Source organism: Nymphaea colorata, chromosome 11, assembly GCF_008831285.2.
Source record: "Nymphaea colorata isolate Beijing-Zhang1983 chromosome 11, ASM883128v2, whole genome shotgun sequence".
Taxonomy (NCBI): Eukaryota; Viridiplantae; Streptophyta; class Magnoliopsida; order Nymphaeales; family Nymphaeaceae; genus Nymphaea; species Nymphaea colorata.
This window is the reverse complement of record NC_045148.1, coordinates 13843272-13912285: the sequence shown is the minus strand read 5'-3', so window position 1 is coordinate 13912285 and position 69014 is coordinate 13843272. Positions and strand designations below refer to the sequence as shown.

Below are 69014 nucleotides of genomic sequence, written 5' to 3'. Positions count from 1 at the left end.
TTTTTTTCAATCATATAGGGTAAATGCATCCATGCATTCTCACCTACTTTATTTTTCACTTATGATCACAAGCACCTCTCCAAAGGAACTTAAGCAAGAAGGGATGGAGCTCTAGCTAGGTGGTAACCGAATTAGAGCAAAATCTCAAACCTACTTAAAGTCTTAACAGAACACTAAAATGATTTCAAAATGTTTTCAAAGCTTTTCGAATGATATTTATACTAGTTTCACTTTTTCCTCAAAACATTTCACATTTTCAAGCAATTCTTCAAGAACCTTTTCAAAAGTTTGAAACTCCAAACTTTCAATATTTTCTACACCCGCATATAGATCAAAAAGATGTTTAAGTTAAAACGAAATGCATCAATGATAAACATAGTCCTTGGGTTGATTACCCCCGGTAAAGGCGCCGGGAACGGTCGATCCTAGTACCGTCGGGCGAGTCCCTTTCTTTTCTTTTCAAAAAAAACCTTATTTTTCTGGAGCACTCCAAAACCATTGAAAATTTTGGGATGCAACAGATGGCGACCGTGATGGGACCCGTCATCGTTTGGCTATGATTATTGATGCATTTTCACTAATTTGAACATCTCATGTATTGCCAATGATAAAGCATGTCCCTATTTTGGCCTCGACCCCATTGGCATTTCATTGCATTGTTTGATGATTGTGAATGTTTTCTTGCACATAGGACTAATTGAGAAGGATCAATCATGTTCACACATATTTATGATCACATACCACCCTTCTCAATTTAGGAGTTGTTTGAAAGCCATGTTTGCTCTTCTATTTTAATCTTCAAACTTAGACAACATTGCATTAGAGACAAACTCAATTTATATGATTTTCATATTTCAAAATTCATCATACCTATTTGTCCCGGTCATCATGTTGCCGGGTTTGGTCTTTGGCGGTAGCACAAGACTAAGCCTTACAACTAGACACACCTTGGGCGGGAACACCCCCTCGTTAGTACCATGAGTGGTAATTTATGGTATATCGACGAGTGATCAAGAAGAAGTTGATGAACTATACCCTTAGTTGCCTAAGGAAGAATCTATGCTCGTACTAAGCCATTTGGTTAAGGTATATAAGCATAACTTGATATCGATTATCGTGACACAAAATTATCTCAATTAGGTTCCTATACCCAATTTTTCTAAAAAAAAAAAGAGAAAATTATTCATTATAGATGTTGATGTGCGTGAAACCTTATGTGATGATTTGCAACCTCATTCCACACATTACCTCATATTGTCTTTGTCAACCTAGTCAATGTTTTCCACTAATTCAATTTTTATCTTTTAGAGTCATCATTCAAGATGTATTCTTTCCAACGTGGTGTCACATTCCCTTATGATCACATCCTCTTTGGGGAAGGTCCCGAACGGTCCACCTACATTTCTCTTGAGTCTCAACGTTTGGCTCCCGAATGGTATCGGACTTGGCATCCCACCTTCTCTCGGATGTTTCTTCTTACTTTGAAGAATGTGGGCTAGAGACAGTGGCAGCTGGAGGAATGCAGTCAGTTGATGGAAATTTGGTACATGCAATCGCCGGAGCGTTGGAACCAAGGACCCCTCTTTTTGGTTTCCATGGGGAGAAATGACAATATTACTAGATGAATTTGGCGAAATACTAGACCTCCCTACCCCAACTTGTGACCCAAATGATCTATTGGGAAAAACAATTCCTTATGAACCCAACCAAGGTCAATGCAAATGACCTCATTGCTCACTTTACTGGACGGAAAACTTGGCCTTTAGTAGAAAACCATGAAAATCAAAGCATCAACATGAAAAATTTGTATGAAGAATTTGGAACCTATGTTGAACCTTCTACCCTACCTCGAAAAGCCATAGGGAGAATTAAACATTGTATGATGCTCTGCACAGTAGGAGTGACCCTTTTTATCGATGGAAGTGACCTTTTAGATGTCCGTATTGTCCAACTTTTTCGAGTATGGGGGCATAGAGGACCCGACACTTGTCAGTAGCAATGACAGCCTTAGCCTTCCTTTACTGAGACTCACCCGCTTTACCATTGGAGATATCGACTTCATAGAAGGATGCACATATGCTTTACAATTGTGGTTCCTCAAGCATGCGGGACCCCAAGCCAGTCTATTCAGAAACACTGATGGATCATGACAACCTTGGAGCAATACCGTCGTTTGATTATTGTGATTGTCGGCAGAGCCTACCCCGATACACTCACCATCATCATGGGCGTACCACACTCTTGGGCCCTTACTTCATAGTTGATTATTGTGCTGATAGATGTATGAGACAGTTCTCTCAAAGGCAGAAGATGGTCTCTGTGCATGCACCAATTGGAGCTATTCCCGAATTTGACCTTAGTTCTCCTCAATGGACAACATTGTTTGCAGTAGCTCGACAAGAATGAAAGACACAAATATCATACACTTGGTTCATAGGCCCAGTGGTGAAAAGGAATATGCTGAGTGGTGGGATGCCAACCGACCACCATCCATCCTTCCCTAAAAAGTTTTATGTTGTCAACTTTGTATTCCTTCTGTCGTTGTCATCTTTATTAGTATCTTTAGATGTAACTTTTAAAAACTTGTAATGCAATATGAACCTTCATTTTGTCATCATTTTCGTCCAATAACTCTATTTTCTTATGTCATAGAGGTGAATACTTGAAAGCCAACAAGATGGTTGAAACTAGATCGCAAGCTAAGCAGACTCCTCATAACGAGGCTCATCCTCTGAACTCCGTCCAGAAACACTTGGCCTCCCAGCAATCGAGCCAGAAGCTTACTATATGTTCCGTTTGTTCATGGAGCGATTCATGAAAGAGCAAGAGCAAAAGGCCTTGATGGTTACTCCAAAGCCGGATAATGAAAAAACTGCCAAGCAAAAAAGAAAAACAAGTCTTTGTTGAAAATCAGGATGAAGACTATTTGGGTTCAGATTCGGCAACTAGTAAAGAAGAAAAACCCGAACTGTTTTCTCTCAAAAAGAAAAAGACAACAAAGAAAAATAAAAAGGAAAAAGATGTTATGATAGAAAACAGCTCACCCAGTCCTATCACCACTGAAAGTTCGGAAGAGAAGCTCAAAAGAAAGAGAAAACCTACCAAGAAAGTCAAAAAGACAAAGAAATACATCACTAGCAACAGCTCATACAGTGAGAGTTCTGAAGAAAAAGTAAAGGAGATCAAGGGCAAGAAGAAAAAGTCCAAGCCAGAATTGATCGAATCAAGTGATGATGAAAGTCCGACTAAGCGCAGATTCTATGAAATGGAGAAAAGAATGAACAATCTTGAGCTTAGGGGAAGGGGAAACGTTCATACTCATGTGAGGACTACTACCTTGGCATTGAAGGGGACGAAGACGTGAAAGGCTAGCCAGAGAATTCATCAGATATGATGGAACCACTTGTCCACACGTTCATCTTTCAACATTTTTCAATGATTGCTACAAAATTCGGACAAATAACAGAGCTTTGGTTTCGATATTTTCCAAGAAGCCTTGAAGGCATTGCCGCACAATGGTATAAAGAAAATATCAATCCGATGGAGCTGAAGGAGTTTGACAAGTTGATTAACATGTTTGTTGAAAGATTTGAACAAAATGCTTCCATGGCTCCAACCCTCAGTACCATTTGCAGTCTTCATCAGAAACAGGGAGAAAAGGCTCGAGAATCATCCAAAAATGGAGAATTCAATACAATAAGATGAATGAGCCCATTTCTGAGACACAAGCCTTGTCACTCATTAGGAAAAATCTTGTCCAACCCTTGAAAAGTCTCATCCGCAATGCTCCAATCAAAACCTTTGCTGAGTTAATTGAACAAGCAAACTCGATAGAAGAAGGGATTGAAGAAGGAGATTTTGATGGAACTATTGCTCCTAAGTACAAAGAAGATGGAAAGAAAGGAGGAAGGACACAACTGCCTGCACAATTCATAGACAATGCTGCATTAGAAAGGACCATGATAATAACTACAAGCATGACAAGGGAGTCAGTTTCAAGAAGAACACATAATTTCTCAAAGGCGACGATGAAAGGAAAAACAAACACTCAGGTTGGAGCTACGACCGGAAATTCACTCCTTTGAGCCAGTCTCGGGAGAAGATCCTGGAATACCTTCTCGCCAAATGAACTATCGTTTTGCCAAAAATATCAGAGCCTCCGAAAATGATGGGAGGAAATAAAGAAAAACTGTGCAAGTTTCATCATACCCCTGGTCATGACACTGAGGATTGTTTTGTCCTCAAAAATATTATTCAAGACTTCATCAACAAAGATCTCAAGATTTGTGATGATAGTACCCCTGAGATACTAAAGAATCCATTCCTTGACCACGGGAAGGCGGCAATAGCCATGATCACTACAGGCACTCCACTTCCGTACCATCCACAAGAGCACATTCGACCTTATATTGGGAGCAGCTCACACAAAGTCATGGTGGTAGACCAAGGTAAGGAACCTCTAGATTTCATTGCTATGGTGAATGGCAGGATAGAAAGTTTGCCCAAGAAACTTCTTATGATTCCAAAGACTTTTATCTTACAAGGCGACGAATCATCAAATGACTCCTCAGATGAAGATCCATGCTATTTAGACGTTCTCCCCTTGGAAGAGCGTATAGATGAGGGAGACTCGATTTAAGCTTCTAAAAATCAGTCAATTACCTTCTCAGAAAAAGACCTCTCAAAATGGGGATATTTTCATGAAGATACTCTTTACATCGTCGTTCAGGTCAATGGGATGACAGTGCCACATGTTTTGATTGATGGAGGAAGTGGTTTGAATATTTGTCCTGATCTCACAGCTAAAACATTGGGGTTTCGTGAAAACAAATATCGTTCTGATAATACCAAGATCTACGGATACGATGGCCGATGCATGAACAGCAAAGGTACCCTCGACATGAATGTGATCATTGAAAATACTAGCCATTGCATTGTATTTCATGTGGTAGATGTACCACCATCATACAACCTGCTTTTGGGACGACCTTGGATCCATCAAGTACGAGGGATCCCATCCACTCTTCATCAATGCCTGAAATGAAATTTTGGTCCATCAGTCATCACTGTCCGTGTTGAGGATCCGGTCGAGAGGTTGATGCAACCTATGCTCCCTAGGCCAATTGATCTGGTAGATGTACCAAGCATAAAAACAACAAAGGACAGACCTTTGGAAGAATGGATGCAGAACATGGAGATAGGGGAACCATTCGGGACTTCTTATACTATTTCAAGCAATCGTGCAAGTTATCAAGAACACCTATTGTATGTTCATTTCATGAAAAACCCCAAGGGTTTTCAGTTGCTTCTGAAAGGTGGCTACCGTCCATTCACTGGCCTTGGGAAAAATGAAGATGGCATCTTGCAACCGATTAGCATCTCTTTTCAGATGAACATGAGAGGACTGGGATATCATGAAGGAATTTGAAGAAGATCTTGGGGGCTAATAGTATTCACTTTTGTTTCAAAATCCTCTTATGAATTTTGTAATTTTAAACATCTTTTTGTCTGGTCTCATGAGAGGACCCATTCTCTGAACTAAGAACTTTTTTTTATATGCAAATGCAAGTAATTTTTTTTTTTTGTCAATTTCGTCCAACTCTTTCCTTTATCCTCTTTACAGGATGTCGGAACTCAATATGTCTCAGTTTATTCTTTTTCCACGAAAGTCCCCCCAGAAAGCATTTATCGAACAAGCAGTCGGTGAAATGGAACCTATGGCAATACCCGAGTCAGAATTACCAGAATTCACTCAGATTCAGAAACAAGAACATCCTTCATCTTTGGTGAATGATCCAATTGAAGAAATTAATATTGGAACCAGTGAAGATCCTAAAATTCTTCAAATTGGCACCAATTTGTCAGTGGATGAGAAGAAAAGATTGGTGGACTTTCTTATAAGTAACCAAGAAGCTTTTGTTTGGACTTATGAAGATATGCCAGGCTTAGACCCCCCAATTGGTCGAACATCGTTTGCCCTTAAATCCTAATTGCAAGCCGATTAAGCAAAAATTGTGCAAGCTTGACCCTCGACTAGAAGGCCCTATAAAAGAAGGACTAGGGGACTTGCTAAAGGCAAAATTCATTCGTGCCATCGATTACCCCGAATGGTTGGCGAACATCGTGGTGGTCCCCAAGAAAAATGGCAAAGTTAGGTTGTGCATCGACTTTCGAGACTTGAACAAAGCCACACCGAAGGATGATTATCCTCTTCCAAACATTGATCTATTGGTAGACAGTACTGCAGGTCATGCAATGTTTTCTTTCATGGATGGATATTCGAGATATAATCAAATCAAATTAGCAGTCAAAGATCAACCTAAGACCGCTTTTACTACACCCTGGGGTACTTTTTGTTACACGGTAATGCCATTCGGGTTGAAGAATGCTGGAGCAACCTATCAAAGAGCCATGGCCGCCATCTTCCATGACCAGATGCATAAAATCATGGATGCATATATCGATGACATATTGATCAAATCCAAGACAAGAGAAGATCACATTGAAACTCTTGCCCAAGTATTCGAGAGGCTTTTACAGTACAAGCTTCGCCTGAATTCTCAAAAATGTGTGTTTGGGGTTGAGTCAGGCAAACTGTTGGGTTTCATGGTCAGTAAGAAGGGAATTGAAATGGATCTTACAAAAGCTAAGGCAATAATCGATATGCCACCACCTACCAATATCAAGGAGTTGTGAAGCTTGCAAGGACGAATCCAATCCATCAGACGATTCATTTCCAATCTGGCCATGAGATGCGAACCATTCAACCAGCTACTGAGGAAAGGTGTCAAGTTTGAATGGGGTTTTGAATGCCAACAGTCATTCGAAAGGATCAAGAAATACCTTCTAAATCCACTCATTCTAAAACCACCAACGTTAGGCAGACCATTGCTGCTTTACATCACAGTGAATGAGTCAGCATGTGGCGGCTTTTTGGCACAATATGAGGAAGGAAGTCGCATCGAACATGCAATCTATTACATTAGCAAGACTTTTGTTCAGTACGAAAAGAAGTACTCTCCAATAGAGAAAACTTGTCTGGCATTGGTTTGGATGTGTCAGAAGTTGAGACATTATTTATTAGCTTGTGAGGTCAAGATACTCTCCAAACTAAATCCTCTCAAGTACATCTTGGAACAACCATTCCTTAATGGGCGTATCGCAAAATGGCAAGTTCTGTTGATGCAATATGATCTTGAATATGTGTCTCAAAAGTCAATCAAAGGACAAGCAATTGCGGATCAGTTAGCAGACTTCCCTCAGTACGAAGAAATCAGAACAAATGATGAGTTTCCAGATGAACATGTACTAAGATTGGAAACGGGTCCGACATGGAAGATGTACTTTGACGGGTCCAGAAATGTGATGGGAGCAGGCATAGGCATCTTACTCATCTCTCCAGAAAGCGAAATGATCCCGTACTCTTTGAAACTTGATTTTCCATGTACCCATAACATGGCTGAATATGAAGCCCTCATACAAGGACTTCGTTCTTTATTGAGTTTTCAAGTGAAAAGAGTGAATGCCTTCGGCAACTCTCAGCTTATTATAAATCAAGTGAATGGAGAATGGCATGTCAAAAATGAAAAGTTGGTGTCATATCAAGAAATTGCTACCTTCTTAATCTGTCAATTCGAAGAAGTACAATTGGCTCACGTAAAGAGAGAAGGTAAGCCTATTGCGGATGGCCTCGCGAGCTTAGGATCGACCATCACTTTTCGAACCAATGAAGCAATCTGTTCTTTTGAGATTGGAAGATTAGAACACCCAGCTTTTGAAACGATGACGCATGTTCATCATATCCAAGGCGGGAATACGCCTTGGTACCATGACATCAAAAGGTACATTGAAAGCGGAGAATTCCCGACTAAAATGTCTAAAAATAAACAAAAAGCAATACAACGTATGTCAGCGAGGTACTTTATCCTAGCAGGGGTATTATACAGACGTATATTTAGCACTGAATACTCTCGGTGCCTTGATGAAGATGAGGCAAAGAAAGTAATCGAAGAATGACATCGAGGAGATTGTGGAGGCCATGTTGGTTACCAAACCCTCACCAAACAAATAATTCGAGCAGGGTATTATTGGCCTACCATGCAAAAAGATTGTCACCAATTTGTCAAAAGATGCAAAGAATGCCAACTGCATGCTCCAGTAATTCATGCCCCAGCCTCTCACTTGCATTATGTGACATCTCCTTGGTCATTTTCAATTTGGGCCTTTGACGTAGTCGGACCGATATCCCCTGCAGCTTCTAACGGCCATAAGTATTTTCTTGCTGCAACAGATTATTTTACCAAGTGGGTAGAAGTCGTCACACTCAGAACAGTGGAAGGACGTCATGTAGTGTCCTTCATTCATAAAAATCTTCTTTGCAGATTTGGAGTCCCTCATGATATAGTATCAGACAACGGAACTCATTTCAAGAATGAAAAGATGAGGCAATTGTGCAGCAAGTACCACATCACGCAGCATTTTTCAGCTCCTTATTACCCCCAAGGCAATGGGCAAGCAGAGGCTACCAACAAGATCCTGATCCGCATCTTGGAACGGACAGTAGAAACTGGAAGAGATTGGCATGAAAAGATGCACAACGCTCTATGGGCATATCGCACCACTATGAGAACTCCAACAAATGTCACTCCAGCAGAGCTAGTCTATGGAACAGAAGTGGTTCTACCATTACATGTGTTGAAACCTGCTTTGAAGTTCGCTTCCCTCATAGAGCTCCCTCTTACTCAATATCAACAAAAAAGGCTAATGCAACTCGATTTGCTAGATGAAAAGAGGCTAAAAGCGGTTGAACATGCTGAAGCTTATCGCCAAAGGGTAGCCAGACAATTTGCCAAGTCAGTTATCGAGAGACAGTTCAAAGTGAATGATTCAGTCCTACGATCTGCAGTGTACCTGAGAGGACGACCACAAGGCAAGTGGGCACCAAATTGAGAAGGCCCATATGTCATTAAGGAAGTTTTGCCCCACAATTCATACCGACTAATTGATGCTGATGGGGTGGAATTTGCCGATCCTGTTAATGCCCTTCACCTCAAGAAATTTTATACCTAGTTCTCTTGTATTCATTTTCCAATCAATGTCAAAACATTTGTGTTTCCACATCGACTATTCAATCTAGATTCTTCTCAGTTGTAAAACATGACAATTACACTGGGGCATTTTTATTTTTTTTATCGCTCAGGGCTTGAGAGCAACCCGTGCAGGTAAAGGGTTAAACCTGCAATATGAGGGCAACCCATGCAGGCAAGGGGTTAAACCTGCAATGCTAGCCAAAGCAACCCATGCAGGCAAAGGGGTTAAACCTGTGCTACAAGCCAAAGCAACCCACACAGTTAAAGGGTTCAACTTGTGATGCAAGTCAAGGCAACCCATTCAGGGGGTTAAACCTGAATTTGAAATCGGCAAACCCATGCAGGTAAGGGGTTAAACCTGCAATTTAAGCTCAAACAACTCATTCAGGTAAGGGGTAAAGCCTGAAACATCTCTATGAAAATGTCTTGTTTGAAAATTTTGTGGCGTTTATCTTTGTCACTAAGCACGGCTAACACCGGCTTATTAACAATGAGGGGCATCTGTAATCACCCCAAATTTTTCTAAAGGACTATGATGTTTTATCCAAGTGCGAAATTCAAATTTAGGCACAAGATTTCCAAAATACAACTTTCAGATCCAAATTAAATCCAAAATACTACTCTTAGATCCAAAGTAAATCCAAAATACTACTTTTAGATCCAAATTAAATCCAAAATACTACTCTCAGATCCAAATTAAATCCAAAATCCTCTATAAATACCCCCCCCCCCCCATATCCTCCCTCTTGGGCAAGATTGGTCCTTGAGAGAAACTCTAGTGTATTCTCACTTGAAGACTTAGAGTTTCTCTTGAGCTCTCTCTCTCTCCCTTTTCCTCTTTCCATTTCCTTCTCCAACTTAGAGCAAGACTCTTGGAGCTTCATTCAAAAGGGGATCTTCAAGTGAATGTGTTCATCTTTCTTAGGTCATTTCCTATTAGAGGTATGTAATCTTCATCCCTCTCATTTCTCTCTTCTTTCTTTTCATTAATATTCTTATTATTATGTTATTTCTTTTTCTTAAATATAGTCTTGTTGTTGTTTTCATTTTTTCTTCACATCTTCATCTCCTCATGGCCAAAGGAGATAGCACTCAACCTCTTTTTAGAGACAAGAGACTATGTTCAAATGCACTGGGAGCATGAGAAAATGAGATGATATTTTATTTTATGATTAAATCATGTTCTTTTAAGTATTCTTGTTGTTCTTGTTATTTCTCTTTATCAATATCTTCTTGCTCTTTCTTCTCTTCAATATATTCTTGTTGTTATTATTCTTTTCCTTAATGAATATATTTTTGTTGTTATTGTTATTTCATTTCTTCAATATAGTCTTGTTGTTGTTATTCTTTTCCTTAATGAATATATTTTTGTTGTTATTGTTATTTTATTTCTTCAATATAGTCTTGTTTTTGTTTTTTTTTTTTTTCTCTTCTTCCTCTTTCCATGACCAAAGGAGATAGCGATCAATCTCTTTTTAGAGACAAGAGGCTATGCTCAAGTACACCGGGAACATGGAAAGATGAGATGATCTTTCATTTTAATCATGTTCTTTCTTTTCATGAATACATTCTTATTGTTCTTTTGTTTCCTCTTATTTTCCTCTCTTCCTCATTTCTCCATGGCCAAAAGAGATAGCTCTCAATCTCTATTTTCGAGTCAAGAGGCTATACTCAAATGCACCGGGAACATGAGAAGATGAGGTGGTATATCAATTCATAGTTACATCATGTCTTCCCTCCTAATTGAACTTTGTTTTTTCCATCATCCTCTTTCTTTCTTTCCTTCCTTGAAAGTTATCTATATATTATGCATGCATAGTTGCTTGGTTCTTTACATACATGTGAATGCATGTCGGGAATAAGAGTGTGGTTTGGGGACTCTTTATTTTCATTTTAATCTTTGAGGTTGGGACTTGTCCAACCCAGGATAAACCCTCACGAAAATGTACATGTTAATATGCATTTCCATATCATTTTGCGCTAGTTTCCTTCTTAATCATCACATTAGGAACCCTAACGAGTGCCTCGTTATGTTGCTTGTTTTCTTCCATACCCAACGGTGGAAAAAATATATCCCTTACAACAAACCAAATAATAACATTCTATGTTTATATAAATCATATTTTCCAAAACATTTTCAAAATGAACCTTCTAACATGGCCTTAGGGACTTAGCTTAGACTCTTGCATGAGTCCAAGCTCCCCTCTGGCCCACATTAAATTTGAAGTTGGTAATTTTAAGTTGTTCCTTGATTTTTCTAATTTTCTGAAGGTATGGATGTATACACATGTTATATACATTTATGCCAACATGATGACCCACATCTTTCTCTCTCTATGCTTTCATTTTCTATTTTATAAATTTTCATATGTGCATGAATACGTATGTACATGTGCTCTATTTCCTCTCTTTCAAATATTTATTCCTCTTTTCAAGACAAATATCTTCTCTTATTAAATTTCTCATACCCGTATATGCGTATGATATTTTTCTTTTCCTCTAAAATCTCTCTTTCTCTCCGAATCAATACATCTTTTTCTCTTAAGCTTTCATATATGTGTATATGTGATGGTATGTACACATGTATGCATGTCTTTTTCTATATCTCTCTCTTTCCTTTCATAAGAGTGTTTTATCTTTTATATTCTTTTTAACACTCTCATCTCATGAACTTCTATATACCAACTTCAATAAGACCACAAACCAAGTAACGACCTAATATTGGAATCATGCTTGATGGTCTACAATCTCTATCCCTTTTCAAAAACTTTTCATTCTTATGTACAATAATTATAACAACGAAATCTTAGATGTATGTTGTGGTAGGAATGACATTAGATGAATGTTGTGGTAGGAATGTTTTACATTTTTTCAATCATATAGGGTAAATGCATCAATGCATTCTCACCCACTTTATTTCACTTATGATCACAAGCACCTCTCCAAAGGAACTTAAGCAAGAAGGGATGGAGCTCTAGGTAGGTGGTAACCGAATTAAAGCAAAACCTCAAACCTACTTAAAGTCTTAAGAGAACACTAAAATGATTTCAAAATGTTTTCAAAAGCTTTTCGAATGATATTTACTAGTTTCACTTTTTCCTCAAAACATTTCACATTTTCAAGCAATTCTTCAAGAACCTTTTCAAAAGTTTGAAACTCCAAACTTTCAATATTTTCTACACCGCATATAGAATCAAAAAGATGTTTAAGTTAAAACAAAATGCATCAATGATAAACATAGTCCTTGGGTTGATTACCCCCGGTAAAGGCGCCGGGAACGGTCGATCCTCGTACCGACGGGCGAGTCCCTTTCTTTCATCTTTCAAAAAAAAAACCTTATTTTTCTGGAGCACTCCAAAACCATTGAAAATTTTGGGATGCTGACAACCCAACAGCCTACTTATGCAACCATCTGACCACTCAAGCTAAATAGGCTAGCTAGGCTACATTAAAAAATGAAACACTTTGGTTGGCAGCAAAAATTTCAACAAAAGGTGCTATACACTCCTTGTTCGCTTCCTACATGACCGCACCACATCTCATTTTTCTAAGGATAAACTCACACGCAGTGGGGGCCTTGCAAATGTGTGGATCTGTTTCCTATTTTGGACTCAATTTTGACAACCCGGGCTCGATTACGGACCTTGGCTATGTATTTCAGCTTCAGGTGTGAATTTTGGATCTAGGATTTGGATTTTGATCTAAATTTGGGTTTGAAGTTGGATTTTGGATTTAAAATGTGCTTTTGGATTTACATATGGGTCTAGAGGTCCATTTTGGGGCAAAATTGGGCCCAAAGTCTACAATTTGAACCGAATTGCCATAAAGATGACTGGAATTATGTTTAAAAAGATGGAGTGCAAATCTTTTAGGGTGACAACAGCTGCCCTTCTTTACTACTAAGTCAGTCGTGCTTAATGGCAAAGATAAGCATCAAATTTTGAAAACAGAACATCCCTTACCCAAGTGGTCTGGTATGTAATCAATGGACTCAGCTCAAACAAGACTTGTTAAGTGATCAAGTTTGGGCAATTTTTCTGAAATTGACTCATACAAAGGGATTTAACATTACTATTAAGAAGGTCAAGCCCAGGGATGTCAATAGATCGAGTTTGAATTGGATGTATATTTTACCATATTTAATTTATTGGGTATTGACATGTTCAAATTTTAATATGAATATATGAAAGTCTACTATATCATAATCCAATTTTTAAATTCATAACCAAAATCTGATTCGAAGCCCACTTTTTTTCCGCATCCAAATATAAATCTGACTTTTAAATGCGCAATTGAATCCCAACCATATTGTATATGTTAAGAATTAACTTTAAAAATGTATGGATAATGGATATAAGATATTTGTTTCAAACTGAATCCAGATAAAGATCTAAACCTGATTCAATATTTTTTAAATTAGTATCCATATCCAATCAAATTTTTTCTTATATCTGAATTTGATATGATTCCTTAATCATATGTTAATTTTTTTTCTCTATATCAATGTTATTTGAAAACGGTTGTCCAAATTTGATTGATTTACATCCCCATTCAAGATAGACTTCCTTTTTGAACTTATGTTCTAAAAATTAATGTAACAGAACTATCCCTCTTTTATGAATAGCAAGTCAAGGCGAGCAATTTTCAGTCTCAATGGTGTAGCATAGCTAGTCGAACTGGTAGGCTAGTGAGAGTCTGTTTCTGTTCGTTTCAGGTAGGAACTACTCTTCTAGGTCCACTCAAGTCCTGAAGTAGTAGGTGAGGAGAAGGGGGGGATCTTCGATCCTTCGGCTGCTTCTGCTTTCAGATGCACTTTCCAACCTACTCTATACCCATCTCCTTTGCCGGTTGTGGTGTTCAATCGACAGTTTAGTGGCGCACAAGGATACGCCATCTTGGTCGTGCCAAAGTAAGAACTTCTCAATGGGATTTGAGGCAGCAAGCAGTGGTGCATCCTCTTGCTGGCTGGTGTGGGCAATTGCTTACATCAGCCGAACTAAAAATCTTATTATAGCATCTCAAGATCACATTGTCATGACTCAAAAATTACATGCTATGCCCACATGCAAGGGCAAAGCCAAAAAGGGGGCCTGCATGGGCCCTGAGCCCACCTTAATTTCTTTTTTAAAATTTACATGTAAATTTTTGAAAATTTATTTTGTCTTATATAAAAATTTTGAAAAAATAATATTTCAGCTTCTGTCAAAATTTTAAAAACTTTAATTTGGCCCCTATGACACATTTAAGAGATTGCAATCATCTTATTTCATTTAATTTCCCCTATGGTGGTATGAAATGTCAAATCCATTTTGTCTTAAGTTGATTAGTTCCACATTACAATTTAGTTAGTTGGTTAAGGTTCATAATAAAACATTTTTTATGATATTTTCATATCATGGAAAATGCATCTAGAACTGAAGTTGAGAAATAGTCTTTCAAACATATTTTCATGTTCAAATTCAGGAAACAAGGGTTTGTTCAGTTTAAGTCAATGGCATTGAAAGAAGAACTAGATGGTAGCTAAATCATTTGTAAAACAGCAGACCCCTCGACATGCGTGGGCCAATATCAATATCATGGCCCTAGCCAATAGACCCATTAGACCCAAGGTGGAGCGATGCCTAGGCATCGGGTCAGGTACCCAGCCTGCCTCGGGCTCGAAAAAAGGCATCGGGTCAGCTCGACTAAGCTCAGTTCGACTCAATAAGATTTTTTAATATTAATTATATTGATTTTTACTTATAATATTTTATTAAAATTAATCATATTTATCTGATATTTTATATTAAAAAATGTATATATTTTAATTTAATCTGCTTGTGTTCGGGTTTTGGGTGTCGGGCTGGGCTCAGGTAGCTCTCTCATAGTACAGTTATAACGTCCTGCTCAATCTGCCTTTCACTAGTTAACAGTTTAGATATGGACATCATCCACGAGCATCCAATAAAGTTTAAATGCAGCACGAGGAGTATGGTGTGAGGCGTCAGTGGATTGGATTTATTTTCGAACTAGTGACCCAAATCCCTATCTTTAGGTATCGCTAAGGATGTCCACCCAGAGATATAATCTAATGTTTGATTTATATGCAGATTTGATTGGTTGGATTCCACATGAAAATCCAAATCTAATTAGGAAAACTGGATGCAAGTCTGTTATCATATTTCATACCCAATTTTTGTGGACACCTGAATCAGATTACATGGAAAAAATTGGATATATATGTAATCCCAAATCTGAATCTGAACTCTGATACTAATAAATAGTACCAGATTTCTCAATTATCCTGATGTTATATCTGATCTAAATCTAATCAGTTAATGTTCAATGATTCTATTTTGTTCTGTTAAAAGTTTTCTGCATTTATTATTATAAAAAATAAAAGACATTTGAATGCCGCAAAGTCAGCGACCATTCATTGCCGTGGCGAACAAGCGAGTGGCCCCAACCATTTGAGAGATAAAAGGGCATGAAGTTTTTCAATAGATATCCACTCACGCACATATTTGAGAGAGAGAGAGAGAGAGAGATAACCAATCCATCGTTGATCGAGACAAAGAAAGGGACAGAGGGAGGGCCCTACAGGAACCAAGGAGTTCACGGACTTCATTTTCACACTTCTTCTCTTCTCTTCTATTGTTCACAACTCTCGATTGCAAGTTTCTTCTCGAGTTTTCCTCTCTTCTTCGATCCACAAAGGGAAATCCACGGGCGAGGGATGATGATATATTGGTTCCACCCAACGAGCTAGAGGTTGAGCATAAGGTCTAGCAGGTTGAAGGAGGTTTAGAGTCCAATATCTGGAGTGTACCTTTTGGGCTCAATCTGACGTTATACCTAACGCTAGGTCGTCAAACCAAAAGAAAAAGGAAAAGGTTTGAAAAATCTATAAAATAGACATCCGCAGTCTATGATGAAGTCGATATCTGGATGCAAGTGATACTTTTGGAGATAATACAAATAAGACTGTCAATGACGTCATGTTAACAATATAAGCTGAAGCTTGAATATAGTGTACATGAGGCTTTGGTCTAATGTCTAAAGAATAGTTATCACAAATTATATAATGCATTCATTTCCTCTTCTTTAGTTACTCATTTTGGTTATCTGTATGTTAGCTAGGTTTTTCACTATATAGTTATTTAAGAAACTACTTGTTTAGGTAGTCTAGTCACTGATCTATGGTTACGACTAGCGCTGCAACAAGTAGGAAAGCAAATTTTCTAGGCAGTCTTGCCAAAAGTAATTTCCTTTCACTTTTTCAAAACTTTTTTTTCTTTTTAAATTTAGAGGCATTTTAATCTTCTGTCTTCTATTCTAATTTCTAAGTATTGATAGAAAATCTTTCCAACAGCTATTATAAAGGATGAATGGACCCTTTTAACATCATCATGGATTAGTGGAAGCCTGCTCCATGATGATGACATGGGCATGACTCAAGGCCACGTCCCAACGCTGGCCAGTTGGAGGATTAACTAAGAGGCATGAGGATGATCATCTGGACCCATCCAATTCTCTGATATATATAAGAGGATGACTTGCTCTTGTTCACCAATATCCATCTAATTATTTACAGTTTTATGTGCATGGTGATGCCTAGTGTAAATTCCTCACTCCTTGTAAATTATCACATATATTAAAAGTATCCTCTGATCGTGTGTTTCTATGTACATTATTATTCAAAATGAATTGTCACATCCACAATATCCTAAAATATCATCAATGGCATCTTTTATGGATACAATTATCTTTCAAAATCTCACATTTTTCCAGAAATAATACAACAATAGAGGCAATATTTTCTCTTTGGCACAATATAAATTTATTGAAAAATACAACCTAAAAAAGAAAGGCATCTTCACCCCTAGGTGCATTGAAAGAGATCGCAAACATATATAGAGGCTCGAGTAATAGCTTTGACCAATCCAAGGAACATGGGGAGAGAGAGAGAGAGATACTTCATACAGTTTTCTGTACTTTCTCTTTTTCTTCTTTTATCAATGGTATCTTTTATGGATACAATTATCTTTTAAAATCTCACATTTTCCCATAAATAATACAACAATAGAGGCAATATTTTCTCTTTGACATAATATAATTTTATTGAAAAATACAACCTAAAAAGAAAGGCATCTTCACCCCTAGGTGTATTGAAAGAGATCGCAAGGATATATAGAGGCTCGAGTAATAGCTTTGACCAATCCATGGAACATGGGAAGAGAGAGAGAGAGATACCTCATACCGTTTTTTGTACTTTCTCTTTTTCTTATTTTATACGAATGCTTATTTTGTGGTTCATTCATGCCTCTCGTCTTCAAAACTCGTTTATTATCAACTCTTTATCTTTCATCTTGTTTTTTCCCTTCAGGTTGTGTTTGATCCAGGTTGCATTAAAAGTCATGTTTTGAGAGATCTTCATTTAAACAAACGCATGAATTTCAAATTCATGCTACGTGTTAAGAACCATGAATTTAAGATCGGATTTGTAGGGAGGTGTACGATCTTAAATCCATGGATTTGAGATATTACAGTTTTCAGATCACCATGATTCTCAGATCTATGGTGAACCAAATACAACATTACACTTTCAATTTTGTACTTATTGTCTCAAGAATGCACTCTCCCATGCTTTAGTCTTGTTTTTTTCTTCATTGGTTGCGAGTTTGCACTTATTGTCTTAAGAATGCAGTTGCATAAGTGAACCAAATCAGAAAGCTATGGATTTGACCAATCAGCCAATTCAAAAATGCAGCTGAACCTGTTTTCAATCAGCAAAAGACGTTATTATATTGATTTCCAAAAAAAAATAGACGATGTACATATAAACATTTAAAAGAAACCACTAAAATATTTTAAAATAAAAAATGAACTGTGTAACATATAGAACCTTTTTGCCATTAACTTGATTTGAACCGACCAATTGAGGCCAATTTCACAACATTGGTATATACTATAAATTAGTTAAGAGCAACCTCTCAACCTTTTTGACAACAACAGTAAAACCCATCCAAACGTAAAGAAAATGGCTTCAATGATCATTCATGCTCCTTTACATGTTTTCAATTGGTCAACTTATTACAAATGGTGATTTTTGAGATTTTGTTTGCCATTATTCCAATTGCTACAGATGATCAAAGCTACAAATTAAATGAGAAAAAAATTAAACAACTCTGTTTTCAGCATGCAGGAGAAAGTTCCAGCATATTCAGCACACGACAAGTAGACAACTAGGGAAAGGAAATTCTTGCAAGATGAATGAGCAGTGCAAAGCCCAAAGGAAAGCATCAAAAGAGGAACTAAACTCAGGAGGACATTCCTGGAGCCCAAAAAGAGGAGGGACATCTTTGAAGCGAGGAAGGGAATATGGAGGGTGAGTTAGGGCCTGCTATCTGACCGAATGCAGTGAGGTTCAAGCAGTTTGTGACGAGACACGACTCCTTGCAAGGAGGGACACACTTAGCAGGGAGAGACACGGCCTAGGCGACGCGGAAGGAGCACGTCTAGCTTTGTTTCAAGCGCGACATGCCTTAACGTGACGCGAGAGATTATGCCTCTCATAAAAGCAACACCTGTGAAATCCAAGTTGGGCTTGTGTTCGTGTAGCAATCTGGTGGTGGAAAAGATTAGATCATAGTTAGTGAACTTGGGATTTGGTGGGTTTCCTCGTGGACTTGGTTAAGTTTTAAAACAACTTAAATCGGGCTAGTAGTCTAAGGGTGAGGCAGACTAGTGGCCAGGTTTTGTAACAATCCAGCGATTTCCAAACCAACTCGGCGAATCAGCCAATTTGAGATCGAGATCGATCTATCCATTGAGACAAGTGAATGGCTGGCACCACACAAAGCTTTGAGAGACGTGAAAATACTAATTTTCCATTTCTACAAAATCTTCAGTCTATTCACAACCCAACCCAAACCATATGCTACTATTTTGCATCACAACCAAATAATGCATTCGATTCAAGCCTCGAACTCAAAGTACCGATCCCAATCCAAATTTTGATCTCGATCTTCATGCCACACCCAACTTAGATCAAATCTGTATCTCAAAGCCCAATCCAAATCCAAAATTCAAATTTTGGATTCATTTCAGATCCAAACTATGAAATTTAGATCAAAATATCACTTTTGGGCGCATTCAGATCCAAACAATCACTTCCACTTGGATCCAAACTATCACTTTCAAAACATTTAGATCCAAGTATCACTTTCGGAACCATTTAGATCCAAACTATCGCTGTTAGATCCATACTATAACTTTCAGATCCATTCTGATCGAAATTCGCCCATGGGTCCTTCTGAATCCATATCGCTATCAAATTTATTCTGATCCAAACAATGACTCTCAGATCCATCCAGATCCAAACTATCAGCCTTGAATACAAACCTCAGTCCAGGAACCAATGTATCTTACTTTGAGATCCATTTTAGATCCAAACAATACTTTTTCATCCATTCTACATCCAAATAAACACATTGAGATCCAATGTCCAAAATTCAAAAAAGAAACTCGTAGTCCTGATCCAAAATTCCTTTTCTGACTACTAAAGTTAGAAAACCCGATGCAGTATGCACATGCCCAAAAATATCCTTCATTTTGACCTTTGGAATACCCTTGATTGTAAAATCCACATGATTCCTCAAACCACCCTTGAATTTTACTTAAAATAACTTCAATTTACTGAAACGCTCCTGATTTTCTTTTATTTTTCCAGAAATTCAAGTGCATTTCAAAAAAACAAAAAATAAAAAATTGAAAAAAAAATCTTACCCCACAAGGCCGTGCCTATCTGCCCTACTAGGACCACGTGGCTTAGGTTGCCTCCTGGCCCTCCCGAGGATTTGAACCAACAACTAGCTGCTTAGAAAATCATTTTAATTTTAATTTAGCTGCTGTACTTTAGCTAATCTACATTTCTTTCGCAGGGAAAAACATGGTGAAGGAAAGATAAAAAGAAAAAAGAGAAAGATCTCATATAGTTCAAATAAATAGAAAGCCTGATAATTTTATTCAATAATCTTGTCTGCTGTCTACCGCTAGTTCACGTTTGCAACTCCATTCAGCAGAGGTGGAGGTGACCCTGACAAGTAGAGTTTATTCAAGGGAAGTGACGCCAGCAAGCATAATTTATTTGAGGGGGCACCTTGTCCCCATCTTCCAAAATTGGGAATTCCTTTGTTCTTCTTTGCTATCAAAGAAGAAGACAAAAAAACATGGAACCCATCTTCCAAAATTAGGGATTCCTTTGTTATGCTTTGCTATCAAAGAGGAAGACAAAAAAACAGGGAATATCCTGTGTCGGTTTTTTTCCCAGAGCAACCCCACTCGCCGTGAAGATCTGGCAGGCGACATCGACTGCAAGTCTTGGATCCGGAGTACCCTGTTCCTCCGAGCGAGATTCCACGTTTCCCAGAGGCCTCGCCGACTTTGGTGCCGGTGCCGGTGACCGAAGCTGCACTTGCACTACTTTCCTGATGCATCCTTGACGACGTCAATCGACTCCTCAATCGACCTGAAACATTCCAATTTATAGAAGTTAGGGAGAGAAAACGACAAAACTCGCACAACACAACCGGTGGGGACCACATCACCACACATGGTCTATTCTCCACGCTTGCACTCACACACACACATGCATGTACATGCACATGCACATCTACATTTATAGTTAACTGGCAGTTGTGGCATCCCAGTTGCATTGATTGTGGAGGATACGTGCGAACTGCCCCTCTCTTTCTCTCGTTTACTTTACAAGTAAAGTTATGGTTCCCTGGGTATCGAATGGAATTTGCATGACATCATTTATGTATTTTCCACAAATGAATGGTATCGAGGTGAGTTTTTGTTCCTAGGATCTGCGTGTTGACTTAATAGTTCAGGTTTAGATGGCTTATCTGAGTTGATTCATCCTGCATAGATAAAATTGGAAAATGCAGTTTAATGCCACTTCCAAATTATCCAGTACAGATATTATCGTGTCGCTTTCATCTGGCTTACTAGTTTTGTTTTTAAGTCTTTTCCTTTTATTGGTTTAAGTTGTGAACAACCATAGCAGTGAATAGTGATCCATGCCCATCTTGGGATTAATTTGGTAATTTTGGGATGCTTCTCTTAATGGATGTTGTTGTTGCTTTGGTAAGCTGAGATTTTGGTTTTGGGTTTTCTCTTTGTTCTTATGTGCAATGTGTTTACTGCTTACCATTTACCATTGATTGTATTGGTTATCTTACAATAGAGCATTCATAGAAACTACAATACTGAAAACATTGTAATGTTTTTACAGGTGTAACACACACATAGGCATGCATGCATGCACGCACGCACGCAGCAGCACTCCTTTTTTGTTGCTTGGTAGATGCAATTATTTTAACTGTTGCATGTTTAATTTAAGTTCCACTTTGAAGTAGAATAATTGTCTTGTGTATGTACTGCATGGCAGGAGATGGTGGACATGTGAAAGGAAAATTTTTGGGGTTCATCAGCCCGTGTTGGCTGACAAGCACTGGTGTTGGGGCCCTTTACTTAAAATGTGATCATGTGTGTGTATATAGGAAAGTTCACATTCATTGCATGTTGATGTTGTCAGACGGCTAAAAATTAAAAATGTATCAGTAGAAAGTATTCAACACATATAGGAACAAAAACTCACCTCGATACCATTCATTTGTGGAAAATACATAAATGATGTCATGCAAATTCCATTCGATACCCAGGGAACCATAACTTTACTTGTAAAGTAAACGAGAGAAAGAGAGGGGCAGTTCGCACGTATCCTCCACAATCAATGCAACTGGGATGCCACAACTGCCAGTTAACTATAAATGTAGATGTGCATGTGCATGTACATGCATGTGTGTGTGTGAGTGCAAGCGTGGAGAATAGACCATGTGTGGTGATGTGGTCCCCACCGGTTGTGTTGTGCGAGTTTTGTCGTTTTCTCTCCCTAACTTCTATAAATTGGAATGTTTCAGGTCGATTGAGGAGTCGATTGACGTCGTCAAGGATGCATCAGGAAAGTAGTGCAAGTGCAGCTTCGGTCACCGGCACCAGCGCCAAAGTCGGCGAGGCAAAGATGCGTCCCCATGGCCACTGGAGGCCAGGAGAGGACGAAATCCTCCGGCAGCTCGTGGAGCAGCAGGGCCCTCGGAACTGGAATTCCATCGCAGAGAAACTCCAAGACCGCTTGGTACGAGCTGTTAACCAAGAGGTCTAATTTCGAGCTCAAACCCCACAAATTGCCATTTTTACCCAAGTTAGCATGTTTATATGCTTAAAAGAAACTCTTTTGAATGAAAGAACAAATATACGATGATCTAGAACTTGTTTTCTAAAAGATTATTAGTTAAATTATTGTCATTATTGATGTAAGTTCACGACTTCCTTAATTAGCACAGGGTACCAATATTGATTTTTCTCTGGTTTGCTGTTGCTTGAAGCTAAAAGCTGTAAACGGATGTGGTATACACACCTTGAACCGAGGCTTAACAGGAGGCCTTTTTCAGAGGAGGAGGAAGAAAGGTTTTTTCATGCCCACAGCGTCCATGGCAACAAATGGGCCCTCATAGCAAGTTTTCTCCTTGGAAGAACAGATGTTGAGGTGATGAACCACTGGCATGTGAACATGGCCCCGCGGAACCTAGAGAGGTGCCGCCTCTGTGGCAAGAGTAAAGAAAAACAGAGAAGAGAGGAATATGAAGACAGGGAATAACGTGGTTCAGCTCTGGTTGAGCCTACGTCCACGGTTGGAAGGCACTCAAACAATCTTTATAAAATGAGAAGATGATTACAATGGGAGAGTCGAGTCCCTTTTATAGGGAAGAAATCACGTCTTATTGTAGGCAAGGTTGTTCTTGCCTAGATTAGATGAAATCTTCATCTGATCCCCAAATTTCCGCCTTTCCCTTTCTTCTGATTTTTCTGCCTTTTTTATTTGATCACAATCTTTGATTACCAGCTCCATATCTTGATTGCTGATCTTCTCTCCAACGGATTCATCCTTATCAGTTTTGTTAACATTCCCCCTCAAACTAAGCCACTGCTGAAGGCTGAGTTTGGTCTTGAGATGATTGAAAGTACGCTTTGATAAGCTTTTGGTAAACAGATCGGCAACTTGATTTGTGGTTGAAATATACTTAGTTTGAAGTTGCTTTTGAGCTACTCTTTCTCGAACATAATGAAAATCAATCTGAATGTGCTTGCTTCGGTTATGAAATACCGGATTTGCCGTCATATAAAGTGAGCTCTGATTATCACAATATAAAATTGGGACTTTGATAATTGGTATTCCAATGTCCTTCATTAAAAATTGTATCCATGTAAGTTCTGCCGCTGTCGATGCCATTGCTCTATATTCAGCTTCGGTACTAGATCTGGCTACACTATTTTGCTTCTTGGCACTCCAAGACACACAATTTGCACCAAGAAAAACACAAAATCCTGTGGTGGATCACCTTGTTTGAGAACATTCTGCCCAATCTGAGTCTGAAAAAGCATATAAATCAAGAGTGCTTTGCATCAATATGTTTAGTCTCATGTGTATTGATCCTTTAATGTATCGAAGAATCCTTTTGACCATTTGATAGTGAATCTGAAGTGGCTCATGCATAAACTGACTAACATAATTGACAGCAAAGGAGATATCAGGTCGCGTTAGAGTCAAATATTGCAAGGATCCAACTATCTGCCTGTAGAGAGTAGGATTTGCGAATTTTACTTCATCGTCCTTATACTGAGGCATTTTTGGACTCATAGGTGTGATGCTTGGTTTGCAGTCCTCCATCTTTGCTCTTTCAAGAATGTCCTTAGCATACTTGGTTTGACATAAGAGAATTCCCTTTTCTGTCCAAGTCACTTCGACTCCTAAAAAATAGCTCAATCTACCAAGATCTTTGACAGGAAACTCATTGCAAAAGGCATTAACAAAGCGTTGCAAAAATATAGAACAGTTTCCGGTTAGGATCATATCATCAACATACACAAGAAGCACAAGAGTATTTGATCTTTGATGTAATGTAAACATAGACGGATCGCCCATACTAGTAGAAAAACCATAATCAAGAAGAAAACTGCTTAGCCGTGCATACCATGCACGCGATGCTTGTTTCAGACCATAAATGGCTCGCTGCAATTTACAAACATATCCTGGTTTCGTTTTATCTTCATACCCGGAAGGTTGTTTCATGTATACATCTTCATTAATAGCTCCGTGTAAGAAGGCATTCTTGATATCTAACTGTCTGATTTCCCACCTTCTAACTGTAGTAATAGAAAGAACCATTCTAATAGTGGTAGGACGAACTACTGGAGAAAAGGTTTCATGGAAGTCTATTCCCTCTTTTTGAGTGAAGCCTCGAGCAACAAGTCTAGCCTTGAGTTTTTCCAATGTCCCATCTGATTTGAGTTTGGTTTTAAACACTCATTTTGAGCCAACTAGATTCATCTTGGGATCATAGGGTACAAGTCTCCAGGTTTTATTTTCATCTAAGGCTCTAATTTCTTCGTCCATAGCCTTTTACAAGTCTCCAGGTTTTATTTTCATCTAAGGCTCTAATTTCTTCGTCCATAGCCTTTTTCCAGCCTGGTTTCCCAAGAGCTTCATTAACACTTGAAGGTTCTTTAGGAATATCTTGGTACAAAATATGTAAGTTAGCATACTTGGGATTCGGTTTAAAAGTTCTCATCATCGATCTAGTGACCATTGTTCTAATCATAGCAGAAGGAGGAGTAGTATGCTCACCTTGTTCCATACTTTCAGTTGCGTTTGTATCAAGAACTCCATGATCGCCTTCTTCCGAGTTATCAACCTGCTCGTGAACTGATTGTTCATTGTCTATCACAGTGCTTTCTTCATTTCTTTGAACTTGATTTTGTTCCATGGTGTCAGTCATGCCTGTCTGATACTCATCCTGTCCGAGACTATCCAGCAAATTAGGAACCGACTGTTCATTAATCGGCATGTTGTCAATCAAATGTTCTTGAGAGCGAGTGCCAATATCACTTCGTTCTTCCTCATGAACGTCAGTCGTTCGAATAAGATTCTCATTTTCGGGAACCATTTGCTTTACATTCTCTTGTTCCTCATTGAAAGAAATCAGATCTGAAGTTAGAGAATCTCCATCATATAATTTAGCAGGATCTTTATAAGGAAAAAAATGTTCATCAAAACAAACATGTCGAGAGATAAACATTTTTCCGGTGGCCGAATACAAACAACGATATCCTTTGTGACTATCACTATACCCAAGAAAAACACATGGCAGTGATCGAGGCTCCAATTTATCTTTTGCATATCTCTCAAGTAAGAGAAACATCGACATCCAAAAACACGAAGAAAATCATACTTAGGATGCTGCCCAAAAAGTTTTAAGTAAGGAGAATCCATTTTGAGAGAAGACGATGGTAGCCTATTGATGAGAAAAACAGCACTGCTAAAAGCTTCAAACCAGAAATGCTTGGGAACGTTGGCATGCAACATCATGGTCAGACCTAATTCAGTGATATTTCGATGTTTTCTTTCTGTCATACCATTTTGTTGTTTAGTATATGGGCAAGAAAACAACTGTTTTGTTCCAAGAAACTTCAGATAATCTCTAAATTTTGTACTTGTATATTCTCCTCCTTCATCAGATTGAAAAACCTTTATCCTTTTATTAAATTGTGTCTCAACAAATTTCTGGAAATGTTGAAAACAGACAAAGAAGTCAGAATTGAACTTCAAAGGATATAACTAAGTGAATCTAGAATGCTCATCAATAAAAATCACATAGTATCGATAACCAAAATGAGAACAAACAGGCGTGGGTCCCCATAGATCCGAATGGATTTTTTCAAAAGGTTCAACAAATTTATTTTCTCGTTCAAGAAATGGCAACCTACATGATTTGCCAAGTTGACAGCTATGACAAATAGAAGTTCTAGAAACTGAAGAGCAAATATTAATCAAATTTTTCTGCTGCAAATGTCTCACAACGCCATTATGAGGATGTCCTAATCTGAAATGCCATTGTTCTTCTGAAGCGCACCGAAATCTGAAAGAAAAACATGTTGTATGTCTGACTTTGCCGATGGTATAAACTCCATCACGTTTACTACCCTGTGCCACTATTTTCCCGGTTCTCCTGTCCTTTATAAGACAACATGAAGAGGAAAATTCAAAAACATATGGTAACACACTAGTTAATTGACTAACAGAAAGTAAGTCTTTCTTTAGTTTTGGAACATATAGAACATGAGAAAGAGGAATAGATGATTCGCCTGTAACAACTTCACTGTTACCAATATGAGTTATAGAAAGAGTCGTGCCATCCCCAACAATAACATGATCACTTCTATCATAAGTAGAGATTTCAGAAATCTTACCAGGATTTCCAGTCATATGAGCTGATGCTCCAGTATCAGCTAACCATTCTGAGTTGTTTGTATCATCAATAGTAATGGCGGCGAGTGCTTGTTGGGCATCCCCAGCTTGATAGGCATGATTAAATCTTTCAAAACACTTTATTGCAGAATGATATTTCTTACCACAGATTTGACAAACAACGGGGTTTTTGTTATTCTTGTCATCACCATTTGAAGCGAGATTGGAATTTTCATGTGATCGATTTTGATATTGTCCTCGCCCTTGATAGTGGCCACGTCCTCTATAGCTGCGTCCACGCACGCGACCACGTCCAGATTGTTGATGTGTCATGGCCATGATAGGAGGAGTGGGACTCTTTATCCGGAAAATCAAAACTTTGAAGAAGAGAGAAAACCTCTTCATAAGGCAGAGTAGGTGGTCGAAGCATGGATGCAATAAATGCTTCGTATCCTTCTCCAAGTCCTTAAAGTAGCCAGTAAACTTGAGCCCCTTCGTCAATAGATTTTCCAATAGCTGAAAGATCGTCGCATATTCGTTTGAATTTTCCTATATAGGCTTCCACAGAATCATCATTCTTCTTAAGCGAAGTTAGCAAATGCGTGAGGTGGAATTCTCTCTCACGTGATTTACGAGAGAAGCTATTCATAAGAACCCTCCAAATATCCTTGGATGACTCAAGGCCAACAACTAGGCCAAGAGCGCTTTCGGACAACGTACTGGTTATCCATCCCTTGATTAGGCGATCAGTCTTCCTCCAAGAAATAAAATGAGGATTGGGAATTTTTTGAGAAGAAGAATCATCAATAAATTCTGGTGGGGCAGTAACTTCGCCAGTCAAAAACCCTTGAAGATCTTGGCTCTCAACCAGGGCCAAAATTTGTGTTTTCCATAAGAGAAAATTTTCAGCTCGTAGCTTGAGAGAAACGAAATTTGCAACATTGACAGTATAAGGATGAGGGAAAACAGGTATTGAAGAAGTCGCCATTTAAGAACTATTCCAGCCGTTTATAAAGATAACGCCGGTTTCTGAAAAAGAAGGCGGAAAAACACAAGCTACTCTCTTTGCCCTGTTTCACAACCAGCGGCACTTAAAACTTCAAGTGCTGCTGCCACGAAGCTTCAAAAAATCTGTAAATGCACTGGAAAGGTCTGCACACACTCAGGAAACCTTTGGACTCTTGCTCGACAACTGAGCAAAAGAAAATTGCAGCCAGAAGAGCAGAACTTCCTCTGTTCAGCCTCTGTTTCCCTTCTATTTCAACAAGGAAAGAGTGGTTGATTTCGACCACAAACAGCCAGAAATGTTGAGAGCGGTGGTACCTGAAAAAAAAAACTCTCGTCCAAAACGGTGAGTTCTGCAAAAGAGAAGTCGGTGACACGCCTTAAACAGCAGCCTCTTGCCGTATGGATGACACCTCCCTAGGAAGAGTGCGGTGGTGCTAGTGGAAGACTTAAACAGTTTCCAGCAGCCGCTTCTTACCTTAGCTCTAATACCATAAAGACAAACAGAGAAGAGAGGAATATGAAGACAGGGAATAACGTGGTTCAGCTCTGGTTGAGCCTACGTCCATGGTTGGAAGGCACTCAAACAATCTTTATAAAATGAGAAGATGATTACAATGGGAGAGTCGAGTCCCTTTTATAGGGAAGAAATCACGTCTTATTGTAGGCAAGGTTGTTCTTGCCTAGATTAGATGAAATCTTCATCTGATCCCCAAATTTCCGCCTTTCCCTTTCTTCTGATTTTTCTGCCTTTTTTATTTGATCACAATCTTTGATTACCAGCTCCATATCTTGATTGCTAATCTTCTCTCCAACGGATTCATCCTTATCAGTTTTGTTAACAAAGAGAAGGTCTCATGCGGACATCACCATGAGCAACTTCCTAACCATGCCTTTCACAGACGAAGAAGCTGCTGATACCATCAATTCAGGCCTCTGCAAGGAGAGAGCTCCTGGGGAGACTTCTGGCCTGCAGAAGTTCAAGGATATAAACAGCAACACTGAGGATCCAGAGGATTCATTTACCGTGCACGGATTTATCGACTTCCTTGGAGTTGGGAACTAGTTTTGCTTCTTTCCAAGAGTTATAGTTCTTCTCGAGTTTTTATCTTTTTTTATCCCTTTTCCCCGCTTTTATGTTCATAGTTCAATGGACAGAAGTATATGAATAATCGTTTTTTGTCTTGAGCCGTTGTAACTCTCTATTATGTTGCACCTATGAGCTGCAAATAATGATTAGTATAACATTTAACTTTAAAGGATGTACCATGGATGCAAGTGACTCTAGGGTAAGCCAGAACCTTGGAGGCATAAAGGTATGATCTTGGGGTTTTATGTTGAAACCGGTTTCAACTTATAAAACTGTATTCGTTTTATATGTGAGAAATCTTTGAAGCATCCTGCTATTCATCAGTAACATTTAGAAGAAAGTATACTGAACATGTGAAGAGCATGTGCGAAGCAGTTGCACCCTGTTTGGAATATAGTATATTTTAGTAAGAATTTAAAACATGGTCAAATGGCTAAGAGTAAAAAAAGTTCATTGCTAAAACAATATGAACCATTTCGATGGATGCCTTATACCGATACTATAGTTCATGTGTTGAATACTTTCTACTGATATATTTTTAACTTTTAGCCGTCTGACAACATCAACATGCAATGAATGTGAACTTTCCTATATACACACACACATGATCACATTTTAAGTAAAGGGCCCCAACACAGTGCTTGTCAGCCAACACGGGCTGATGAACCCCAAAAATTTTCCTTTCACATGTCCACCATCTCCTGCCATGCAGTACATACACAAGACAATTATTCTACTTCAAAGTGGAACTTAAATTAAACATGCAACAGTTAAAATAATTGCATCTACCAAGCAACAAAAAAGGAGTGCTGCTGCGTGCGTGCATGCATGCATGCATGCCTATGTGTAAAAACATTACAATGTTTTCAGTATTGTAGTTTCTATGAATGCTCTATTGTCAGATAACCAATACAATCAATAGTAAATGATAAGCAGTAAACACATTGCACATAAGAACAAAGAGAAAACCCAAAACCAAAATCTCAGCTTACCAAAGCAACAACAACATCCATTAAGAGAAGCATCCCAAAATTACCAAATTAATCCCAAGATGGGCATGGATCACTATTCACTGCTATGGTTGTTCACAACTTAAACCAATAAAAGGAAAAGACTTAAAAACAAAACTAGTAAGCCAGATGAAAGTGACACGATAATATCTGTACTGGATAATTTGGAAGTGGCATTAAACTGCATTTTCCAATTTTACCTATGCAGGATGAATCAACTCAGATAAACTACATACACATGAACCAAAATCTCAGCTTACCAAAACAACAACAACATCCATTAAGAGAAGCATCCCAAAATTACCAAATTAATCCCAAGAAGGTACCTTGGTTTTTAATTATTTTAAACTTGCATATTGGTCAGCAAACTGATGAAGAACCGATGCCAATATTGACAACACTACCCACAACCAAACACAGAAGAAATATCAACTGTAATAATTTAAAATTAGTCGCACACCAGCTCTTAAGTTTAGAAATTCAAAAAAAAAAAAAAAAACAAAGACAACCTTGATTGGACTAGTTTACTCGGTTTGAGTTCATGTAACTCGTACTCAACTTGTTTATAAGCGTGAATTTTTTGTTAAACTCAGCCTCGAATAGTTCACAAATCAATCAAACTCTGGTCGAGTTCAAGTTGGCTAGACTCATCGTACAGTCCTACCATTTGCTTAGGCCCTTTAACTTGAAAATTGTGCACACAGGCAGAGAAAGTAAATACACGCACACTAGCACCATTCTGGACAATTAATAATGCCTCCCACTTTATCTTGCCAATTAGCCTCCTAACTTTCCTGCATTTGCATAGCTGTTCATACTTCAAAAACAGCATGTCCCAGGCATGTCAATGCATGACCATGTTGGACACAGCCCAACAAAAAAAATACTTCATGTGTTCTGACGTATCCATAGATACACATGACATAAAATACTATATATATATATATATGCTCCAGTAGTCAATAGTTTAACTTATTCTAATTGGCGTAGACGGATTACCTGTAGCTTTTTTCTACAAACCGTGCTCTGGAGATAATGTTTTTCGAAAATAAAATTGTGACTTGCTGATGCCCTTGATCTTCTTTCTTACACCTTCAGGCGATATGCTTCATAGTTTCATATTAAATGAGCTGTGTAGGCCGTTTTCGCTGTTAAATAAATCACCTAATTGGATTGTTTTAGGTTAGGGAACACATGAGCACAAAAGCTTGGAGGCATCATTCAAAAATCTCTCTCTCTCTCTCTCTCTCTCTCTCTCTCTCTCTCTCTCTCTCTCTCTCTCTCTCTCTATCTATATATATATATATATATATATATATATATATTCTTTTAGTAAGCTGTATGTAGTACAGTGATGCAGTGACAATGTTCACCTCATTTTAGAAGAGCTAATGCAAAAGTGATGGTTAGGAAGCATAAGCTGACTGTACTGGTCCTGTTTTGATAATGATGAAAGTGATATCTCGAATTTGTGGGCGCACAAGGTCTGCTGTATGCCTTTGCTTATTCATTAGATCGGTTTTCAGAATCGCAAGCTATTTTTTTCCATTTATGATTGGAGGCTGAATATATCCAAGTGTAAAATGAGAAATGGTCGTCCTTATATCGGATCTATGTTCAGCCTGAATTCAATTTGTTCACACTTCTTATTGTAAAAGTCGTATTAGATATCATTTTACTGGGGCTGGTTTGTCTCTTGTTTATGTTATTCTTATAGGACCTGGTTGTGGTTTACTTTTAGTGGGTCTTCTCATCCCAGGGTTGATGCTGGCACCTCAAATTTGTGTTCATGTTTAGTCCATCTGTGTGTGGTCGAGTTTGGACCATTTCTAAACTTAATATCACAAGTTTTTTGGTTTTTCAATGTGGAAAATGAGGCGTATAGAAAGCAAGCATATGGTTCACACTTTGTCAATTAATCTTCATCTATTTACTTGCCGATGTTCTGGATGAACAGTTCGGCTTTATGCTGTGGCTTGTAATCATGCCCTTACATGTGGAAACTTTGCCTCCTAAAGGGGCCTGTTTCAAAAGTGTGAAACTCCACACCTATTACAGCTTTATGAACAGCATTTTTCAGAGCATTTTGAGAATTATCTGGAAAGATTTTTTTTTTTCTTTTATCTTCGAGAAGGGACTTGAGAATTCAAAGAGAGGGTTCTAGAGAGAGAGTGCTGTTTTGCTTCTTGAACTTTTGATGTTTGATTGTGAGGTTGGTAAACTCATGGTGCCTACCGTACTTGTTCCTCTATCCATCCATGGACGGAGGACGGAAATGAAACTACTTTATGGAAAGCTTGAAAGTTTTTTTTTTTGTTCGTTTGAGAACAGCAGGTCTGTTATTATTAGGCCATTTCCTACCCATTCACATCGTATCAATTACTGATTTTCATGTTCGCTATATGCTTTACATCTCATGCATAAGCGTTTTTCATACATTACCTATTGTTTCAAACTGCAGACATTCCTTCTCCAGTATCTGGAACTTGTATGATTTGATGCAGATAATCACCATTAATGTTCTTTGGAATCTCCCTGCCTATAATTTTGGGGGAGATTACTGAGGATGACTCCTGCAGCGTCCCCTGTCATATTAAGGTTGTTACAACTTTGGGGCAGACAGCAAGAGGTTGACACCTCGTTCTGTCATTTTTTGATGCGATAGTGTCATTTTATGACACAGCCTTTTGTGCAGCCAAAACCCTTATTTCTGCTGGTTTTTTGGGCCCTAAAGACCAGCATTGTAAAAAAAATGGAAAAAAATTTCAATTGGGGCTGCTGATTTAGTGAATTAGCATATTCAGCTGCTGAGTCGAGCCGGTAATCTGTAAAATAAGTTTTTTTCTGGAAAAAATAAGTGGACAAAATATATAAAAATTTAAAAACAAGAAAAACCTTAAGTATAAAAAATAATACACACTGGCACACCTTTAGTGGCTGGTGGATCGAATCAATATTCCACGATTCAAGTTAACAGGGTCTGTAGGGTTTAGAGAATGCTGATGATCCGGAATAAACTAGGTGGATTTTGCATTAAATGTCATTTCCTCAACCAGCATTCTTTTCGTAAGTTACACTCCTTTGTTGCATTTTGCGCAAAACCAATGTACTTTCTTGGCTTCCTTAAGGGGCATAGCACAACTGGGCTGAATCATGGTTTATGTATCATGGTTTATATTTAAAAGGTTTGAGGTTTGAAACCTGTGGCTGCTGTTACGTTCTGGCGTGTTATTCTTTGGGCTTATTGAAGTCTGTCAGCGAAGTCTGCTTGCAAATGACAAAAGAGGTAACTTCCATGCTACAAGCTTTTTATCAACCTTTGGAAGCAAGTCACTACACCACTCTATTTTTTTACTGCCCTTAAAAGGAGGCAATCCAAAATGTTTGATGGGAAGGCTTCCTGCACCCCGATTCAATAATTCGAAGGCCAATTTTACAAGGAACAATCTTAAACTTGGAATGGTTCACTTTCAAACCTGATTTGTTCTTTATATCCTCCAAAGTATCTTTCAACTCGAACACCTGCGGGGCAAGGTACTTTAATGCACCTTCTCGGTGCAGCAACTGGCACGTGCCATGTTCATGCTAAAGGTTTCCTCCATGCTAACATAACAGGTCTTCTCTTTTAAGTGTTCGGCCAGGCCACACTATTTGATGCTAATGGTGACGTTCGAAGGGCGGCATCCTCCGTTTTCAATTGGCTGACTGCCAATCTCTTGGTCACCTTTTTGGGTCTTCTTCTAAAGTTGTGAATGATTGCAGTGAAGAATTGGGCATCATACATTGACAACGTGAAATCCAGGTTTTTATCATGGCAAGGTAACGAGCTATCCATGGTGGGGCATCTAACTCTTATTAAGCACATACTATCTTCCATCCTTATGCATTTACAGTCTCTTGTGTCGATCCCCTTGAAAGTGTGAAAGCCTATTGATTTGTTCTTAAAAACTCTTTTGAGATGATCCTCTTTTTACCACCTCGAGACGCATTCTGTGGCATGGGATTTGATCAGTTTGCCCAGTGTGAAAAGGGGTTTAGATGTTCTGGATTTGAGACTCAAGAGTCTTGAGTTACGGTGGTATGCGTTGTGCTGGTGCATGAAATTTCGTGCGTCGTCGATATGGTTCATTTCAATAAGAAGAAGAAACTTTTTGTAAGGATAAAAGAGAAAGTTGAAAAACGTGAAAAAGGACGTTTTCTTTTCATTTCTTTTGGCGTATGTATGTTGTGTGCACAGAGAGGCGCACGCGACAGAACTCTTGTCTCCAAGAGCTGGCACATTTTGTTCTTGGGTGATGGAGCCTCATGCAAGCTTATTTGCAAAAATATCAACCTTCTCATGACCCTATGTTGGTGCAAGTTTCTACTTCCTCCTTTAAAAGAACACATTTATTCAATGCCGGGCTGTGAGTGCTGAATTGTTTCTATGTACACCATTAAATCAGCAGCTTGTTTGGACCAAAGGTGTCCAAGGAGTTATTCCTACATCTTTGTTTACTGCTCACTATTACCGCCTGCTCCCTCCCCTTTCTCCAAAAAGCCCTTGTGGGCAAGATTGCATGCTGCATTTGTCATATAAGACAAAGTGCAAACCCAATGCAATCTGAAATCATGGGGCTTGTATGCAGCCAGCCGTTGTATTTTATGTGAAAAAGTGAAAGGGAATTCGTATCACCTGTTTTGGGGCTGCCATGAAGTGCAAAAACTGTTTCAGCCATCTTCCCATAATCCTTCCCCGGTAGTCTCCCAATCTTCCTTTGCTTCTGATCTTCTCTTTAGCCCTCGTAGTATCCCGGAGATAGCATTCTCTTGGAGGTCATAGCTTTTATGTTTTTGGTGGCAGATACGGGCCAAGAGAGATAATGTACTATTTAGAGGCTGTTTGGCATTAGTACAACTTGTTATTGTCCAGTGAAACTGCACCAAAAGTTAGAGCAGATTCATTATGAAACCTTCTAATGTAAAGTTTTATGAATCTATATCATATTTTGAAGCAGAATCACTAGATAGTAACAATTTGTTATAGGTGTCAAACAACTCCTTAAAAGTCGTTTGGTACTCAGTACAATTAGTTAATGTCCAATGGTTTTGGCCCAAAATTTGGAGTAGTATCATGGAACACTATGTTATAGGGTTTCATAGATATTTTCAGGTAGTTTTATTGAACAGTAACAATTTGTTACTGGTGCCAAACAACGACATCTTTGGAAACAGTCATATGATTTTCTTGTCCTACTTTTCAACCTCCAAGCTGACATGACTGCTATTGTGAAGATGCTTTGGCATCCAAACTTTCTTGCTTCTTATTTTTATATGCCTTGCCAACCATGCCTCTTGGATGTGTCCAATTTTAATGAATTTGTTTTCAGCTCTCTCTCTCTCCCTTCCTTTCCTTAAGGGCATAGCATATCTAATTGAGCAAAGAGCATGAGATAAGATGCACCGCTTGTTTGATTCTTGTGGACACTACTCTTTCTTGTGGCATTGAGATAAACGGAGTTATAGATGGGTCATTAATCTTATGTCCTTTATGTTTCGCTCTGGCCACCTATTAATCACTTTTAATTGTAAGTTTTGTTGCTTCATATGAAAAGATAATAAATAGATAGTATTGTAGAGATGTAAATGGATTGGTTTTGAATCACATACACACTTAAACATGTCCACATTTTTGGATATCCACATATTTATGTTAGACTACAAACAAAGAAAAGTCATATCTGAATTCAAAGTTCGAATTCACAATCTAATTCTGTTCCCAATCTAATTTTTACATTCATGTTTGAGTATGAATCCAAACTTTGAATCAAATCTGTCCGATTTTCAAAGTATAAGAGCATTGGATATATGATATTATCTAAAAGAAAATCCTATCTAAACCGATGGAATATTTATGTTTAAGTGAATCTGAATCCAATCAAATGTCATTTCTTAAATCTAAATCCAATCCAAATTTTTAATCAAATATTAAATCTTTTTCCATACCTAATTCTTTTGAAACAGTTCAATCGGATATCTGATCCAAATCAAATATATTGACACCCCTAATTGACCTCTATTGGAGAGCGAAATTTCATCACAATGAATTCATGCCACCGAAGTCTAGCGAGTGCCCAACATTTCATTTCTTGCACTTGATTTATATTACTTCTAAGTAATTATTAATTGCACGATTGCGAAGTGAACTTGAATCTCATGTTTGACCTCGTATTTGAAGATTGACCACTATCATGTAAACCCATGTACTTTAAATCTAGGGCGTCAATTTACACTAGCTTTTAATAAAAAATATCTATTGAAAAATATTTTAAAAAGCAAAAGCCAGTACTCATTAAGTTGAATACGATGAAAGGGCAGACCAACCTGAGTCCAAACAATTTACATCCCTAAGCATGCACTGATGTACATATTTAAGGGATGATGTTAACAAATTCAATAATTGATAAAAGCCATCAGTTACATCTTAATAGGGTTATATTTCTTGCCACCCAAAACCAAGTTTTGAAATTTCATTTGCTTCCTTCATGATCTAAGCATCACCCTTACTAGTTTTTGCCGGTAGGCATTTTTAAGTGTACTTAAGTGGTTTTTATTCTCAAAATTAACACAATTATACCTTAGCGTGACATCAGTCACAGCACTGATACCGATTATTCGGCCATTAATCACGATTCATCGAGTTTCAACTGATTTTATTTTTCTAATCACAATTGAACGATGATGAAAAGGCCCCCAACGATAAGTTTGCCTTTTATAGCCAAGACTGCCTTTTCCCCATACTGGACATTTAAAATGATAAAAATAGGAGAAAATTCACTCCATAGGTTCCTCGGTAATGACTCCAGAACGGCAGGCTTGCACATTTTTGGCTTTCCGAGTACAGCAATCAACTAAGCATATACAGAAGAAGGCGCAGCACGGGAGTTGCTCATGGGGCGCATCGTGGGGAACTGGCGATCTGTTCACGTGAAGGGCTGCAATGAGCATGCAGCGATAGAGTCCAGCACCCATGAATGGCCGACGGCGTGCGCGCCACTAGCCCTTGCCAGTGCCTCGGCCTCTTTACGCCTGCTTTCCACTACAGACGACGATGCCTCTGACGGGCTGCACTTCTCAGGGACTTCCACGTTGTAAATCACGAAGGTCTCTTGGGTAGCCGATGCCACAGGTTTCCTGTGGAGAACCGCTCCGCCTGCTGCCACTATAAGGTCCTGAAGGTAAGACGACGCAAAGTCTCCGCTGAAGTAGAATCGGAAGCCATTAAAGAGCTTGGGTTCCTGCAAACAAACAGCTCAGCTCAATTCTCCTGTCAAAGAACTTCAATCCATGATAGCAACAAGGTGACAGCGAAGGGACAAGCACAGCCATCTGGGTGTCACAGTAGCGTGATAGAGAAAGGAAAATCCCCGAATGCAGTCATGGAGTTGAGATCTATTGCAAGAACAAAGAAGGGCGTGCTTGATCCAGGTGAAGAGCGTCCAACACGCTCTGTCGTGTCACGATTATTTTCCTTCGTGCACATGGCACGTATGATTTGGTGAAGAGCGTATCAGAAAACACCATGTTCGTAAGGACGATACCAAGTCTGCGGGACAACCACCCATGTGACTCCAGGCTAAGACCACAGAGGCTATGGCAGGAGACCAAATAACATGTCGCCATCTCCAATGCCCCCTACAATTCTCTGAAATATATGTGAAATAATTTTTCAGCTAAACGTACTAAATATAGGCAACCTTTAATTCCTCACCTACCCAAAACACACTTGCTCACTCCTTTTATCCATTCTTTGCTTTTCACACAGGTGGGTAAGAATTTTGGACGGGCAACCGCATAAGGCAAACACTCATCTCTTCAAGTCTTAGCTAGCTAGTACAGGCCAATAATAAGATTCTATTCTCAGGAATAATAACAACAATAAAGGGAATGGAATGGAATTACAACATTTCTGTACTCTAGCTACTCTCTCTCTCACTTCTAGGTATCAAGGAATTTTCGTTTTTCTTTCTAAAACATCCTGACTTTTTTAGGATATATATTTGCATAAAGAATCTAAAATAGTTTGTAATTTTTTAAAAAAAAATTATAATTTATGTAGCCTTCCTAAGAAATGAAAGACTCCAAACATTGGTTACAGTAAATGTGAAGAATTTTTCAGTTTTGGAACTGAACCATTGGATTGCCCACATAAATTGCCTTAGGCTCCATGAGATCCCTTCGCTGCAGTGGCATCATAGGCCCCATTTCTTTTAGTAGGTAGATAGAAGTTAATTTGTCTGCACTAGACCCCCATAGTCTGCCACGTTTTAAGGTGAAAAGAGAAAGTAGAAGAGCAATAGTTAGTGTGACCAGTCGTCCCTTCAAAGAGAACAAAGGTGAGAAAAATGTGGGTTTCATACCTTCTAGCTCATACTCTTTTTCCATGACATCTTTTTAACATTTAAAGCGTGATCTGACAGTATAAGAGCCAAACTGGTTGCGTGTTCGGCCCCGAACACGGACGAGTCATGGATCAAAAACCCGGTGCTCTCTCTCTCTTAAAACGCGTTTTCGTAGCTGCCCAAAATTTTCCCACTACTCCCTGTTCCTCATATTCTCTGAATGTCTATTTTGGCTTCGAAAGGCAAAAAACAGTCAGTTTGTGGACATGTTATAACATATTAAGCGTGCAAATGGGAAATGAAATTGGCTGATCTTTTCTCTTTGTTCATGACTGGAGACATATTATATGATAGAAGGCCAACTTTGTTTATCATGATTCCAGATGACAAGCCAGTTCTGGTTGTCACACATGGTGACCTACTGGACATCTCTGTGCGTGTTCTTGTCTGCATGCAACTTGGCGAAGTCCTTGGAGTTTCACCACTTGAAAATTTATGACATTTCTGGTAACAGTTACGAAGTTGTTGATACTCTGCTTTCTTTGTTATCAAACATGGATTGAATTTTGTTAATTGGACTGCAGACAAGTGGGATACTGCAACGAGATTGTCAATAGTTGGTATGTTAGTGGATGCTCTGGACCATGCAGAGAACAATCTGTCTTTCAAGCGAAAGGGACTAAGTCAGAGCTTCAAGGTCTGTTTTGTAAGACGAGCTCCTGTGAAGTCCGTTATAATAGTTGCAATTCAACTGCTGGCATACACTCACAAGAATTTGATATAACAAATTTTAAATGAGGCTAAATTCCGCCACTGATTTCTAGATACCTATGCAGGTTCCTCTGTTGAATGTGGTTATGCTGCTTCTCGAGTTGCTGATTTTGGGCCTTATTATCCTCTACTTGTCGTCCTATTTTCGAAGGGATCAAGTACCTGAGTGGCACAATATCCGTCACTTGTGGTTAGGCTGATGGATTTACAGTTTTTGAAATGTAACTTGGGTGTACAGGAGAACCATGTCTATGCCTCTGCTGAAATTCTATCCATCATAACTCTGTATCTCTCTCTCTCTCTGGTTTAACTATCTGCAAATAGTTTGATTACAGTAACATGGACTTTTTAGATTTTTCGTATTTGTAAGTGCTAATCTTGAAAATAACTCTTCCAATGTCATAAAAGTGTTCCTTGCCAAGAAAACCGCAGTCTACTTGGATCCAGTATCCCCAGATTTTGAAATGTAACTTGGGTGTACAGGAGAACCATGTCTATGCCTGTGCTGAAATTCTATCCATCATAACTCTGTATCTCTCTCTCTCTCTCTCTCTGGTTTAACTATCTGCAAATAGTTTGATTACAGTAACATGGACTTTTTAGATTTTTCGTATTTGTAAGCGCTAATCTTGAAAATAACTCTTCCAATGTCATAAAAGTGTTCCTTGCCAAGAAAACCGCAGTCTACTTGGATCCAGTATCCCATTCAAACCATGTGGATCCAAACGATTCCACGTCCAACTGCCTACCCCGTATGGGTTGAACGGTAGTTGGATATAGATGTCATAAATTCAAAACATCTTTATCATCATAATTTCATAAACTGTGACTCCACACTATACATTCTATGACTATGCTTGTGAGCGAACATATACTTACAATGTTTGGTGTTGGGAAGTGATTCAATGCACTAATGTATTCCTTTATTTATCTCTCGGACAAAATATCTTTTTACTTCTTTCTAAGAGGATCCGCATAGTTTATTTACCAAAAATCTAACGAATGCATACATTGTTTATGTTAAACATGAAAAAGCGATTCAGGATTTTACTGAGGGAAAAGATAAAGTTACAGCACCAACTAAAAGAAGGAAGATACACAGATGATGCATCTGCATTAATGCTATTGTTGACAGAGAGATGACGATTCTTGTGAATCGGAGCCTATTTCTTCTTCTTTTCCAATTTGTTATTATGAATACGAGGACCGGAGAAAAGAGGAAGTCTATTAAAGTAGTGAAAGAAATAATCTGAGGAAACGGACACAGATGAGACCAAGACAAACAAACAAACAATCTGGCGAGACGTAATTGTAACACAAGACACTGAACAAGAAGGAAGCAGGTAAACTCCAAAACAGAGGAGAAGCAGGGGACCGCGAGCAGAGCAGAGAAGGACATACTTTCGACGTTCTCTTGCAAATTACAAAATACATCGCATTATGTTACAATAATTTTTTTAATAATCAAAAATGAAGAGAAAATCGATATCAAGTATGGCAAATGCCTTCGAGAATTTACACTTAACTACATGCATAGTGCCAATAGTAATATGACACCTTCGATTTTGGCATATCTTCAAGTCACGACTTTATGTTTCTTAAAGGAAAAGCCTTCTGTGGGGGACGCATTTTCTTGGCTCTTTCTCTTTCTTTTGAGGGTTGGTTATGACTTGTTCTTTCTTTCTATTTCTTTTACTTTCATGTTTTCATTGGAACGAATGTTTGCTGATGATTTCACATTGCGCATCAAAAATGCCATCTCTCCTCTCTCTCTTTCTTATACATCTGAACGACTTGGACGACTTGATCCTTCTATTACTGCATGTAACCACTGATATTACCACAGTAAATGAAGTTACAGCAAAATGTGCTTTTTTTATTTGAAAAAAAAGTCGTATGTAGTTAATTGTATACTTACAAAATTTAATTATATTACGCTGACATCATTACCGGCAAATCATCTTTGTTAAGTGGTGCATTTTGCCTCCAAAACTCAAAATCTAAACCAATTCAAAGCAAATGTGAACCATCGGATCCAAGTACCCATCCAAAATCAAGTAAAGTATTAATTTTTTCAATTATACGATAAAGGTTTCATTTGATTCACACACACACACACTCTCCCCCTCCCCCAACAAACCTTTCGAAAGTGTTTTAAAATTTGCAACGTTACTAGTGAAACGTAATTAATTGCATTGTCGCATATGCTCCACTTTTCAACGACGGCTCCTTTTCTTTCATTTCTTAAGAGTCAAGTCTGCGGGGCAACCACCCATGTGACTCCAGACTAAGACCACAGAAGCTATGGCAGGAGACCAAATAACATGTCGCCATCATCCATGGCCCCTTACAATTCTCTGAAACATATATATATATATATATATATATATATATATATATATATATATATATATATATGTATATATGATCATCAGCTAACCATTAAATTTGAAATAATTTAATTTTTCAGCTTTCTTTCAAAAAAATGCAGCTAAAAATACTCATATGATCAAAGTCATGTAAACAGCAAGTCCTCAAACATAAATAGGCAACCTTTAATTCCTCACCTACCCAAAACGCACTTGCTCACTCCTTTTATCCATTCATTGCTTTTCACCCAGGTGGGTAAGAATTTAGAGGGGGCAACGTGCCCGCACAAGGCAAACACCAGAGCGCCATTTCTTCAAGTCCTAGCTAGCTAGTACAGGTCATTAACAAGATTCTATTCTCAGGAATAATAACAACAATAATGGGAATGAAACTACAAGATTTTTGTACTCTAGCTACTCTCTCTCACTTCAAGGTACCAAGGAATTTTCATGTTTCTTTCGAAAATATCCTGATTTTTTTAGGATATATATTTGCATAAAGAAACTAAAATAGTTTGTAACTTAAAAAAAATTATAATTTATGTAGCCTTCTTAAAAAATGCAAGACTCCAAACATTGGTTACAGTAAATGTGAAGAATTTTTCAGATTTGGAACTGAACCATTGGATTGCCCACATAAATTGCCTTAGACTCCATGAGATCCCTTCCCTGCAGTGGCGTCATAGGCCCCATTTGTTTTAGTAGATAGAAAGAAGCTAATTTGTCTGCACTAGACCCCCCATAGTCTGCCACGTTTTAAGGTGAAAAGAGAAAGTAGAAGAGCAATAGTTAGTGTGACCAGTCGTCCCTTCAAAGAGAACAAAGGCGAGAAAAATGTGGGTTTCATACCTTCTACCTCATACTCTTTTTCCATGACATCTTTTTAACATTTAAAGCGTGATCTGACAGTATAAGAGCCAAACTGGTTGTGTGTTCGGCCCCGAACACGGACGGCACAGTTTAGAAAAAAAAAAAAAAAACCTTAAGACATCCTTTTTTTCTCTCTCTGCCCGCTGTTTGTCTTACTCCATAAGAGAGAGAGAGAGAGAAGTTCATGAATCATGAATAATGTGAGACTTTGTAAGTACCAACCATATCCAATTTGTTAGGGACTTTTGGGCTTTGATATTTTTTTGGGTGTTCAACTAACAAGATGGTGAAGTTGCACCATCATAATCAAAAGGCTCAAGCTTTGCCCCAAAGGGAATAACGAGTGCAACAAACACATACACACATGGTGGAGCCATATGTTAAGGGGGCACACCATATATACAACAAAGGGAAGGATTTGTCAAAACTTTCAAAAGGGTTAAAGGTTCATTCTAAACTTATTTGAGAAGAATGGCAAGGGAAAGTTGGGATGCACAAGGTTGCACCGTCACAAACATAGGCTTATTGTGAGAAAATAAATCCTGTTTGTTCTCAATAACCCAAATAGTTTGCTAAATCAATCAACTTACCTGCAATTGGTTATATGAATAAAGTTATTTGCAATTGTAGAATAAGTTTATAATTTACACATTCGAGCCAATTTAACTCTCTAATGCTCAACAAGTAGGCACATGTATCCACAACTTTCTCAACAAAAAAACTAATAACAAATGGACACCTAACTTGCCTCAAGGAGCATAACGTAGCTGGTGGGGCTAAAGGCTTGTAAAAGGCAGGTCTCTAGTTCGATTCTCGACGCTATATTTCTGTGTTTTAAAGCGATAGGACACAACATCCAAGTTGAAGGGTGTCCTGTTTTATCACTGACACCGACTCAGCTCAAGAACCCGAAAGCAGGGAGAATAGGAACCTTCGAACAATTATAAAATAAGTTTATAATTTACACATTCGAGTCAATTTAACTCTCTGATGCTCAACAAGTAGCACACTTATCCACAAGTTTCCCAACAAAAAAGCTAATAACAAATGGGCGCCTAACTATTCAAACATATAAAAAAAACACCCAACTTTTTCAAGAAATTGGTATGTAGCCTTTAAAACACTGCAAACTAATGCCTAGCTAAACATGTAAAGAAAAATTCAGAAATTATCACAATCTTCTGAAGTGTAAATGTGGTCACAAAAATAATATAATTAAAAGCAACTTATGTTTGGCTAGGCATCTATTGCTAAATTAGCATTTTTTTTTTCTCAAAGGCATTTCTGTAGGTGCGTTGGTGGAATTGGAGGGAAGGGCATTTTGGTCAGCAAAAAGCCTTCAGAGAATACCGTAAGGTTGCATCTCCGAAGCGCGGGCTAGTTTCGTAACTTCCAAAATCCAAATTTCCCTCTTTAATTTTCCCTTGGCAATGCGTTTTGGAAAAGAAAAGAAAAAAAAAAGTCCCCACTAAAAGGGGACTCCTCCCTCTGTTCTTCTCCCTTCTCTCTCTCCACTGTCATCTGCTGCCGTCGTCGGCGGGCAGAGAGAGAGAAAGAGTGTGTGTGTGTGTGAGAGAGAGAGAAAGAGAGAGTGCCAGCCAGAGGGAGATTTTCTAGGGTTTCGAGGAGAAGGGAGGGAGGAAGAGGAAGATCGGAAGGATTCGACTTTGCGTTTGGAGGATCTTTCTGGGCTTGACGCCACCTCTTTCCGGCTCGCTTTTCGCCGGATTCCTGCTTGGCGGGAAGGAGGTAAGAATTCTGGCGATTACGATCCATCAGCTGAGAGGGCTGGATTCTTATATTCCGATCTTAGAAATGCATGTCGTCCTTTGGTTGTTAGGCGGGTAGATTCAGCCGTTTTTTGACGGGGTGAAAAGCTAGGGCTCTGCAGATTAACCTGCCCGAAATCGGTCCCGGATGTAAATGTAGGTCTAGTGGGTTGACAGTGAATGCGATCGGGGAAATGTGAGATCTTCTTGTGACATGGATTGGGCGTTTCCTGCTAACTTTTTGGTTAATTGGGGTGTACCTGTTTGACTCTTGGTTTTTATTTATTTGAGAACGTAATTTGGACCTGCCAGTGCATGTGAAGCGCATACAGTTCGCTTCTGCTTTAACTTATTTGGAACTTTAGGCAAACTTGAACATTGCTTTTGCTAAGGTTCTCCTCAGGTGAAGTTACTAAAATTTGATGCATTTGCAGATTGTCGGGCAGATGTACTGTCATTGTTGCATGAGAACTATTTCTTGGATGTAACTAGTGAGAGACTTTCGATGCTCGGTCGTCTGCCTACTGCGCCTAAAGCTGACTTCGAAGCTTACAGCTTTAATGGTGAGTGCGTCTAAGATGTTCGTTCTTAATATTTCCACAGAGGATTTCTGGATTTCAGACGATACATTATTTTCTCTTCGTAAGTCACCGATTAAGTACTGATCATGCCAAACGAGAATTCTGCCTTTTTTACGCAGAAACATGTGATTAAGCTTTGCCAATTTCTTTCGTCCAAACATATGTTTACTCATTGCCCATTTTGATTTGTCTGAAGTGCAGCTTGTTCGTTCTCCATCACTTTCTCTCACCGTGGAATGGGTATGGTCTTGTCATAATCTCATGCTACGTTACAAACTGGAGTCAATGATAGAAACCTGAAGAGCCTTTTAAGTTGTAGAGCGGGAAAGATACAAGTGAAAGCCTGGCACTTAGTCTTAACTTTGGAAATAGCAGTAGGGTTATCGACAGTGAAGAATCAGTACCAAATTAGAGAAGTTAACTGATGCATGAGTGTCAAGTACCTTGTGTGTCGTAGCTAACTGTTAGTGGAGAATGGAATATTGGGAGCTGCAACATCATGTTTACTCTTAGACCGATTTTGATCCAATTCTTCTCTATTCTTAGGTCAGGTTTCATAAAGAATGTTTTGAATTGTGCACAAATATGGGTTGTGATTGTTGTTTTGTTTTCTTTCTTCTCTCCTGTCATTGTTAGCCTCTGTTAAAATAAGTAAGTTTTATTCAGAAGCTGTTAATGGGTTGTAGCTGGGTATAAATCGTTTTTTCATGACATGGAGCTATGCAATCTTCACAAGCACACACAAATTGATGAAGGCATATGTTGGGGCTAGAAATCTAAAGCAGGGTGGCCACAAGCTTGCAGTGGAGCAAAATGCAAGATAAGATTATAAATGGTTTGCTTCAAAGTAAATATTTGGAATCTTACAGAGGATAATTGGAAAGTTTTGTAATTTAACACTAGGTACCAAATATTTTTTGGATATTGTTTCAGACAACTATTAATGTTACTGTTTTTGAGTTCTTACTAATTTATATACCTTTTTTGGCTTTTCTCTTTTCAAATTTACACAGTCACCTAATTAGGAAAATCAATGTTATTGTTTAAACTTTAATAATAACAAAAGTAAGAAAATATAAATCAATTTAAAAATTTCTGTTAAAGCTTGTATCTAAAAATATGAGTATGTTTTTTAGTGACTTTAACTAAGTCAAAATAGGAAATGTAAAAGATTGCCAGTTTAAATCTTTTCTCATATTAAAAAAAGCAGGGTTATGAGGAAACTTGAACAAAGGATGGCTTCTGAAAAGGGTTTCCAATAAAAAAGATGAGTCTACGTGAGAAATTTAGTTTCTGAAAAGTTATGCAAAAGAAGACATGGCTGGCATGTTCAGGTTTCTTTTTTTTCATAATGATAAAAAAAAAAGTCATTGCAATCACAGGCCGTGCTCACATGGAAAAGTGAGCAGTTCCATAGCAACTGACATTGGATTGCAAGCTCATCCACCATGTCCCTCTTAGTTGTGTTCGGTAAGAAGCCTACGTATGAAGAAATCAACAATATGTCAAATTGGGGCAAAAAAGGACAACATCTTGTTTGGCTGTGCGAAGCATACTAACAACCTGTCATTTTGGTTTAATCTTTCTTTCTATATTAGAAACGTATCATTAACTTACTGGTAACAGGCAGTATGTGAAACATAGAGTTCTTATGACATAGATGTTGACTTAGGTGTGGGTAACTACATTATGACAAGGTAATTACTGAAAGAGTAGATAAAAAGATAGATGCTTATGTATGGGTTATTATGTGTTTTTTGGTTGTTTTCAATGGCTTATTGCTACAAAGTTACAAACTCTAAGACTTTGCATGAAATTCTTCAAGTGCTCTTCTTTTGCTAGGTACTGGCACCACTAGGTGTTATTAGGGGAGAAAATGAAATCCGATTCACCACTTGATTATGCAGTATTTCAGCTGTCACCAAAGAAGTCAAGGTGAGCTTTTCCGATGTACTCCTATTGGAATGTAGAATGTGTTTGGTTTCTCATCTTATTATTCACTGATTTTCAGATGTGAGTTGTTTGTTTCTGGGGAGGGGAAAACTGAAAAGCTTGCATCTGGGCTTCTTAAACCTTTTGTCACCCATTTACGGGTAGCTGAAGAGCAGGTTGGTCAGGCAGTTCAGACGATAAAGCTGGAAGTGCAGAAAAATCAAGAAAGTGGAACATGGTTTACCAAAGGGACACTAGAAAGGTCTGTAACTGCTTGCATTCAGCTAAGTCACAGTTGATTTGGTTGTGGTTATTTGGTATGATAATGGCAGACTTTGTACTGTATATGTTTTGGAAGAACATGTGATGCATGTAAGCATCTTTTGTATTTTCATGGAAGCACGTACTATCCATACCATAAGTGTGAGTGCTTTGGATTATGTATTTAAGTTAACAATTCATGATTGCTGGTATTGATCATAGTGGAGAACAAAGTTGTCCAGGTTTATCATGTGTCTGCATTATAAAATTTCCATGCATCTGCTTTTTGGGAAGAAGAAGTTATATTTTGGTAAAATAAGCAGACTGACTGAAGAAATTTGTTTCCAACTTATATTGAAATTTCACATGTTATTGCAGGTTTGTTCGGTTTGTTAGCACACCTGAAATCTTAGAACTGGTCAATACATTTGATGCAGAGATGTCCCAGCTTGAAGCTGCTAGAAGAATATACTCACAGGTTCTATACCTTCTATGCAGTTTATTTTCAGACCTTGTCAAGAACCATGTCATAATTTTCACTGGCATTTCCTTTCCCTTATCCAGGGGGCAGGAGATCAGCTCCATGATGCAATGGGTATGTGGATGACCTGTCTAACTTGACCTTTTTTGGTTCAGTCTTATTCTTTCTTTTCTATGTGAGCTGCTTGTCAATTTGCATATGATACAGTTTGCTAAATCTTTGTGAGAAGCTGAATAAATGTTGTAAACCTGTTGAGAATGAACCTGTTTTTAGTTGTTGTCCATGGCACTAGCTGCATTCCCCTTAATAATACAGTGCTTGCCTTTACATTTACCCTGGAGGGATATTTTCCTTCTTTTCTTATGATTTGGTATTAATTTATATTTTATAACAATTTTTTTTTTTACATTTACATTTTTGAAGATAGATGCTGCTTTTTTTATCACTCTTCATATTGAGAAACTAGGAGTTATTTAGCCAAAAGCTAGCTTAGGTTTGTTAATGCAGTTAGGCCTGTAGGCTGGGCACCTGGGCAGTTGAGACGTGCTAGGCTTCAGTCATAATCTTACACTGTGTTTCGATAATGATCTTGAATCTGCTAGCTTATATGGTAAAGTATGTGCATCTTGATTGCATATGCATATTTTTTTCCTGGTCTTTCTTCTCTCACATGCTCCTTCCTATTTGTCTCTGCATTTCTTTCTTTCATCCTTGCTGATTAAGACATCGTTTTCATCCATACCCTGAGTCCCTGACTAAGCTTTTTAAATGGACTAGATTTTTTCTCTTCCTTTTTTTCTTAATGCTTGTACTTTTGATGTTCCTTCTTTGAGCTCTTCACAAAGAAGACTTTGCTTTGGTATTTCCAGTGTCCCTTATCTGCTAATGTGGTTAAGTGCTCAATATCCATGTAGTTAAGAGTTTGCTTTTGATATTTGGGGATATGGTCTACCTAGGTCAGTGGGGCCTTTGCATTGCCTTAATGCAAATGGCATATGTCAGTAATCTTTCCTTTTTTCATAGTGAATATATGCCCATGTAGCTGTTGCTCATGGATGCTTGGCAACTTAGATGACAATGATCTGGTGAAGAAGAAGACTTGAGGGCTGGTTGTACGGTTTTCCCTCTATATCAGGTTCAGTGGGCTTTAGGTTTTCAGGAAATTAAGGTACAAGAAATTTCAATTAATTATGTCTGGATTACTTTGGAAAATGAAGTAAATGGCTTGTGCCTAGGATGCAAGAAAGGCAAGTTCTGAAAGAAAACGAAACTAACATGGAAAATATGTTAACTGCATGTTTGGTAAGCAAGTGATAACTATTTGAATTTGGCAGTTGATGTGATTATTTTGTTTCAAGTACTTGGTTCCTTAGAGCTTTATCTACCTCCTGAATCCCTGATACTTGAAGGCTTTTGGCAACACACACTATCAGGCTTTTAATACAAATGCCATTTTAATTTTTAATACTCTTGGTGCAGATGAAAACGAAGCAGCTGCCACTGCAGCAGCAGATACATCTAAGTAAGTTCTTCTATGATGCTGTTTAATCAGGTTAATCCTTGAGTCTTAGTACTTACACTAGGTTGTTAGTCATTCTTATTGGTTGAAACTTGAAACTCTAGAACTGTCTTATGTGGAAACCATGCAATACTCATTTCTTTGTATAATCTTTTAGGAAAAGGTGTAGATATGTTGAGCATAATTGGGTTGGCATGGTCCAAGATAAGGTCAACATACAGTTTTGTACTTCACCTTTCCTTTTCCTTTATATACATATCTATGTATTTATATCTCTTGATTTGAGCTATGGAAGAAGGAAACGCCAGAAAAAGACATTTTTTATCTCATCAATGGGAAGACTTTATTTCATTGTTGAAGGAAGAAAAGGGAAAAAAATATAGATGGAAGGCATAGAAGCAATAGTGTACTCTTGTAGTTCCGTATTTTTCTCTCTGATGCTCTGTAGGTTGCTCAGTTTGTTTGTTGAAGGGTGTAACATCATTTTGTGATGTTTTATAAGTTTGCTGCATCAGAACTTGTGCGCTTCCTGGATGGTTGAAGTAGTCTTGTACTTTGAAAAGGTCTATGGATTCTTCGTGGCACTCTCGGCTTGCATGGGCAATCTCTAAAATTAGTGATTGGATTTTTTTTCAAACTGTTATGGCCCTTTCAACTTGCAGATTCTATCTTTGTGCTCACCTCTTTTAGACTTTGAGTGAATTACTCCTTCCATAGGCATCCTAGTTGGTGTTTTGGTGTGAGTCTCCACTGTCTGCTTATGAGACAGATCATGAACGGTTCAAACTTAAGATGGTATCCTCATCAATGAACAGTTCAGATGGAAATCTAATAGCTTTGCACTCATGGCTTTATGATTCCAACTCTTTATAGTGAAACAGTGTCTTGCCTTCTAAAATTTGTTTAAGGTTATTGTGTTTTGACTTATGAAGGCCTATATTACTGATGTTATTTCAGAAGAGAGCTCTTGAGAGCAATAGATGTGCGAGTTTTGGCTGTCCAACAGGATCTGAACATGGCATGTGCTCGAGCTGCAGCTGCAGGTTTCACTTTGGAAAATGTTTCTGAGCTTCTCCTGTTTGCTGAGCGTTTTCGTGCTCATCGTTTGAAGTAAGCATATACTTCCATTAGTTCATTTCTTTTTGCCTTTCAACTTGGTTTTACTACCCTGCTCTTACAGGCAGTTGTGGATGTGGCAGGTGTGTGTGCATGTCTATATATATAGATGTGTGTGTGTGTGTGTGCCCACATATATATAGGGTGTTTTTTGGAGTACATACACCCACATATAAAAAGTTGAATTTTTAGCAATTCTATCATACCTACTGGTTTCTTAATGTCTTGAAAAATCAATGGCCTGCAATGTGTACAAATTTTAGAATTCATGTTTTTTGTCCCAAGAACATGATCTAAAACATCCTTTCTATCACACACAGGCACATGCACACATATAATCCAATCCTCCTTTTCCAAGACATTTAGATATAAATTTTTGGTTGAAGGTCACAAGCCAGTTCTTGCTGTTTACAATTTTTTTTTCTTTTATTATTTTTCGTTTTGGTCCAATTTGGATTGTTTTGTGCATTGGATTTGGACTTATTCTTGCTTTTCTGCAGTGAGGCTTGTAAGAAGTTTATTTCCCTGTGCCAGAGGCGTCCTGAGCTGTGCCCATGGAAAAGGGAGACTGATCGTGAAGTCAGATCTTCTTCTGGGTCAGACATGTCCATTGATGACCAAACATTGGATCCCGAGATACAGTCAACCCAGGCAACTGATGTGGCCCATGTTAATCAGCCAACTTTGAAACCTGTGGAGCTGATGACTGCTGCCACAGCCCCCAGGGACGCAGCTCTTCCTGTGACGACCTCCATGATGCAACAAAGCAAACCAGCCTCATCTAATGTGCTGCGACCTGCACGGGGCTTCTTAAGACCAGAGCCTGGAGGGGAGAAGGATGTGGCTGAAGACATTGTTGTGAATGCCAAAGATAAGAAGGAACCAACACCATCTCCACCGCCTGAGCCCATCCAGCAACCAGCTCGACGACTCAGTGTGCAAGACCGAATCAACCTCTTCGAGAGCAAGCAGAAGGAGCAGTCAGGAGAGATGGGCAAGAACAAGGGTGGTGGCAGTGGTCTTTCAGTCAAGTCAGACTTTCGCCGGCTTTCAACTGATTCTAGTGGTATCTCCGCTTCAGTTGAGAAGTCAGTTCTTCGAAGATGGAGTGGCGCCAGCGACATGAGTATTGACCCAAGGGAGGACATTCCTTCACCTTCATCATCAGCCAACACAAATAACCAATTCGACTATGCTCGGCTGCAAGCAGGTGTATCCTCTGTGGTTAACTATGAATCGAAGGTGAAAAATCAGCCTAGTGATGCAACTCACCTAGGGATACCAGTGGATGGTATTGCAGCAAGGGATATAGGGGAATCTTGGGTGCAATCTGGAGTTGACAGTAGGCCAAGAGGCTTGGTTATGCCACGGTTGCGATCTGGGTCTTTGTCAGCTGGAGAAGAAGCTGCTGATCCAAGGGCTGCCTCTTCAAATATGCCATCCAAACCTGTCTTTTACGGTAGAGGAGAGGACATGAGGACTGATAATCGATTGCGAGAATCATCAATTTCACGTTCTCAATCTGGCTCTTCTTTTGGTGGGGAAGAGGAATCTGAAACAAAACCTTTGCCTGTGATCACTCATTTCAAGGCCTATCCCACCAAGCCTGAAGATGCTGAGGCAAAGGCTACGCTTACAAATACTCAGCTCAAAACCTTCCCAAGCAGGACTGAAGACTTTGCAATTCCTAAAGCTGCTGCATTTCCCACCCAGTTTAGGGATCCCTTTGGAAATGTGCAAGATGTTGGAACCATGGTGCCAGCATCTGTGGGACAGGCAAAACACTCTGCTGGGAAGATGGAAGGTTTTGGGTCCAAACTTCCCCCTGTTCAAACTCAAATTGGTGCTTCATTCAGCAAGGGTGCAGACGGAGGAAGTACCAGTCCTGCAGTGCGGATGCAGCCAGTTAACTCTCCAGCTGGCAGTGTGGCAGGTGGTGGAAGAAAAACTCCAGTAGTTTTACCACAGCTGAGAGCTTCTTTGGGTAGGAAAGATGACCGTGAACTAAAAGAAGGTCCAACAACAGTCCGAACCAACTCCAGAAGTGTTTCAAATCAGAGTATGGATGGGGGTACATCAGAGTCGGGTAGCTGGGAGATGAAATTGCAGAGACAAGCCTCTGTTCCAGAAAAGAATAAGGTTCCTTTGTATAAGGAAGAAAGTACAAACATGCCTACACCTGGATCAGGTAGAAGACTGTCAGAAAACCATGGAGCATTGGATCCGTCACATGGGAGAGTGACTGGAAATTTGGAAATGGCTGGAACCGCAACTGTCTCTGCTGAGTCGACTCAGAAGATGAGGCAGTCAAAGGGTAACCAGGAAAGGAATGATGAGCTTGAGATGAAGGCCAATGAGTTGGAAGCACTTTTTGCTGCGCACAAGCTTAGGGTTCCTGGTGATCAGTCTGGTGTTGGACGGAGGAACAAACTCGTTGATGATCAACCAACTATCAGCAAGAGATCAACAGTTCTGGCTGGTAATCTGCAGTTGCAAGAAAAGGTGGTGCAAAATCCTGTAGTGGATGCTGTGCCTGTGGGAAATGCTGGTGCTGTGAAGGTGGATGTTGATGTAAAGCTAATGAAGATGGCTAGCTCTGAAGAACACAGCGAGCCCACAAGTCACTTACCAAATGTTTTGGGGCCTTTGGTTGATTCAAGGGGACTGTTCTATGATAGGTATATGCAGAAGCGTGAGGAAAAACTCAGGTCAGAGCCAGCCAATAAGCGGGCACAAAGAGAAGCTAAATTGCAAGCTATGCAACAAAGCTTAGAGAGAAGCAGTGCCGAATTGAAGGCAAAATTTGCAAGCCCTGTTAGCAAGAGAGATCCAGCTGCCCATGCTCGTCAACGGATAGAAAGGCCTGTGTCCTATGCTCAAGCAACCATGAGATCCAGGGAACGGGTATGTCATTTATTCTACTTCACATGAAATGTTTTGCTTCCTGAAGAATGTGGTACTGCATGTTATAGAGTTGTGAAGAAAGTTATTTCTTTGAGATTGCTTAACTTAGTGTTCCGGCAACTCGTGCCATGCCTGAGTATTACCTGGCTGTAGTTTAGGTAACCTAGGAAAGGGTTGCTGTTGGGTTCAACCATGGTTGCTAGTTGTCAGGTGAGTTGGTGGTATTTGAGTTTGATTCTTACATGGTGTAGGTCCATTCTATAGTGTTTAGTATGGGGCTGCATCTTGTTTGCATGCAGCAGAGGAACACATTTCCTGGAAAGTTTCTCCCCGTGAAAATCTTCTCTGCCTACTGCTACACATTGTTGGACAAGCTTGTAAAAGGATTGTTTTTCCTGCTCTTTTAGTAAACAAATTAAAAATTTCTTTTGTTCTCATCCATCTATGTATACAACAATTTTGGTTGGTAGCATTTAACATATAAGACAGGACCATGATATACCATGCTTGGAAGTGGTCTTGGTGACATATTAAAAAATTTAACACTCGGACCAATAATTAGCTATCTGGCAGTCAGTTTTAGTTCGTATTGTTCATTAGTCGCAGGGCAACTAAAAAAGTTTGGACATTTTGAAGTGGCTTTGTCAACTAAGCAAACCCAGTTATTTTACAGACACGTGACTTTGTCTAAAAAGGAGATCCGTGGTGACTTCGACTTGGTTCAGACAATCTTGTTGAACAGGTTTTTTTCTGATTCTACTGTTTGCATAAATGCATCCTAACCTAGAGAAAAGGAGTCTCTTTTGCTCATAGTTGAAAATACTCTGCGACATACCATTGTGATACATTTATTTATTCATTTCAGTTTGCTTATTTAAAACATTTGGGAAAAGAAAGTTTGTTTGTTTCAACTTATTGCTGTTTATTTTTATAATGCTTCAGCAGGGAGATGACTCTGAAAGTGAAGAGGATTTAATCGAAAACTTAGAAAGTATACTTTACAGACAAGGTGGCACTCTAGAAACTCAACAAGCTCATGGGGAACCTGTTTTAGATGACATATCTTTGAAAGTCAGTCAGGCCAAGAGATCCCTGCATAACAGAAGTTTGTCCTTGTCAACACCTCGAACTACTGGGCCAAGGGCCATATCTATTAAACCATCAAATTCTAGTGTTGGAAATTACCGGAGCCAGGCAGAAAGCACCCTTGCACAGTCAGTGCCGAGCTTTTCTGACGTCCGGAAAGAGAATTCAAAACCATCAACAGTGACAAGTAGGGGTTCAGGTCGTTCTCAAGTTCGAAGCTATGCTCGCAGCAGGAGCACTAATGAGGATAACATGATGAAGAAGGATGATAAACAGAGGCGTTCACAGTCTATGAGGAAAAGCTCTGTGGGTCTTGGAGAGATGAAAGATGTTTCATCTCTTAATGCTGATGCAATTTCATTGACACCATTGAGATTTTCCAAGGAAGAAGCAGAGAACAACAGACCTGTCAAGAATACTGCTAAAACCTTCCTGCGAAAAGGTAATGGAAGAGGTGCAGGTGCTGGGCCTGGTATTGCAAAAATGAAGGCTTCAGTAGCTACGGAAAGTTTGAAAAATGAGGACACTGAATTCAATGAGCAATCTGGTGCAGATATTGATAATGATGAAGAAGAGGTTGATGGTTCATCGTTTGAAAAATCTCTCAAAGATGCTGATTTTCATGCTGATTCTGATGATGACAAAGCTCAGATAAGCCAGGGATCTGAAAAATCTGGAGATTTTGAATGTGAGAATGGTGACACTGTACCCTTAATTTCTGAAATCAATGATTCAGCAGTGACACTATCTTCTGTTTCTGCTCATTTTAATCCTTCTTTGGGTGCTCCACGTGATTCCCAAGGAGAAGAAAGTCCTGCATCCTGGAACTCACGTGTACAAAATCCTTTTTCTTACGGTCTAGAAGCATCTGATGTTGACACATATATGGACTCACCAACTGGAAGCCCTGCATCATGGAATACCCATCCTTTGGGCCACCTTGTGGAGGCGGATGCAGCTCGGATGAGGAAAAAATGGGGAAGCACTCAGAAGGCAATTCTTGAAGGAGCTGCCTTACAGCATTCACGCAAGGATGTCAAAAAGGGTTTGAAGCGGCTTCTTAAATTTGGAAGGAAGAGTAAAGGATCAGAAAACTTGGTGACAGATTGGGTGTCAGCTTCCACCACTTCTGAGGGAGATGATGACACCGAAGATGGGCGTGATCTGGCTAGTCGATCATCAGAAGACCTGAGAAAATCAAGGATGGGGTTCTTGCAGTCTCAACTTGTATGTGATGGCTTCCAAGAAGGAGAATTTTTCCAAGAACAAGAATCAAGTAGGTTTATTTGTTTCCTCCTTTTCTTCTACCCCCAGTTCATCTTTGGGCTTTTCTGGTTCAGATTCAAGCTGGTGCTTCTTATTTGTCTTTTCTTGTTTCATTAGGACACCGTAAATTGTCCCTTCAATGCTGTAGTCCTGCAGCCTATGATCTGTAGTTAGTGCCTCTAGAAATTAGTCCGTCACATGGATTCCTGGTGTTATATATTTTAGGTCAGAATAAGGAACTGAGCAAGGATACCATCGGTTGATCTCCTGCAGTAGCCTCAGGCATCTGCTGAAGGGCATAGTCAGTCAGTCCATTCTCCAACTCTATGCCTGGCTGATAAATACATAAAAGCCCACACGCATCAGACTATGTTAATGTGGACTAAGTTGCATTACACCAAGTTGTCAATTTAAACATTCTTACCATGTCTAGTTTGCTTTAACATATAGGGTTCAACATATCAGCTGATCTAAGCCTGCAAAATATAATCTTTAGCTACTTTAAAACTCAAAATATTTTGCCTTTGTGACTCTTTTCACCTTCATCCTGAACTCAGCAAATAGTTACTGCTCTTAAAAATCTCTGAGGGTCCTCCCTCCCCTTCCTCTGTATGTAAATGTATGCACACAAAATTTGTAGTTTGTCCTTCTCACCCCGTATTTTGGTGTAAAATATTTGTCTAGCTCTTCTCCACATTTACCCAGGTCATGGCAGTTTTCTGCAGTTTGAAATTTTTGGTTGGTATCAAGCTATGTCACACGGGTACTCCTCCAAAGGAGGAGTACCCGTATGGTACCGGTACGACACGGGTACGGGTATGGGTACGGGGTTGGGTACGCCTTTTGAAATGATCCTTGTTTCTATTGGTTTTGCGGCTCTTTTGCTAGGTGCTTTTCAAGTTTTCATATAAGTTGTAAATTGTAATGACTGTATTTATGAATATGACAATATGTTATTCTGATTGTGTAATTTTTGATATAGATATGTGCAAATATGTTATTTTTCTGCATTTTTTGACATATATATGTGTGTGTGTACGGCCGTTCCCCCGTACCCAAGTTTTTTGAAAATGGTCCGTACCCGTACCAGTACCGGCACCCGTACCCGTACCCATGTGACATAGGTATCAAGATATTTACATGTTTAAACTGAACATTTGCTTGGTTACAAGATGTTTACTTGTTTAAACTTGTACAGTCCAATCCTTGCGGAGTTCAATTCCTGCACCTCCGGCAAACTTCAAACTGAGGGAGGACCATTTATCTGGAAGCTCTCTAAAAGGTGAATACAACAAATATCTGCCCAATTTCTTATTGAATTTTGTTCGATGAAACTCATGCCTTGAAAACACTTTGGAGATCTATTGTTTCTTCAAGGCCTTTTTTTTTGGGAGTAGAAAGTAATTTTGCTATGGATTATGAGTGTAATGAGTCTAATGACATTCTGTCCTCTCTCTCTTTCTCTCTTCTGTAATTCTTTTCCGCTACGTTGACAATCTTGTGCTGCTTGTGTTGAATAATGCAGCACCTCGTTCATTTTTCTCACTGTCAAACTTCCGCAGTAAGGGAAGCGAGTCCAAGCTTAGATGACAATCGAGGATCATGGCAGACATCTCATTTCCGGTAGGTTACAAGGTCCGAGTACATATGTAAGATTCCATTTCATAGCTTCGATACATGTATCATTTTCCTTTTTGTTTATGTCCACCCTTAGCACAGGAAACTTCTACGTGGTAGTAAAGGGCTGCAAGCTATTGTTTTTTTCTTGCGGTGTCTTGAAGAAAGTTCGTGGTAATTGCTGTAGAATGTATGTGTCAAACCGTGCCAATTGGTGCCGATTTATTGTATGTCTGCTGTAATTGAACAGTGCAGGTTTTCTTTTTTGGCTTATCGGAGTGTTGTGATTGATTTGTATTTCTCTTGTGAAAAATATCTTCTCATTCATTACACCCACCTCGTAACGACTTCAACGGGAGAGAAACTCATTTGGCAAACGGGCATATTTCATATGGAAAAAGTTTAAATAGAACATCCGCTGAAAATGCAGTCTCACCTAATCTACAAGGCTCTCTACCTGGCCGCACTGCCAACAGACCATTAACGAGTTGCAGGGAAAGGGATTTCTATTAGACATTGTATGCTGCACTAGAGGCCGAAGCATATTTTCCTTGAAAGTGCATCAGAATAGCTCTACCAATATGCATCTGCAAGAATTCCAAGTTCCTGTCACATATCCTTGGCTTGATTTAAAGCATTTGCTGACAAATTCCCTGTTCCGCAAATAAAGAGCTGGAAGCCTACATTAGTACTCATGGTCATGAAAAGTGTACATAATTTAAAGTCTCCTTTTCGTTGGTTAAATGAGAGGGTAAACAGGAGCGGTTTTCGTCTCTAATTTTGCACATCAAAACCGTTGAGACTTGAGATCACCCTTTTTCACACCAATGCCGGCAATGCTGGAAGTCGATGTTTCAAGTGCAATTTTAATTTTTAAAGGTCGTTGGACATCTGAGACACTATTGTGAGTGTTTAATGAATCTGGTCCAAAATTTGGAGCAGATTTATGAAACATTTGAACTAGTATTCCACAAGTCTGGTTCTAGTGTTTTATGTTGTTTTATCCGCATGCTGGAGACTAAAGAGCGAAGTCAGTTTAGGTGCCCGTGTATAGAACTGAAGGATTTTTCTCATCTTAAAGCCTGCAAGACCTTCAAATCCCTATGGGAAGCTGACACGCACATGCAAAGTGTATGCGTTGGTGCGTGTGTACGTATGTCTGTATACACTATAGAGTTGTTTCATTAGCTAACACACATAATACAGCCACACACGCACAGAGACGCATACACGTTGCATGTGCGTGCATCTACAGACATATGAATATTGCCTTCTACTCTTCTAGAAGGCAGAGTTGGCGCTCACATATGAGGTTGGAGAATGTGGATGAAGGAATTTGTCTAAAAAATTGGAATAATTAAGTCACGATCTGCTCCGGAATTTTATTATTCAACAAAGTCACGCCATTCGGTGAACTTTAGATTAGTTAAGCAACGATTACGTAGTGACGAAGCTTGATGGATAATGAAAGAAGTCAGCCTTTGTATAACCCTTCAAAGCAACAAGCATTCCTTAGACTCAAGGGAATGGAATCAAGTCCATTATTTTCGCAATTTGATGAACCCTGAAGGAACGTTGGCTATGCTTTTCCCACATTTCATGTACTTACATCGTGTCTGTAAGTTTGTTGCATAGTCAAGTCGGCAGTTGAGCAGCCAAATCAATTCGGTCATCACGTATTAAGACGGGAAAAAAAGATTGTTTGTGCTTAATGTTTGAGGAAAGCATACCCGTGCGCGAACATGTTCACAGCGAGAAAGAGATCTATACTTTTAGCTTGATGTTCATGAGGAATTCTTCCTAGATGTGGAAGCCCCATCTTGTGATATTGTTCACTATGTGGTCCTCTAGTTTTTGCTTTACTTCATCTGCTCTTTACTCCTTGATCGATTGATCTTAGATATCAAGAAATTTGTCAAGATTATGGGGGACAGAAATGTGCATTTAATTTTAAGCAACACGACTTTATGCTGTCGATTTGGACTTCCGAGAACAACCATTTCGCGATCGATGCACTTTCCGGTATCCAATAGGGGACACACACGGTGGTAATGAATTGGACCAGTTTTTTATCTTCGAAAGTAGTACCACCCTCGCATAAGCCCTTGGGGAATACCAAAATGGACCGAAAAATTCTCTCCATGCGGTGGTAATTCACAAACTTCCATATGCCGAAATTTCTTGTAGTTCATGAACTTGGACGTGTTTTATATGACTTTAGATACATTTCTGGATGGCTTACTTTTAAGATGTCCACTTGCACATAATGAAAGTGGTTTTATTATATGGGGCTTTGACAACAAGGATTTGTTCGTATAGTATTTAGACATTTCAACAGAATGACATAATTTAGTTGCTGCGTCTCAAGGGTTTCAGTTTCATGACTCCAACAAGTTACTTTAAATGATGATACACACACACCTGCAAGATGATTTGTCGAATGGATAGTTTTAGGAGAAGATTCAAAGAAGACAACACTATCTGGATTGTGTTTGGGTGTTTAAGGGAAACGGAGAAAATGAAACCGGGTTCTGGTATATGTTTAATCCAGTCGCCATGGGTTCTTCCTTTTATGAAGTTAACCTCACTACTTATTCAGATCGAACTCAACATCAAAGACTTTTCTAGCAAGGAAGAGTTTCCTTTTTACGATGAACAACTCTTTCCAGGGCAAAACCGCTTCATGTAATGAGCTCGCTCCTTATGTGGAAAGCAGCAGCCGATCTTTACCTGTACAGAAAAATACAGCAAAAAAGCTCAAGATGCAGAGCGACAACAGGATCGAAACTCGATAGAGAAATCTGGTAAGGCTTCGGAATGGAATTGTAAATCCAGATCCTTTGGGTTTCATATTCGTGCGGGTCGGGTCGATCCGGACCCGCATCCACCTCCAACTAAGCCGCCTGTCTTCAACGCTACGTGAGGAGCAAAGCGGTAACGTGCGACGCACTCCTTCGGTAGTGCCTCTTCTCCTTCCCTCCAACGCCCTCACTAGCTACTTTGAACCTCAAGAAGTTCCAAAATCCGAAAAGGTCCACAAAGGCAGAATAGGAGAACACCACGCGACGTGGAACTTCCATTCCGTCCGCCCTTATTCCCTCTCTCCCTCCACCGGCTTCCCTCGCAGAACTCGACGTCTCTCCCTCTGCCATATGCTAGATCTTTGGTGAGCATTCTATTTCCTGTCCTGTTTTAGACCAACTAAACGAAGTTAATCGCTTTAAATTCTTTTCATTCCTCTCCAATTTCCTGCGATTGTCTTTTCCTCTCTTCTTTTTCCTTTTGTTCTTCCATTCTCGCTTTTTTCTGTTTCCCTTCTGATTCTTTTTCGAGTTTGTTGTATATGAAGCATCTCTTTTCCCTTCCGTTATGTATGGTTCTCTTTTATTCTGTGTTTCTTTTTTTTGAGTCGTTTAGAATCAGAATGTTCTTGTTGAATTTTTCGACCCTTTGTCAACTTTTATTGCACGATCTTTTACTAGTTAAACTTGGAACTCGATCTTCTGAATCTTCTTGTTTGCTGTTTTCGGGTTTTCGTTCAAGCTAAATTTGCTGAATTTCTTTCGGAATTGCGAACATGAATCTAATAACTTGGAAAAGTTGCATTGTTCTCAGGTTGAATTCGTTTCTGCTTGGGTTCTCCGAAATGTTTCTCTTAATTTTGTCTCCTTACACAATTACAGTTTCATTATTTACTGATTCAAGTTTATATCTTTTGAAAATTTTGGTAAAGCAAAATTTCCCGCCTTCTAAAAATTTCACTTTCGTTTTGTTTGTGCCGCGAAAAAATGAAATTTGTTCGCAAGACAGCACAGTAACGCTCGTTAATTTTCATAGCCGCAGGACCTACCAACCGTTCTGAAGGGGGGGCAGGTACGAGTTGGTTAAATTGCCGATGGAAGTTCTATAAGGTCGATGGCGGGGGCGGACCTCAATTTCGCAGGCGAGATCGACCTCGTCAAGTAGGCTATTTTGGCCTCTATTTGGTTTGGACATGTTGGGCAATTCCAGTCATTGTGAAGCACTGGGAAGATGAGCAGGAAAATGCAGCACTTGCAACAATGGTAACGTCACCATTTCGATTTCCTGGAAATGCAACGGTTCGGAAAGTGGTTATCCTTGGTCGTTTTCTTTCAAGCGTTTGGTTAAGTTTTTCATTGAAAATTTATGGAGCGTTCATTTCTTCGAAGTTGATTCGAAATTGGTTCCTGAAAATAGAGGCGGTTCCCTTTGTCTAGCTGATTAAATTGATGGTCTGCCAAAGTGTCCATTTGAATCCGATATCTCTTGAGTAAGGCAGTTGACGAGTACCTACCATTTTTACTCTCTACCAATCATCACTAATGACGCTCCAGTCCTCACCATTTTCTCCCATCCGAACCCTGTTAGGCTGTTCGGCTTGCTCATCCAAATGAATTTTCCTAACAACTTCATTTCCTGCTTCTAAACAAACCCCATACTCTGTGAAGACTTTCAGATGTCTTGGAATCTCTGGGGATCCCAGGCTGCCCGACTTGATAAATCCAAATGCATCTATGTTGATGCATCTACTCCATGTATCGTTGTGGTTCAATACCAATACCACCGTCAGAAGTTATTATAGCACATATTTAACTGGCACAGACCTAAGTTCCAAATATAAGAACCAATGATGATCATATCTGATAGAATTTGTTTAATATTTTCCAGGTTAGAGTTGAGTTGGACAATATTTTCCTGATTCTTGCTTAATGATTCTCATGTGCATGAAGTTATGAGTTTAGATTTCTGGATCAAGATTTGAAATTTACGAAAACATTGAAAGACACTAAACTTGGAACGGAAATAAAACTTATTGATCCCTCTGGAGATCCATGCAAACCCGTTCAGTCAACTCCGAACCCCTTCTCTTGGGGACTGATGAATGTGAGTGTAAAAATTCTCATTTTCATCCCATTCTACAGCTAGCAAGTAGTAATGCAAGATGACGTGCATGGCATGGAATTGGCGTTCACCGTCACATGTTGTAGACGACATAGAAACGATAATAACTTGAATAAAGTATGTCTTTTTCAGAAACTTGAACGACAGATATATAAGCGTACGCTGTCTCAAAATTAGCCTGTGAAATAAAGTGCATATCAGGTAATTAACTTATCCGTTTTAGATTTACTACATTTTTTGTGTATCGACGTGTGTGCATGTACGAAATTGTTCTCATCATTTGCTATATACTTTTCTTTCATTTTTTTAGATCTTTGAAAAATGGGACAAAACGGCTAGGGATGTCAATAAATCATATTACATCCAACATCTGGTTGAACTGCATAAAATATGAAAGAATTTTTAACATCTGATTAATCAGAAGTAAGAAATGACATCCTATCAGAATTTAAATAAATATTGACTGAATTCGGATTCAGATTTAGATAAGATATATTTTTAAATAAAAATCATACCTTAATATGTTTTGGATTCAGTTCAAAAATCAGATTTACGGATGTTAATTTAAAAATCAGATTCGAATCAGATTCAAATTCTAAATTCAGGTTTCAGATTCATATATGATATAGTTTTTTCTTTATACAAATTCAAATAATATTTGAATATATAGTTATCTAAAAAAGAAGAGGTATGATAAAGTATATATCCTATTTGAATCCAATCTGTTGACTTCATTGAAGCAGCGACATTATGATTCCATTTACATACTTGCAGATTTCTGAGGGGCTTGCAAAGTTGGTTTTCCAAGTTCATAAAATTGTACGTCCTCTCGTATCTGACGTCTTTCAAACCTAATTATGTGAATAATCTACACCGTAAATGTGTAAATGATGCAAATGTCAATCGTGTATGGACGGTAAAACTTTGCTGATCTTTTTTGGTGGGTGAGATGGATTCACACAATTATGTCATGAATCTTTTTCACCAAGGAGTTGAGACAACGTCCTTTCCAATACTTTTCATGGTGTATTTCGCCCTTCAACTGACCGCATTTGTGCCACGGGCCCACGGCTCTTCTTCTCCAGCAAAATGGCGTCCCTCACACCAGGCGTCCTACTGAAGCTGCTGGAGCGCCTCAAATCGAGGTCCACCGTCCCATCTGGTGATCACAAGCCTATTCTCCTGCAGGTCATAAGCATAGTCCCCTCTCTAACCGGGTCAGGCCTCTGGTCCAGCCAGGGCTACTTTCTCAAAGTATCAGACTCCTCCCATTCCACCTACGTCTCCCTAACAGCTGACGACAACGACCTCATCTGTACAGACAAGCTGCATCTGGGGCAGTTCATCTACATAGACAAGATGGTGGAGGGCAACCCAGTGCCCTTGGCCCTTGGAGTTAGGCCCCTACAAGGTAGGCACCCCTTTGTAGGGACGCCTAAAGACCTAATGCAGATGATGGTGATCTCTGAAGATGATGACTGTGAATCTCTGCCAGAGAAAAAGGTAGGGAATAGTGCTGGTGGAGGTGGCTGGGAAGGGGACAACGAGAAGTTGAATATTAGAGCTTCTATTAAAGAGGAGAAAGTGTCTGTTGCTTCAAGGTACTTGAAGTCGTCTACAGATGGGAAGCAGAAGAAGGGTGGTGATGGTGGTGGGAGGGAGGGTGGAGGTGGGAAGAAGGTTGAAGAGTTGGGAGTCGCCAAGGACAGAACAGTTGGAAAGAAAAGTGGCATTAGCGAAGAGGTGAAGGACAAAGGAATTAAGAACAGAAGTACAAAGGAACAAAAAAAGCAGGTAACTGAGCTTAGCTGATTGGCATTTGATGATACATATGGGTCAATATGCTGATTCACCATAAAATTGTACTACTATAAATCTTTATTTACTTATTTTAGTTTTGTCACAGAGAAATCGAACTCAGGATCAGAGGCCTGTCAGCGCTGGCCGTTATCTTTCCAGAAAGGAAAACAAAGATAAGGTAAATTGGTGTTTCTGTTAGCTGTATTTGCGTGTAAATGCTGATATGAATCATAACTACAAGGAATCAAGGTTGTTCACATCTAATCCATAATTTTGTATCCTTTTCCAATGATTAGAAAAGGAACCACTCGCCAGATTTGTGATTTAAACGGTTTGGATATGGTTTTTCTGGTTTTGTTTTTTGTCTACATCAGGATCAAAGGCCTGTCAGCGCTGGTCGTTTCCTGTCCAGAAGGGAACACAAAGAGCGGGAAAGTGTTTGTGTTAGTCTTAACTTTTAATTATACACACACACACACACACACACACTCACTCACTCACACACATGAATCATACGAAAATTGATCAAGATCGTTGCATAGGATTTCTTTTTCTTTTTTCTTAAACAATAAAAGTAAAGAGCTCCATGCTTGTGATATAGATGGTCGGAATAGGAGTTTTTTTTTTTGGCCCCATCATATTGGATCGAAACTTGATTTTTCTTGTATTTTGCTGGCCTACGTCCAATCAATTCACGCCTTTGCCTAAAAGACTTGGCTGCGTTTACTTAAAGTCTCCACCCGACCCCTTTTTGTAAAACCCTACAGTTGAGTTGCGGTGCGGTTGTAAAATGGACTTGGTTTTCATTTAAGTCGGATTCACGAGTGCTATGTATTTTAATACCCCGAGCACTTCCAGAATTCTTGCTTGATCTTAATGCAAATAAACTACGACTGGTTTTTTTCTCCTGTTATCCTTTCGATTCAGAACGTGCAAACCAGCGTCAGTCCGCTCTCCCGGTTAATAGTAAAGATTTTAGGTAAAAAAATAGTTACAAATGAAGCAGCCGTAGATAGGTGAAGAATGATGACAGGTTGGTTGATGCCATTGATATGCAGGCGCCCGGTATTTCTACAACGCCACCATGTGAACAAGTTAGTAATTCATCGAAACCGAAAGCATCTGCGACAGGGAAGTCATCGCCAACGAAGGCGTGGAGAAAACCGGATACCGTCAAAGCTACAGCTCGCACGGACGAAGGCGAGTCGCCTCGACAAGCAATTAGTGATAATAAAAAACCTACAACCTGTAGCTCTACATGGAAGTCTCTTCCTCCTGAGGCAGTGAAGCTCGGCAAGGTCGTTCTCTCGCTCTTATGTATAATGGCTAATTGTTGAGGCAACCTTAATTTTTCTCGGTATTCACTGATCAATATTCAGGAGAGATAGTGAGTGAATTCAAAATTGTTACATTTTAGATGACCTCTCGTTCCTTGATTGGAACCGGTGGACCTGAACAATTTGTTGTGGCCTGACGGTTCTACATACTTAAGTAGATGCCCTCTCTTCCTTTGTTACTTCTGTTGCTAACTGTCGGTTTCGGTTGGTCAGCACCGTCCTTCTAAAGTCGTTATCCTCTGTTTGTTTCTTTATATGAAGATTCTATCTAGCTTTTCTCATTAGAAGCTGCAGTAGATAATCTCTAGCTTTCGATAATCTAAGATGGGATATTGAAGATCTTTTTCCTTGCTAAAGAACAAAAAACCTCTATTCTTTCGGGCTATCTGTCAGAGTGTATTTTTAGTTAAATAGGCACCTAGCTAACATCTTAATCGTGACCATGCAGGAAGTGGTAAGAAGAAGAAATGTGGCTTCATTTGCGGCAGCCCTCGCGCTGGAAGAAGCTGCTGCTGCAGAATCGCTTGTTAAGTGTCTTAGGTACTTTTTATTTTCACATCTTTTACGTTAAATCTTCTCTGCAAAGTCACGTGATACCCTCCCTCCGCGTATGTGAAATACCACAACAATAAATAGCAACAGTAATAGTAAAGTGCTATTGATATCATATTTCTTTCATTATTGATGTTATTAACATTATTATATCATGAAGCCATCAGTAAAACCAATTTCAAATAACACTTCATTTTGAAGTTCCTCTCTTCTTTAGGATTCGTGAATCTTAGTGTGGATAAAATGGTTGTAAACAGAGGAAATGAAAAATGAAAGAAAGGGTGGGAGAGAAAAAAGGGGTTGGTAAGACCAGTCTCCAAAGGAGACTGGTTGAACCATTCCTTTATTGTGTTATTACAGATGAACGTTTGTTAAAGTGGTAAACTCAAGTACGGGATTAAAAAAATAAAAGAAAGGTGGAGTAGCATGAGTTTGTGAAAAGGTAAAATACCCATAATCTTTCTTGCAATAGTTCATGAGGTAGGACCTGTGTACAAAAACCCTTATTAACGCTTTCTCTTACAAGATCTACGTTACGAGGTACTGGATTGCGATTCAAGCCTTCCTCTTCAATTCTGATATAGATTTGGATATGACATGACCTGCGCAGGAAATAATCTGTTTATACTTTATACACGTATTCATATTATCTTTAGGCCATCCTAACCTCTATCTGCCTCTAATTTATACCAGCATGTTGTCTTCTCTGCAATCTTCTTCATCATCAGCAGACATTCCTCTTACCTTCGCCAAATTCTTTGATCTGCACCAAACCCTCATCTGTGCCAAGAAAAACAGCTCCCTGGCAATATTTTCTGGCAAAGACAAGCTTAATACGAGTAAAGACAGTCAGAACAGGAGCTCATGCATTGTGTCCATAGAAACGCAACAGAAGGAGAAGATAGAATGGAGAACTGGTGATGGAGGGAAAGAAATACTGGAGTTAAGGGCCGTCCTCCTCAAAGAATCGGAAGCGTGGTTCTTGGACTTCTTAGAGAAGGCACTAGAGTCCCACGGTCGGAAGACTCCGGCTAGCGGAAGGTCTAGACTGCAACGAATGGATGTGAGGTCGGCAATTGGTATTCCTGAGATGAAGAGTATCAATGACTGGTTAGATGGATGGTTGGTCAGAAAGAAGGAAGAAGGGTCAGAAGTTGGCGAAGTAAATGACACTGTTGAGAGGTTGAAGAAGAAGTGTTACGAATATCTGCTTAGCCAATGAAAAATTGCATATGATGCTAGAATAAAACACTTCAATCCTCTGATTATGATTTTGATATCCATGGCATTTGCCTACCCATGTTGGTACGCAACTTTGCAGATAATGAAATGGTTTCATTAATTAAGTTGAATGTTAGTTCAAGTCTGTTGTTAATGTTTTCCTAAATAAGTTGAACATGTTTATTTTAGAACTGGAGTAGGACAGCTACATTGTGCATATTGTATATTTGTAGATAAATGGTCGATAGATGGACGATTACTTGATTAACGAAGAGGCCTTCGGTCTCAATAGCAAGTATGTTCCCTCAAGAACAGAAATCCTAAACCATTGCTTAGTCAACTGTTTCTCTGTGATTTCTGATCTCTCCGATAATGTGAATTGTGCTTATTTCTTGTTAAAAGAGAAATGAAGCTAAAAGTTCCATCTGAAAACTGCTTTGTGGGTAGCAAGTAGAGAAGCAACTACTGAACTAACTTCTCTGTTCGTTAGTGATCAACCGACTTGCTGTGAAGAGACTTCCTTCTGAAACTTATTATTATAGAAATTAACGCGGGACAACTGCAGTGCTAATCCTTGATATTTCAAATTTTCAATAAAAAATGATGCATATTGAGTGGATAAGAATGTTCCATCCTATCGAAGTGGGTTTAAGAATAATTTAACACGGAGATTTGGTGTTCAACTTCCCAATTGTTAATTAAACATTTGCGCAGACTTGGCTGGAGTACAGGACCACAACAAGTTGAGCTCGTGGGATTTCCAACAGCCATTGGCTTTGAACAAAAAACTGTTCCCTCTTTCTGTAGTTTGTCGCATATATATATAGACTAATCAGTCAAACTTTATAAAGATGTTGAACTTAGTTGTGAAACGAACAGAAAAACTTGTCATTGCTTCTGTAATGATAATGGACATTCCCATTTCTTCTTCGATGGGAAAAATCCCTTCAAACGTCGATCTGGCTGAACCTGGACCGCGAGACGATGCACCGTCGCAGGGTTAAGCTCTGAAACACAATTAATTAAAGCCTCTCTTGCGATTGCACTTCACCTCGAGGGCATGTTTTACGACATTTAGGTATTCGAGCGAAAATAGTTTAGAGATATACCAACACGAGCTTGCTTCATCCACCTGGCTAAACTTTTATATGTAAGACTTTCAGACGGAAGGTCAACAGTTTAAAGTCTGAGGTCTGACGCATGTATTCTGGTGGGTTCCGTCTAACTCTTATGTTGGCGATAGAAAAGTAAATAAACAAATAGGCAAGATGAGTTCAACTGAAAGTGGAAGGAACAAAAGCATATTCACCTTGTAGTGACAGCCTTGGTCGGCCACATATTAACTTTTGTATGTTCTTCAATCGGTTGGTTTTCGGTTCTCGATGGCTGCTTTCATTGTTTAATAATATTTTCTGGTTGAGATAAGGCAAGGTCTAGATATCGCTAGACAGATTCCCGAGTAGAAAAATTAAGAAGAAAATATAATATGGAAGTAGAAAAATTCAAAAATTAGTTGGAAAAGCAGTAGGGAAAATAAGGAGGAAAAAGATTCTGATTGTGAGCGCGCGAGTAGTTTTTTGTGACCAGAGAATCGACACGTTTCTTGGCACCCAACAAAGTGAACTTGGTTTTCTAGTTTCGGTAAAAGTAGAACGCGATCGAGGAAAAGCTTTTCTAATTCATTGATGCTTAATTGACCTCCTTCGTTGAATTTTACGTTATATGAACTAATAATATTCTTAGAATGTCACTAAACCTCTGTTTAATGGAGATCAGGAAGTGTAATGGCGGCACAAGCATTTTCACATGTCATGCCATGTCTTATATAAGATCGCACGTCAGAAAATTTTTGATCAATGGGTTATATTTTGATACCATGACAAAATATTGAACATTTTCAATAGAACTTTTGAAGCACCATGTCAAAATATTGAACAATTTAATCACAAAAGAACTGGGGTGTATGTCATTTCTGCTCATGTACGTCAGGTTCTTTCTAGAAAACATATATACGTTGGGGGACCTCGCTTTGTTTCATTCATGTGAAATCCAACCCACCTTACCAGTCTTTCAGCCTCGCCTAAGGCATTCAAGCGTACGTCATCAATGCATCTTAAGCCTGGAGATGTACAACAAGAGAGCCGAACTCAACTCAATTCACATATAGTTCAGTTTTAGTTCTACTAGAGCTTTATGAAGTGAGCTCGACTCTGGCTTTATGAGGTGAACTCGAGCTTGATTCGTTTAACTTTCGAATCAAGCTCTAATCGAGCTTAGCCGAGCGAGTTCTAGTTGAGCCTGGCATTGAACATTCCTACTTATGCATAAACGAACTTAATTAATTACAAACAAATTCATAAAGGCTACTGGATAATTAAAGCAATTAATTTATTCAATTTGTTTAATACAACATTAATGCTAAATCATATTATTCCCGTATATAAGGGAAAAAAACCAAAACAAAAATCAACTCCTCATATTGCACCATGTCCTACTTTGCATAAAATTAAGTTCACAATCTTATATCCAAGACACAATCGAATGAGCGATTATAATTTAGAAATTATGGACAAGTACATATAGTCAGCCATGTTATCCTCACCCTGCCGATCTTCGTACAACTTCGACTCACTCAAAGCCGCGCAATTTATTGAGATGTAGGAGAGTGGCAGCAAATAAAAAACGCCGCACATGTACTGTCTGCAGTTTCG

The 69014-nt window shown here is 39.0% G+C and overlaps 2 protein-coding genes across 6 annotated transcripts; both read left to right on the top strand.

Annotated features, from left to right (window-relative positions):
• Positions 1 to 43409: 43409 nt before the first annotated feature.
• LOC116264020 (uncharacterized) lies at positions 43410 to 56741 on the top strand. 5 transcript variants are annotated; one of them, XM_031643913.2, is made up of 13 exons: positions 43410 to 43687; positions 44142 to 44270; positions 44490 to 44528; positions 46131 to 46223; positions 46300 to 46482; positions 46860 to 46959; positions 47046 to 47076; positions 48442 to 48484; positions 49439 to 49591; positions 50098 to 52501; positions 53444 to 54863; positions 56052 to 56135; positions 56379 to 56741. In XM_031643913.2, exons 4-13 carry the CDS (start codon positions 46165 to 46167, stop codon positions 56441 to 56443), a joined length of 4542 nt encoding a protein of 1513 aa, XP_031499773.1. In that variant the 5' UTR covers positions 43410 to 43687; positions 44142 to 44270; positions 44490 to 44528; positions 46131 to 46164; the 3' UTR covers positions 56444 to 56741. The 5 variants fall into 5 exon arrangements, with proteins under 5 accessions (XP_031499773.1, XP_031499775.1, XP_031499774.1 ...); XM_031643915.2 differs by lacking the exon at positions 44490 to 44528 and having other exon boundaries at positions 53447 to 54863; XM_031643914.2 differs by lacking the exon at positions 44490 to 44528 and having other exon boundaries at positions 46114 to 46223.
• Positions 56742 to 59484: 2743 nt separating this feature from the next.
• Positions 59485 to 66496, top strand: LOC116263566 (uncharacterized). Its single transcript, XM_050080360.1, has 7 exons — positions 59485 to 59636; positions 60308 to 60534; positions 62479 to 63187; positions 63300 to 63371; positions 64252 to 64491; positions 64979 to 65070; positions 65776 to 66496. Exons 2-7 carry the CDS (start codon positions 60503 to 60505, stop codon positions 66302 to 66304), a joined length of 1674 nt encoding a protein of 557 aa, XP_049936317.1. The 5' UTR covers positions 59485 to 59636; positions 60308 to 60502; the 3' UTR covers positions 66305 to 66496.
• The last annotated feature ends 2518 nt before the right edge of the window (positions 66497 to 69014 follow it).

What these genes read in the sequence shown, in the direction of transcription:
- LOC116264020 (XM_031643914.2), top strand. Translation starts at nt 46,165, where the DNA reads ATGAAATCCGATTCACCACTTGATTATGCAGTATTTCAGCTGTCACCA. An exon ending in TCAGCTCCATGATGCAATGG is followed by an intron (nt 47,077 to 48,441) that starts GTATGTGGATGA and finishes CTCTTGGTGCAG; the next exon opens with ATGAAAACGAAGCAGCTGCC. An exon ending in ATCTGGAAGCTCTCTAAAAG is followed by an intron (nt 56,136 to 56,378) that starts GTGAATACAACA and finishes TGAATAATGCAG; the next exon opens with CACCTCGTTCATTTTTCTCA.
- LOC116263566 (XM_050080360.1), top strand. Translation starts at nt 60,503, where the DNA reads ATGAGCAGGAAAATGCAGCACTTGCAACAATG. An exon ending in CAAAGGAACAAAAAAAGCAG is followed by an intron (nt 63,188 to 63,299) that starts GTAACTGAGCTT and finishes GTTTTGTCACAG; the next exon opens with AGAAATCGAACTCAGGATCA. An exon ending in AGGCAGTGAAGCTCGGCAAG is followed by an intron (nt 64,492 to 64,978) that starts GTCGTTCTCTCG and finishes GTGACCATGCAG; the next exon opens with GAAGTGGTAAGAAGAAGAAA.